The sequence below is a fragment of the Nothoprocta perdicaria genome, unplaced genomic scaffold (assembly GCF_003342845.1).
Source record: "Nothoprocta perdicaria isolate Ctin4 unplaced genomic scaffold, notPer1 scaffold_7, whole genome shotgun sequence".
NCBI classification, from domain to species: domain Eukaryota; kingdom Metazoa; phylum Chordata; class Aves; order Tinamiformes; family Tinamidae; genus Nothoprocta; species Nothoprocta perdicaria.
In genome coordinates, this window is record NW_020455976.1 from 8,930,192 (window position 1) to 9,001,484 (window position 71,293).

Sequence of the window (71,293 nt, forward strand, 5' to 3'; positions counted from 1 at the left end):
CTTTTTGAATACTGAAGAGAAATATAGAGGATAAAGCTTGGAGGACAAAGCTATGTCATTCAGCAGGTGTGGATAAGCTGTCAAAGCATGTGCCACAGCCCTTCCTGTCTATGGGAGACTAAGGGAGATTCACTGGTCTGGATGGTTCACTGGTTCASAGGCGTGAATGTATCCTTGGAGTTGCATTGGAGTTCTGTTCTSGAATAAATTTCCCTCTCCTGTTGTTTTCAAAGAACACTCTGATCTGAACATTGCTTACAGTTCTGAGCTGATATTGATGATTCAGTGGGCCTGGGTGGGAATGCAATTTTGAAAGGTTTTCCTTTAAGGGCTTCATAGYGGCTCAGTAGACATTTTACAGAAACAATCAAGCAAAAAACTTCAAGTACCTTTTTTTTTTTTTTTTTCTCCTCCTTCAGCTGAAGCAAGATTAGGGAGGGTCAAACTGTCRTACAAGGACTATGCTTTGATCTTGCTCATTTACTTATTTTTATAGCAGCAAGGCAAATTAAGCTCATTTCCTGTGTTTCAGAGAACAGGAAGAAAGACTGAATTGTTTTAGCGGGTCCTGTTGTATTCTGACCCTTTCCAGCCTGTGAGCACTTTCCTAATATTCTCTGCCCAGTCCRAGTCCTCTTGTCTCTCCTACAGTGCCAGTCTTTTAACACATCAGCACAGGCAAACCTGGTGAGCTCACTGTGATGAGACTGGCTTTCTTATGGTAGCTCAATTTAATGCATTTAGTCCAGTTCCARTCATCAGAGCTTTTCAGGGTAAATAATGAGATGGTGCTAGAGTAGCATCTACTTTACAATACATCTTACATATGCAAAATTGCCTTAAAAATACTGAAACTGAATTGCTCAATTTGTTCTTCTCTRTTGATGGCATTATTAATGACATCTGTTTCCTAGTTCAGAACGCAGGTTGTGTAGAGCTTTTTCTCTTACAACAAGAGGATCAGTTGAGTTTACCTATAAGTAAATTGATGCAGTGCTTTCAGGAATAAGCACAAGGTAAAACTGTGCTTTTAATTCATTCAGTAAAGCTCAAATTTAGTTAAGTGTTCAAGGTGTTTTAATGAAGTATAAAATGTGTGAGTTCTTAGGATTTTGGTGTTATGCATATACTGGTTCTTTATTTTTCAGATAGCTTATTTGTAATAAAAAAGCATTGCACTAAGTTAATAACCCACCTAAGACCGTAAGGAAAGGTATCATGAGACATAAAGGAAGTCAGCTCTTTTTAAGCTTAGAAAAGAAGGGTTTAGTGCCTGGAAAAGTTGAGACTTAAAGAGGGGGGATATATAAAGAGGTAAGGGATRTATATGTATATATAATATTATATATATTTTTTTCAGTGACTTGGTTTGGGTTTTGAAATGGTGTCCTCTGACCTCTGTCGGGAAGGAATAAGTAAAAGGCATCTGAAGCTTTACTCTGAAGTTGTGGACCAAAAGCTTCCTCCTCACTAAATTCTACAGAATTCCCTTGATTTCAAGTTGCTCTGATTCTGCACAACTGAATTTCTGGAGAATTTAAACTTTATACTCAAATCTACTTTAAAAAAAAAAAAAAAATCTGTCCCCCATTCTGAGAGATATTATAGCTTCTCCTTTACCTTACTGCCATATGAAAACACCTGTTATGGTTAATGACCAGATTGGAGGAAGATAGATGAATAACAGTGCATATAGTCCCAGGAGCAGTATCTGCTCTTAATGTTCAGATTTAGATGTATGCTAAACAATAAAAAGCCTTCTCTTGCTGTGCTGTGAGATGTGCAAAGGTTTGGGCTGCTCATGAGGCCTTATTGAGAGAAGTGAAGCATCTGTCAATAAAAGGTGACTTTTAGATTCAGGGAAATTGCTGAGCACTGAAGTCAAACCTGCTAAATTTGACAGAACAGGAGTTATCTACATTCTCAGAGTGGACTAGTTATTTTGGGGTTTATARGCCACTTAGTGCCAGTAAACTTCATTACTTACTGTGTCTTTCCCTGAGCCTTAACACAGTAAATGTTAGTTATGGGGACTGGCAGAACATGCAGTTTGATAAGGGAGTGTGGCTGGARCTATATTCTTGTCACTGTCACTAAACACAAACAAAATGCTCTGCATTTAAGAGTAATACTTCAACCTGAGTTGATCGTTACTTTCATTCCTCCTAGGAATGCGGTATAAGCGAAGAGGTGTTGATAAAAACGGGAATGTAGCCAACTACGTGGAGACGGAGCAGCTGATTCACGTGCACAATCACACGCTCTCATTTATTCAAACGCGAGGCTCTGTGCCTGTCTTCTGGAGCCAGGTTGGATATAGATACAACCCACGGCCTCGACTGGACAAGAGTAGGTATTTTTGAGCAGAATATATGAAGAGGAGAGTCCCTTTAGAAGTAGGGAATCAGTAGTGTTTCTTTACTAATAGTTTTTCACTGATTCTTTCTAAGTGCTAGGAATAATAGTAGTGACTTGACTCCATTTAACTCCTGCTGTAATCCTAACTGTGGAGCTCTGGCTCTTTATCTCTTGTAAATTCAGAGGGTTCTTGAGTTGCAGTATTTAATCAAGTACCTGTTTGTCTCATCCTGTTGCAGCTTTTTTTCTGGGTTGCAAGGGGAGAGCTGGGTTCCTCTTCTGAGGAAAAGCTGCTTAGTGGTGTCTTAAGAATATCTCTGTCTGAGGATAACTTGTGCTGAGGTTCCTTCTGTATTAAGAATCGATAATAATTCMGTGTGGGGCAAACTTCGATACTGGATACTGCACAGCTCTGTAGAGTGGCTAGGCGCTGCTATGAATTAAGTGTCTGTTCCCTGAGCTTCCAAAGGATTCCACTGGCCTTTGGATCATCCCAGGGAGTTTAGTATTGTGAAGGAGAGTGTTTTGGGGGAAGGAGGGCAGGATATTCATGGCCTTTTGAAATCAGTGACGCTGAATTAGATTGACTGACATCCCAGACATGCCTTATAAATACTTCCTGCTGGAAGTCCAATTGGTGTTTATGCAATTCTTTAACTTGAGCRAGTCTAGTTTTATTCCACTGAAGCCTCCAGAACTGAGAAATGGAGCAACTGGCCCTTTTGGATGAGGGCTGTGATGGTGGCAATGAAAGGCTTTGTTTTCCRTGTGTCTTGAGTAGGACCTAGCAAATTTTATCTCACTTAGATACCCAAGCATAACGGTAGCACGTAATTTTAAGCTTGCAGACAGCACCATTAAAGACTTAAGGAAGATGAGGCAATGGATTCAGCTCTTGAGTTTACACTAAGTACCTGAAGAGAACTGGAGGGGGATGACTTGTTGCCAGGTCATGGAAAGGTAAACATAAGTTCATCCATAAAGTGAGGAAAACTGTAGCAAGCTCTAGATATGGGGAAAATCCAAGAGTAAACCTCTCTCCCCCTGTAGATTATATGAAAGCAGCACTTAATTATTTCCATCTGAGAGCTTCTGTGTTGTGACATCTGTTCACAATTCTTTTTTTGTTCAGGTCTTTTTCAGTAGGATTTTTTTTAAAGGGGAATTGCATTTTAATTTGTTCCTTTTCCTACCTAGAAGTGTATCCGAGCCATTTTAAGAATGGCATTTCAATATCTACTATAAATGTAGACCTGTGATGTTCATGAACGTGCAAGATCTTTTAGAAAGAATACTATATAAGCATTACATTGTGCTGCATAATTAAAATCATACCCTGGTTTTACTTTTGATAATTCAAGTAGAACCTCTTGGTGAACAAACCATGTAACATTGGTCTGCCTTGTAGGTGAAAATGAAACGGTGCCCTGTTTTCGTGCACATTTTGAAGAACAGCTGAAAAATTACAAAAAGCAGGTGAGTGCTACATGAGGTCACATCACATTGCAGAAGTGCAGGAGATTTTTTTTTTCTTAAGGCTTTTTAATCTTTTAGAAGTTAGCTTTAGAAGGATAGTGGGAAAGTGATGCACGACCAGAACTTTACTACTTCTGAGCAGCAGTGATACACTACAAAATTGCTTAACCTTCAGGTACCTGGCTTATCAATTCATAGCTTTTTTGTATTCACATTGAGGTAGTCAGGTAGCTGTTGGAGCTTATTTCATCGCTAGTTTATACTAGTAGTTATAATAACTTTAGCAGGATGACTTAATGAACAGCTTTAACTCTTGTGCTGTGTGTTGCTACATGCCAAATCTAAGGGAACTCTGTAGCAGAAGGTGATTGCTTTCCTTTTTGAACAGGTTATTATTAACCTGGTGGATCAGACAGGCAGAGAGAAGATTATTGGAGATGCTTTCCTGAAACAAGTGCTTCTGTACAACAATGCAAATCTGACTTATGTTTCATTTGACTTCCATGAGCACTGGTAAGACCTTTTGTCACTTTGAATAATTTTCTTTTATTAGCGTGAAAAGAGAGTGAGAAGGAGGAGAAGGGCTGTTGTTTGTCCACTTCTGCATGAAACACTTTTCAAAGAAAAATTACCTTTTTTGAATCAAAACTGTGTAACACAGGCTGAATGACCGAACACTGTTTGGTATCTCCTTGCCTAGTGAATATGATACATGCTTTAAAATTTAAATTTGCTTTGCTTCTAGTGAGGCAGTTGCCTAAAATATGCTTTGAACATAAAGTAACATTTATGTTCGTGTGAGGAAGCACTTCTTTCCTGTGAGGGTGACAGAGCCCTGGAACAGGCTGCCCAGGGAGGCTGTGGAGTCTCCTTCACTGGAGGTCTTCCAAACCCATCTGGATGCCACCCTGTGCCCCGTGCTCTGGGTGTCCCTGCTGGAGCATGGGGGTTGGACTAGATGATCTCTAGAGGTCCCCTCCAACCTCAACCATTCTGGGATTCTGTGATACGGATWGCTAGCTAGTTTGGAAGAATGGCTGCATGAGCTGAAAAGCCACGTACCTGGCTTTGCCTGCTCTAAGATGCAGAGGATGGGAGATCTGACAAAAGAGAAATGCAAATCTCTCGTTCTTCACTTTTCACTGCACTGTTTTCTTAAATGTCAAGCAAAGTTATTTTCTCTGCTGTCATCTTGTATTGCTAACAGATTATTTCAGGAATGCAAATTCRTGAACTTATGGTTCTGAGTTTTGTCTCATATCTAGGTGTTTAGCTGTACTTCAAAATAACTCTGAATGTTGGCTGCTATTTAAACYTTCTGGCCTGAGAAAATTCCAGTTTTTCTCACTCGCTTGAAAATCTTAAAATCCATCTGTATCCAATTATTTTGATTAGTGGGGTGTATGGTGGTTGTGTTTTTCTTTGTGTGTATGTGTGTATACTTGTTAGTTTGTTTTAACATTATCTTAGTCTAAACTTATTTCTGTGAAATTCTATTTTTTTAGCCGAGGAATGAAGTTTGAAAATGTTCAGACACTGACTGATGCCATTCATGATATTATTCTTGATATGAAATGGTGCTGGTAGGTACTTGTTGTTTTCAGACTGCTATGAAATACTTTTAGGGGAAACTAAAAGAATACATCTTCAGGGGCTTGAGTTTGTCAGTACTGATCGTTTATGTGTCTCTCATGGTGCCTAGTTAGTGTTTGTAGAATTTAGAACACAGAATATAATATTTCTGTTCTATATGCCTAACAGTAAAATCCTCAGATGCTCTTTTCTGCCTCAAGTTTGCCACTTCTAATTTCTCTTATTTCTACTGTAAAACACTTTGTAGCTTGACCTACAACCCTAAAACTCCAAAGTTAGTATTGAAACCAGTAGGCACATGTGACCTTGGGTTTGTACTGATTAAAGCTCATGCGTTCTGGGCGTGAATATAGTTGCAGTACTTGAAATCACTGCGTATTGTTTCATACACCACGAGTGATGTGTCYTGCCAAATTACTTTCAGATTTCTCTGCTGGCAGTTAAAGTTAGTACCTTTTCTATTTTGAAATCTGTCATGTGAACATGTGAACTGAATTCAGCATTTGATTATACATAGCATCAAACATGGTCTAAGTAAGCTGTGTGTGGAAATTTAGGCTAGAATAGAGAGATGTGGCCTTAATAAATGAAGATAAGTGGGAACTAACTTATCTGAATGGAGTGTAGTTAGTATGAAATGATACTAGAAATAACATCCCATGTAGGAATTCCTATTTTCTACTTTTTTTTTCTGTTTGTAGAGGTTTATAAGTTACATATGATCAAAACTGTCTGGATACAGCTTGACTTTTTTCTTTCTTTTGAAAGGGTTGATCAAGCTGGTGTTATTTGTAAACAGGAGGGAATTTTCCGGGTTAACTGCATGGACTGCCTGGATCGTACCAATGTGGTGCAGGCTGCTATTGCAAGRGTTGTCATGGAACAGCAGGCAAGTACAACTAAGAATTATTTTCAAGCTCTAGGTGCCTAAAAACTTGATCATCAAGGAACTGTGAATCTGAGAAAACAGTATGTACAGCTAGAATAAATCTATCATTCTAAAACCATAGTGCCTTGTTTCTTCCTTCAGGGGAGAAAGGACTGGCTGTYTTGAATCCTTATGATGATTATTCTGTTACCACTTGTTAAATAGAATAATTGTAGGACAGTATAAGGTTAATACTCTTCTGCYCCAAACAACCCATTCCTCCCTCAGATGTGAGAGGACTAGAATAGAACTGGATTCAACTCTTCTGTGTAATGCTGTAGGCTAGGTGCTATTTTAGTTGCTTAAAGTGAATTAAATTGTGTGGCAGCAAATGGGCTAGTTGTGTGTACAAGAGCGATTAATTCATGATGTCCCAAGTGAGTAGCTCTTATGTTCTGCAGCAGTTATCCCAGTGTGGAGAAGGCCTTTCCCTGGAGACAAAGTCTGAACAACTCAGTTGTGACCTCTTTTTTTTTATGGATCCATTTTGATGGAATTTTGATTCAGTTTTCATAGAAAACTGAAGCATTTCCTCTCTTTTGAGTAATCTTGAGAAACTCATTTTCCTTCAGCTAATTTTTTGAAGATACATTAAATATGAAAGAAACTTATTACTGCTGCTTCCAATGGTGACTGTTTTGRTATAAAGTTTAGCAGTGAGCTAATAGTCAGCAGGATGATGTCCTTTTAAAAAAAAGATTAAAACTTAAGTATTTAATTGTTTCTGTTTTCTTATCAAGCATTGATATTGAGAATAACTTTGTCTTGAACCTTATGTTAATATATATATAAAATTCCAGCTCAAAAAACTGGGTGTGATGCCACCGGAGCAGCCTTTGCCAGTGAAATGCAATCGAATCTACCAGATAATCTGGGCCAATAATGGAGATGCCATAAGCCGGCAGTACGCGGGCACAGCAGCCTTGAAGGTAAAGGGCAGACTATTAACAGTTAATGATGCTGAATAGCTCGTTGCTTCCGACTTCTGTGTCTGCATGATTTAAATGTCTTGTGCAACAGGGTGACTTCACAAGGACTGGGGAGAGGAAGCTGGCCGGAGTAATGAAGGATGGGGTAAATTCTGCAAACAGATACTACTTGAATCGCTTCAGGGATGCCTATAGGCAAGCAGTCATAGGTAAGAGTAAAATTCCATTCTCAGCTGAAATCGTAGAGTTTACTGAAATCATCTTGGTTTTCTTTTAACTGTACTCTGACCTTAGGTGTGTGTATGCTGCTTGAGTCTGTCCAGTGGGCGCCACRTAGACTAGTCATTTATTTTGTGGAGATTAAACACTAGTCAATTCAAGGCCATTATAGGCAGTATGGATCAGTATGGAATTTGTACGTAATGTATTTGAATTTTAAACATCTTGTCATATGTTCTGCCTTAGACAAAAAAGATCAAATTTATGTAGGTTTTAAAGGTTTCATGTTTTAGGGTGCACTTCTAACAAAGTGCATGGCTGAACTTTCCGTGTGGAATACTGGTCAAAATTACAAGCTTGGTAGATATAATATTTTCTCTCCTCGCTGAAATAGCTCAGCTCTCCATCCTGCACTGCTTGAATAACCATTCTGAAGCCATTTTAATAACCATTCTGAAGCAAATTAATCAGACTGCTGCTTTATGTCTTATTTTTAATTGTTGCCTTCTCCTTATCAATATCTTCTCCTTATCTATATCATTTTTTTTTAACCTAGATTTGATGCAAGGTATCCCTGTAACAGAGGATCTTTACTCCATATTTACAAAAGAAAAAGAGCATGAAGCGCTGCACAAGGAAAATATGAGAAGCCATCAGGAACTGATCAGCCAACTGCTGCAGAGTTACATGAAACTGCTTCTGCCAGATGATGAAAAGTTTCATGGAGGATGGGCCCTTATTGACTGTGATCCAAGGTCTGTCGCATAAAGTCATAACTGATCAGCTGCTACCATGACCCTTCTGCTACTGCTGATACTTTGAATAGTCTTAATTTGTTGCTTTAGTAGCTGGTATGTTAAACGTGATACAAATAGGCAGTGTTCTGGAATGACTCTTTGAAGGATTTGTACACTTAAATCTTACTGTAAGATTTATTTTAAGAGTGGCTTGTGCTGAAGACATGGGAGGAGTTAAGTGAAGCCAAGGTGTTCAAAAATCAAGTTTTTCAAATGCCATAAAAAGAGAGCATAAGGGAGTTAATTTTGAAAAATTGCCTGGTTAGCCATCTAGTTTCCTCAATTTTGTCAAATTATTGTAGGCCCTAGAAAGAGAACTCTTAACCACTCTTAGCCTTAAAGGAGCTTATTTTACTTATTGCTTTACAGGAGCAGTGTAACTCAACTGCAAAGTCCTATTTTAGAAAAAATTTTTGTCTAAGGGTTCTAATATGAAAATACAGAGAGAAAAAAGTAGCAGGTATAAACTGTGATAAACTTGATAAGGTGATTTATCAGTGAAAGAGAACACTAATTTGTTCAAGAAAAACAATGGTTAGGTCTCTAGCAGGTTTAACTTTAACACTTGCACCAGTGAGGGATGCTCATGCATGCACAACTTGGGTGAACTGAGTTTATATAATACTTCTTCCCTTCAATATTTGTAATAAGTCCAAGAGATAGTGTACCAAAAATTAAGTCCTGTGTTGCAGTGTGCCTTCATTTGCCCCCTACTCTGCACTACTGACTTCTTTCCTTCTTTAGTCTCATTGATGCCACTCACAAAGACGTGGATGTGCTGCTGCTGCTCTCCAATTCTGCCTACTACGTGGCCTAGTAAGTCACCAGCTGCTTTTACCCTGTGCAGGGTATTTTGGGCTGCTCTGTCCTGGGGTAGTGCCAGGCATTAAGCTCTGTCTCTTTCTCTAGCTACGATGATGAGATTGACAAGGTGAATCAGTACCAGAGGCTCAGCCTTGATGCCTTGGAAAAAATAGAAATAGGTAAGAGCTGAGTTCCTGGCTGTCCCTGTTTCCTAAGGTGCTCTCAACAGAAGCTGGAGGCAGAGCCTTCCACATAAGCTACTGCAACACAAAGCCTCCATGCATGGGGACTGTGGAGTTCCCAGAGCTAGAAACGTGCTGTCCTGCTAATCAGGAGTGCACTTGAGCCTGTGTCTTCTCTCTCACTCRTGACAGAATGTGTGCTGGTGCTGCTCGAAAGGGAGACTGGTACCTGGAGGTCTCTAAATGCCTCTTTTTGCMAACTCCTCTAAACACTTTAATTTATTAAAAATCAATTTAATGAATGATCAAATTGCAGTTAACAGTTTGGCCTGCCTAATCACAGATATGCAGTGCATATGATATACTTGAATTCCCTTAGATCCAAACAAAGCAGGCAGTTCTGAGTAATGCTTATTTAGATCATTGTTTCACAAACGAAGTGAATCTGTATCTGTGTTTCTGTAGCTGACGCAGAGGCTTTCCCTGGTGAGGGAATTCTGCTGCCCTCCCTCCCAATTCGTTATGGATGTGCAATTTCTAAGAGTGGGAAAGGTCTGGCTTGCTACTTTATTGTGGATGAATATCGTGAGCTGMAGAAACATCTGGACCAAATACCTTGCTGGAGAAGTAATCTCCAACTTGTTGGCTTACTTTTCAGGACCTGAGCCTACTCTCTTTGGCAAACCCAAGTTCTCTTGCATGAGGCTGCATTACAAATACAAAGAAACAAGCGGGTATTTTCACACACTTAGAGCTGTGGTACGCAGTCCTGAAGAGGATGGAAAAGGTTTGTTTTGTGTATGAAAGTTTTATAGCTGAAAGTTTATTCTATATACTAATATTTACCTCTATGTAAACCCAGTTTTCCATCACTCCTGGAGTACCTTCTAGTACAACCAGCTTCTCTGCTGGGAAATAAATACCAAAACGTGGCTTCCTGTGGGAGCACTAACCTATTGTTTTAATACAAAGAAACATATAATTTGGATATAATTTTAAAGCAATCCATTGCAAAGAATTGGACATTGAAATGTTGTCTTTTTGCTCCCAAGATTGAAACAGATTGAAGTTCCTAGGTTTCTGGAAATGGATTTAGTTGGTGAAATCAATATCTAGAAATGCTTTGCTTCTTGCTCAGCTAAATTAAGAAAATACTAATAGGAGAGAAACCCCTTACCTGGAACACTGGGCTTTGTCAAGAAGGATTAGAATAAGCATAATTCATATTTTGTTGCTTCTGTCACTTTCAGAATACATCTCTTGGGGAGGGAATTCACTTATATTCAGCTTGAGGGCTTAAGGAGAATCTATTCTTTCCATAAGCTTATTTTGTAAGCTTTTAAATTTGAATTGCAAACTATGAGGTTCAACAACAGGAGGAAAATAAAATTAAWATTCATTAAGTGACAGAGACTCGTCTAATTTTAGATTTCAAAATACAGGGTTTTAGGGTTTTTGAGAGTCTGACAGGCTGCTAATTGGATTTCAGACACTCTTCAGTGCATTGCAGAGATGCTGCGAATCACGAAGCAAGCGATGGGGTTAGACGTGCCCATTATTGAGAAGAAGCTCGAGAGGTGAGTGCATAAATGATGGGGCTCCTCTGTGTCCAGCTTCTCTTCTCCTACCACTTGACACTGTCATGCATGAGATGTCGGCCAGAACCCTAGAACTCATGTGCTAGGGGTGGATTTGCTTTTGCTCTGCTTTTGATAACCACAATCTGCAGAAGTTTATCTGAAAGTTTAAGAAAGAATATTTTCTTTCACTGATTTTCATGTACTTGGGCTCAGGCTGCCTTTGTACATTGTGCTTACATAGAAACAACATATATTCATTGTGAAATACAAGTGGTACTGCAAATGAAATGGTTTGTGATCAGTCTGTCAAATCTAGTTTGCCCTGTCTGAATTTATTTCATCTGTTTTCTTTGGAAACTGGACTGGTCCAAGAAAACCCCAAGCAGAAGCTGGTGAATACTTGTAGTTCTATAAATGGGACGGCTTTGTTAATTGTACATTGGAAATTTTCCTTTTTTCCCTCCAGGAAGAGCAGTAAAGCTCACGAAGACATCATTGGCATTCGCTCTCAGAACAGAGGGTCCCTGGCCCAAGGCAAGAATTACTTGCTGAGCAAGTTTTCATCTCTCAACCAGAAAGTAAAACAAACCAAATCCAATGTGAACATCAGCAATCTCCGCAAGTTAGGCAGCTTTACCAAACCCGAAGTGAAAGTCAATTTTTTAAAGCCAAACTTGAAAGTGAACCTTTGGAAATCGGACAGTAGCCTGGAGACGCTAGAGAACCCGGCGGTTGACACCAAAGTCCATCCCGAATCCGATATCGAAATGTCCGACAACGATTCCTTCCATTCGGACGACTTCCTGACCAACTCCAAGTCGGACGAGGAGCCGCAGTCGAGCGACTCGCTGGAGGCGGCGGGGCGGGCGGACTACGTGCTGCCCAGCTGCGGCATCGTGGCCTCGGCGCCGCGCCTGGGCGCGCGCGGGCCGCTGCTCGGCGCCGCCATCGGCCTGGCGCCCGAGGGGGTGCCTGGGCCCGACGAGGCGCCCGCCGCTGCCCTCATGGCACCCGAGGGGGCGCCCGGGCCCGAGGAGCYGCCTGCGGTTGCCCTCGTGGTGCCTGAGGGGGGTCCCGCCGTTGCCCTCATGGCGCCCGAGGAGGCGCCCGCCCGGCTCGGCTCGCCCGGGCCCCTCGACATCTATTGCCGGCAGTTTGCGCACGACGCGCGCCGCCATCTCGCGGGCGGCCCGGAGCCCGAGGCTGGCCCCCCGGAGCCCCCTCGGGCGGTAAATGACAGCAGCAGTAGCGATTCCCCCAAGGCAGAAGCTAAGGCTGAGCCCCGCAGGGACCTTCCTTCCAGGCCATCGCAGCTGGACGTGCGGGCRGCCGGGCTCGACGCGCAGCTCTTGGCTGTCGATGGCGCCTAYGCCAATAAACAGCATCGAAGCGCCGGGGCCCTCGAGACGGGACTGCACACGGCGACTCCCTCGCCGGCCGACAGCAGCAGCAGCAGAGCCGTGTCTCCCTTTGCTAAAATACGCAGCTCCATGGTGCAGGTCGCGAACATCACCCAGGCGGGCCTGAGCCAGGGCATCAGCTTCGCGGTGGCCAAGGTCCAGAAGAGCCCTGCCGAGGCCGAAGCGCTGAATGAAATCAAGCAAAAGGAACTGAGGGAAATGTTCACGCAATGCCAGACCCGAATAATTCAAATTTAGTGAATTTGGAATTACTCTTCTCGTTGTGGCTTTTAATACAATCCTGAAAAAGTTCACACCAGAGGTCACAGGAGCACGAACCGCTGCAGAATACTGGGATCAAAACCACGATTTTGTTTACAGGAGGTGTGTGGTGCAAGTGATTTGGTTCTGACCAAGCTTCAGGATCCTCTTAAGCAGCTGAGACTAAAGGGTAAGCCCTGTTCAAACAGGTAGCCTAACACTGGGGTTTGGGAGCACGCTGGCCACCTTCATGTGTCGCGCAGGCTTACTTGAGACTAGTTTTGTAGAGCCTCCGAATTAAGTAGAATATTTATACCAAAAGGGTGATATTGCACTTCTGTGACCTTACTTACCTTGCACTGCACCAGCAAAATAACGGATAGATTTAMGTTTTATTTATTTTTTGGACTAGTATTTTTACTTATTTTCATTGGGAATTTTAGACACAGCTTTCTATGAATCGTGCCTCTACAATGTGTTTTCTGTTGTATTTGGGTATGTGTTAGGGATTTTTTTCCTTTCTGCTATCCTCTTCCTCCCTTTCTGGGACACTTCCAGGAAAGATTAAGTACACAGTTGCAACCTGAAATATCCACAATCCTGCAGTGCAAACAGTTTGTAGGTTTTGTTTTTCTTTTCCTTTTGCTGGGCAAGGGGGAATGGCACTGTTGACCTCTGGTTGTCTTGCTCACGTTGGAGCTGTCCTGTGCCCTCTCCAGACCCCTAACACTGTCCTTGTGCTCTGGGCTTGGGCTCGCTGTGGAGCGGGGCAGCGTTGGCTCTCGCRGGCGCTCTGCAGCGCAGCCCTTTGCTCTCTTCCCCTTTCTTTCTAACCACCCAGATGCAGAAGCTCAAGTAGCTGCTTCCAAACCAGGTAAAATGCTGCTCCGTGTAATCGGTGTTGACATTGGAGCACCCCTGTGAGAATGTTTAATCAAATTCACTATGGAGTGGGGCTTTGCAGCCTTGCTTGCCACCAGACATATGCACGCGCGCAGGCGTCGCGGGTTTAGTCTCCTCCATCACTCCTCTTCCCAGATCCGCCTTGTGATGCCACCTGGTGTAGGGCATTATCCAGGAGCTGGTGGAAAGCAGGATTTTCCTTGGCTGTGGTTCGGGACTCTACCTTTCTAGAGCCAGTGCCTGTGTGTGTTAGTCCCTGTGCTGTAGATGAGCTGCACGTGGTGTTCCCAGCAGTGTCGTAGGGCTGTTAGGGGGTCTCCAACTCCTCTCGTGTATCAGAACCCTCAGCTACTAACCCTTAGTGTCTGCAACTTTGATAAACGAGTTTGACTTATTTATTTGTTTTATGGAAGTGATGTGGTTCTGGGTTTTTTGAGTGTCTAAACCTGTGGCTATATTTAAAATACTGTTGTATTTTAACGTGAGCAATATACATGATATTTTAATAAAAAAAAAAAAAGTGGAATCACAAACTTTGTGGACTGTCATTACCAACAGATTTGTCACATCATTGGATAGAGTGCTCCAGCTTCTAGAGTTCAAGATTACACGGTTGGGCTATTTTATCTTATTTTTCCCCTCCTGGATTCAGGCTACACAAATGTCTTCCTTAAAATCTCTAATCATTTCTTCCTGGTGCTCTGCTCCTGGAAGCTGCTCCTCAGAAAAAGCAAGTCACTGACATTCAAGCAGGACATTCCTGAGGTGCCTAAGGAGTCCTCCTGGGAAAAGGAAACTTCATGTCCTTGAAGAGCCTTGGAAAATACTCTGACACAATTTTGGTAGAAGGGAGAAAAAAAAAGACTGGTGTAAATTCTTTTACAGTGACTATTTACACTCTCTAAAATTGTTAAAATTTGTGATGCAAGACTGCAAGGGTACAAGTGCCTGAAATGTTCTATGTGGGGTTTTTGTTTGTTCATTTAAACTAGATGCAGGTCCTGAGGGGTTTTCTAAATACACAGAAACAGCAGTGGAGGATGCAAAACCCTCTTGTGAGTCATCCCACAGGACWGGGCCTTTCCTGTGCTCCTGGGCCCAACATCTTCTCTCCAGCAGGGTCTGGAACATCCCAAGGACCAGGAACACTCCAACCTGCCCTTACTTTGTTTTGCTGCCCTGGTTGCTGGGCTGACTACTCAAGTTTGAAGACAAGGGAAGTAGCGTGAGGCGGCCCTGGGGAGAGGACAAGGCCTTCCCTGGGCTTTCTCTCMCTATGCATGACAGTAAGCTGAGAATGACCCTGCTGCCTCAGACAGGCCCCTGCAAGCTACATTTTGGATTGTCCAGCCTGAAGGCAGAAGGGTTTAGAGATACAACACCAGTTAAGGTGGTAAAACCACCCTGCCTCAAGTTAAGGAGTACTGAATTTCCATTTTTCATAATAAATCATATTACCACAAGGGTGAACAGTRGAGAAGATGTTTCAAACTTCTAGAGTTTGCCTTGATTTAAACAAAACATTCTTGTCTACTCAGCAAGGAGGACAACAGTGGTGGAGGCAGCAGGTGCTTCAAGGCCCAGGAGCTGCTTTCTTCCCTGTTTCCTTCTGTTTAGGAGGTTTAAGCTGAAGCAAGATYCAGCCTTAGCCAGAAGGCAGGCACGTCAAATTTCTTATGAAGAAAGGTCAAGGTGTAATTCATACTGAAAATGCTTCTGTACAGCCTGATATAATCTATTATGCTGCTGAAAGAGTGTAACTCTCCTTATGTTAAATTTAATTATGGTACTCCCTTGGAAAGACTGAACTGTTACAGTTACAGAGCCTGTTTAGCAGAAAGATACCCTRGAAAATGTAGTTTAAGAACTACACCACATCCTTCTTCCAGACAGGAGTTACAGTTTCCTGTTGTTAAAGGAAATAAGTTTACACAACTTCAGTATTAAAGTTTAATATCAAACAATTTGCTCATTGTTACCAATTCTCAATTACAAAACAGGCTCCAAAAAAAATTCATAAAATATGTTTAACTTGCTGAACACGGAGTTAAGGATGTTCAGACTTTGAGGGTAAATATCCATAATTTTTGGTATAAATTATCTACAAAAACTGGTATAAACAATATCCAATCGCAGTGTGGGCTCCATCTAACATTAGACAGGTTTTCATAGTGACATCCACCACATGTTAAGAATTAAAGTTCATTCCCATTCACACACTTCTGCTGCTGCAGCCTGGCTTTCCGCAAGGCCTCCAGCTGCTTCGCGCGCAGCCACCGCTCCCGTGACAGCGTCGTCAGCCCCGCACTGAGAGACAGGAACCTGGAGGGGCAGAAAGAGCAAATAAGAACTTCATGATTTGACCACCAGGGCTGCTCGTGCAGAACAGGAACAGTTACTCTCTGTACCCTGTGAACAAACAGGCAGGAGGAGGAAGCACCCTTCCACATCAGTAAGAGAACTCTTAACACTTCACCAAAAGATGGAATTGCCTAATTGGATCATTAGCCCTAGAAAAGAACCTCACTCAGCTGCAGTGAAACTGCAAGCACTTACTGAAACTACAAGCACTTACTGMGTTTGGTTTGGGGTCTCCTCACCTGGCTACGAGCAGAGTCCTGTGCAGGTCATCAGCTGTTATGCTCTCAGGGTCGTTCTTGCGCATTTCTACAAAGTCCTCCTCTACTGCCTGCGAACAGGAGAGCGAGTGAGGGAGGTGCAGAAAAGGAGAGGGGCTTTTAAGGAGCTGAACTGTAACTAGCCCTGGGATGAAGGAAGAAACTATTTAAACTTGCAGGGATGGGGAGACCACCCTTGACAAGAACACACTCGTCTTCAAAAACAAAGTTTTAGACAAGTTTACTTGAGATTATATCCTGAAATACTCAGAAGTACCAACCATTAAGAGTTCACGACAAGAAAACACTTTCTTTTTAAGAACTTTAAACAGAATCACTGAAAGAGAGAAGAGCAGCTTTCTCTGAACGTGCTTCATTTCTAGCTGACTGAGCAGTCAAAAAAGCGTTAGTGAAACCTTCCATACCTTAGTCACCTCATCAGATATACTGTAGTCCAGCAGCCGCAACAAGCTCAGATAAATTCGGAATTTGTTGAGCACAGAAGGGAGCACGGCTGTTAGAAGGCTATTCATATATTCCTCCATGTTTGGCGGAATGATCTGTGGCTGTAAGTGAACCTGGCAATCTGACTGAAAGACAAACAACACTTATGTTGCCATGAAGTCATTCCCGAGTGTAATTATTGCCCAAATTCAAGAAGACTTTGCCATACCGGTAGGAGGGAGCGGCCCTCGGAAGTGATAAGAACATTAATATTGCACGGGAATTCCATCTGGTGGTAACTGAAGTCATAATCCACCTTCTGCCAAGTTATCAGATTACCCAGTGCTGTCACGTTGTGGATGCCTAAAAAGCAAGAACAAGTTCTCTGAGAACTGGATTTAAACAAATGTCAGACTTAAAACCTTTTCCCTCCCTCCCTCAGGAGCAGCTAGTAGAAAAAAATACTTGCAAGCGTCCTGCTTTTTCCAGACACTGATTGCTGCCTCCAAAGAACTGATATTAAAAACTCCTAGGCGATTAAAAACTCCTAGCCTAAATCAAATCTAACCCAATATAATCGTCAGTATGCAGAGCTTTCCAGCCGTTTTACAGAGGCAGAAATGACTCTCTGTAGAGGAAAACTTTCTCCTCAAAAAGGACATAAAACCCTGCTACTTCTCTGGCAGAAAACATGGAAGAATAAAGTAGTGCTAGAAAAAGATCTCAGTACATTGGCCAGCAAGGCTTGAGAGCTGGAAAACAGGCTCGATGTCACCTTTCCAGACAGTTCTAGGTCATTTCTCTTTAGGAGTTGAGATTCACGGGTCAACTGGTCGACTCCTGGAAGTTCCTCTTTGAAACACTGACACCTACCTGACAGCTCGGGTATCTCTGCAGCAGCGCTGCCCACCCCAATGACACATCCACCCTCATATTTTTGCCGTGAATAAGCTAGGAAAACATTTACTACTAGTATAAATAAAGGCATTTCTGGGACATTYCCCCCGCCCCTGCAGATCTCTAAACTGTGGATTTCAATAAGGCCAAATCAACTAATAGATCTGCAGATGTTTCTGCTCTTTTCTAGAATTAAATTTTGTTCTCAAAATTGTTACAAGATGTTAAAAATGTTCTCTTGAATTTGGATGGGGGAGAAGTAAATGTTATCACCAAGGGGAACGAAATTAAATTAAACAGACCTTTTAAATTAATGTTTAAATATTACTTTTCAAACATCGTGTTCCGTAGACTTAAAGGATAGACCTTTCAGAAACCTATAAACCAGCACAGCAAGGTATTCTTGGTAAACGGAGGATTTTTTTTTCCCAGATAATACTGCAATTTCTACTAGTTTTGCTATTTCTTTCTACAAACAGACAGCTCAAAAACTGGTGAATAATACCAAAAGAACAACTTTCAGTAGCAGTAATAAAAACTGCTCTGTTTCTAAATAGTAATACCCTGAAATCTAAGCTTAGCTAGTTCTGCCAGGTTGTTACCCTGCTGATAGTCTGTGATGGAGAAGAGCGCTATTAATGCCCATTGGGGAGAGCAGCTTGGCCGCCAGCGTCGGGGGAGCAGGGATGGCAGTTTTCTTTGAAACTACAGTCACTTGCGGCGATTTCATCGCCTCCTTCACGGGGTATGAGGGCAGGTGACGAGGACGGGAGCTGCGGGTGCCACCTACCTGTGGTGTCRAGCTGGCCCTGCTCGAGCACCGTCTCGTCCAGCACGAGGGACGTGTTGCTGGCGAGCTGCAGCASGCCGCTCACCAGCCGGTTGGCCGCGTAGTCTTTGTGCGGGATGAAGTGCGAGTGGTTCATGTTCTCGATGGTCATCTGGAGCCGATAGGACTGCAGGGAGAAAAGAAACCGATGAGCACGTTCGTGCTCCTTCCGCTTCCCTATGGAGAAATATTGCTTCTGGGAAGCTCTGTAATAAGCAAAACAAATTCTGTTACCACTATACTTGTTTTTTATCCCAAATTTCCAGCAAAAAAAACCTCCCACAAAAAAGTATATTACATAAAACATATATCAACATACATTACAATGAAATCATTTAAGTATATACACACATCCATCCATGAAGCAAAGTAAACTATTCAGCATGTCTGTCAGTCAGTTTGCAACCTTGGAGGAACATGACCTTATTCCATATTTATTCTAGATGACCAGACAGACACAGGCTCCTACTGAAAGGAAAGCCCCAATTTCATTTATTTTATTTCTTAACTGCCCTTTAAAGAGACAGTTGGAGCCTTAAAGGCTTTGTTTAAACTTTTAATGAAACGCAGCTGTTTGATTGAAACAATTAGCCGAGTAGTTACCATTAAAATAGGAAAATATCTAAGAAAAAGAAATCTATGGGGGAACATTAATGTCCTCCTTACTGCTGGAACGAGCTGCTGGATAATGCGGTATATGTGCTCCGTGAAGATGCTGTTTCTTGGACATCCACTCAAATTCACTGTGAATTTTCCCAGGGGGAGCACATCTCGTCTTGCATAACTAAAGTAAAGAGAAGACAGGTTAGGGAAACACCTGACTGACAGGGGCATTACAGGTGTCCTTGCACCGAGTGCTGCGCGGGGTCTGTGGGAGCCAGCAGGGTCTCAGGGCTGAAGCACTGAGTAACAGTCACATTTCTCTTCCTTCTCTAGCATCCACAGAGATTGTTTAGACTGAAGGCCGTTTCAGAAGGCTTTGTAACACTGCACTTCTACACATTTATTTATAATTACTCATTAATAAACGTATAGAGCTTGAGAGACTGCAGTGTGCCTTCTAGTTCTTGTGTTCTCCTCTTGCTTGACTGTTACTCAGTAAACAGATTCCACCATCTTCCTTCTTATTGCAAAATCTCCACTTCCCTGCTTCTCAGGCTTATTTTTTCTATCTCAGCTCAGAGAGTCTCAGCTTTCCTCCCTTCCCTTGTACAGTATCTCCCCTCTCCATCCTTGAGGGACCTCAACATTTGGGGGGTTTCAGCTATGCTAAAAGCATCACTGGAGGGATATACAGCCATGAAACTGCCCTTATAACACGATCTACTGAGATTTCAGGCAATTATATCTATATACTGGGTTCAGTATGACGGGCTTGCAACTCTAGGTGGACAAATTCCAAACTTTTAAACATTTCTGCCAATTATTTGCAGAATGGTGAGGAAAACCATAGAAGATTAAAAAACATGTATAAAATTCTCAACAAGCATTTAAATACTTACACAGTAGAGATGAGATGCAAAATAAGGTACTCGGCAGCCAAACTGTCTCCTAAGAGCGCATGTGTGAGAAACCCAAGCAACTCTGCTCTGACTGGTGAAAGCTCCGACATGAAATTGGAAACAACTGGCAGAGGAGCAAAGGAAACAAATGTGAGAAAACGTGCTGCTTCCTGCCCCCTTCTCCCAGTACAGACTGCCTTACACAACAGTTTCAGGAAGAAAAATGGATACTCTGAAGCAGACTAGAAAAGAAAGCAAATATCCCTTGGTTTTCCAAGTAACTATTGACTTTAAATAACTGAAGTTGCACAGTATTTCCTTGAAATACTTTCATATATACACACACACACACAAAATGCATTTGCATGAGGTTATAAGGTTTCAACTGAAACTTCTAAGATCTGTACCTATCCATATTATCTTAAAGGCAGGAGAAAAAACCCTTACACATAACAACTCAGGACAACCAAGACAAGCAAGGAGGAAAATGATAAATATTCAAAGTCTAAAATGTACACACAACAGTTTCTGACAAAAAAAAAAAAAAAAAAAGCTTAGAGTCAGTCACTTAGAATACGACAACTGCCTAAAAACAGCATCTCCTTCACAACGTTATGAATCCCTCTTTCTTATGTTTCTTTCATTTACTGTTAAGATGAAAATCTGTTTTTTTTAAAAGTAATTAATACCTCTATTTGCAAACAGAGAAAACATTGTGACTGAAAAACTCAGTAAAACCTCCAGGGTTGCAGAACGCAAAACAAGTTTCCTATAAATCAGTCAGTTCAGAAAAAACAGACACTGCAGCTCGTGCAGTTCTCTACTGCAGAACAGTTCCTCTGTTTAACACAATTCAAATGCCAACCTTGCCAATACTGTATTTTCCTCTGAACAGAGGGGCATTTGTTCACATCTATTACGAATCTGCACGCGTGCACGTGCCCAGACAGAATGCATTTCTACAGCAAGGTCGGGTTCTGCTCAGAGGCCAAGCTCAGAGACTCACAGGTTTTACTTTCCTCTTCATTAAGGCAGGCAGGCAGTAATGGATTAATGTGTTGCAATTTCTGTGCCAAAATCACGTGGATTCTGGGCACTAACGAGGCGGGAGGACTGTGTACTCTCTGTTCTTCTGCTGTGTCCATGCTCTCCATAGGATCGAGGGCTGAGCTCTCCCTAGGAAAGGGCACAGCACAACTGCACTTAAAAACCTTCCACACACATTCCCCTCCATCTGACTAAGGGCATTTGGAGCCACGCCAGGAACATAGTGCATCAGGAAAAGAACAACTCCGGGTAAGTCTTCCTATATGCAAACTATAGGAATTATCTCCTTTTATGATTTTATAAACACCATAACTATGGCACAATTATATAAAATCTGATAAAGAAAAAAAAAGTGTATTTAAAGAGGGGTAAAAAAGTGTCTGGTCAGCATGTACTAAACAAAATAGCAGCTGTATTAGTAGCTGAATTAAAAAAGTATTTGTCTCCCTGACAATGCCTTAAAAAATAAAAAGCACTTGGATGTGATTTAGTACGTAGAAGATAAAAGCCCTAAGGAGGATGTATCAAATACCAGTAAAGTTTAGCACCTATCACTACCTATTGAATCATTCAAAGTTTATAGGCTTGTAAACAGTTCAAGATTTCTAGCTACAGCAGCCCTCTTTTTATACTGTACAACAGCCTTAAAAAAACATGCACTGTGCATCTAAGGGGATGAATATACAACAATATGAAAATAKAAATCAAATTCAGTTTATAGGAGTATGAATAAAACTTGGCACACCCTCCTTTTTTAAGCGCCAAAATCYGTATCTTTAAGTATTTACACATTTTCTGGCCTGTATTAAGCAGACAGGCCAAACTATTTTGCTCATTAAAGTAACCAGTCCCTTCACTTTAGGATCACATTAACATCTGAGTCTTACCTCTCTTCACTGTTTACTATACTTAGCACTGGATCCACAGACAATATTCCATATACCTCCAGAATATCATTGACTTTGAAGCTCTCCCAGCTCTCATAAACCTGCCATAAAGACAAAACAATAAAATACTGAGGCTGATGGGTCAGATTTAGCACTGCACATAAATCCACACAATAGGGAAAACCTCAGGTGACTTTACTGTAGGCTGAAAATACTCTGTGTGAAGAGGACTCCTCTAGTTCTCAAAGTTTCAACAAGTCACACTGCAAAGATGGGCTTTAACCCCCGAGTGCTTTTGCAATTGCCATTATTGTGCCACACAACTGAAAATAACTGCATTGTAACCCCATTTATCAAGACAGGCTGAGTAACAGAAGACTCCATATAACAGCAACATAGATACTTCTCGGTGGAAGTTTTATAGTTAATATAACATACTAGTCAATGAAAGCTTATTTTAAATACAATCTAAAATGGGTACAATGTGTTTATTTATGCTTATATCATGGCATTTTCTTTTTTTCCTTAAGAGAGCAAAGTTTCACAGAAAGCATCAGGAGTCATAACAACTATGCATCAATTATTCACTTAAGCATTTAGGAAAATTTATTTTTTTACTTTGCTATCTGTTGTGAAACTGTGCAAGCTCCAATACAGGCTTTTGAGTGATTTCAGCAAGGCAAATACAGCAGTAACAAGAGAGACACAATGTAATTATTTACAAAAACTTGTCCAAATCTTTTGGGACTTGTAATAGWGTTAAGGGAAATAATTTGTCTTTCCGTAGGACACTGTACTCTGACTTCAGGCTGTCGGCCTCAGTGAGGTCACAGCCATGAACACAACAGACCAGCAACCCTGTTGATCATCTCTCCACGTCTGTTACCTTTACAAGACATGCTGGTCCCTTCTCTCCTGGCAGTGGAAAATTTAAGTCAAGTGGAGGGGAGCAGTTTGGTGAAATGAGTTGCTGTCCTGCAGAAGCTTCGGTTTCTAATCGCTTTGGCTCTCCACACCCATGGATATCACCTACACTGCCTGAAAAATAAAGGATTCATAGGCTCTTGAAACAGAAGGGCAAACCACTTGCTTCAGCAAGCAACACAGCAGGCAAGCTATTTTGAAAGAAGATACTCAGAACAGTAAAGTCCCACAAAAGTGCACTTTATTACAAAGATAATGTGAGAGTGATTACTGGCAAAGATCTGTATGTACTAAAAACCTAAACACAGCCAGCAATCTGACAAAATGCGAAACTTAAACTGTACCAAGAAGACTTCTCTTATTCTGTAGAGCTGAAAAAAACATACTTTTCTGCTTATGTTTAAAAATGAGTTAGTTTTTAAAGGTGAAAGTATACAGTAACAGAAGAGTTTRCATTAGGAATCTCTTTACATGTCAGAAATCTATTCTACAAATAATTGAGTCTAATACAAAGACAAATACAAATAAACTACCTGCAAAAAATAAAAAAGTAAAAGAAGTAAAATAAAAACAAAAATCTAAAGCCCAGCTGATRAACCTGACTGACCTGTAGCACCAAACAAAAGGCAGCAATAGCTTCTGCAAATCCTTTTTGTTCTCTTCAACAGCACTGACAATTTTAAACTAAACACTTGTTTAGAATGAAAATTGTCAAAAACCACCCCCAGCCCCCAAATCCCACGCCAGTTAAAGTGCAGTCATCCCCAAAGAGTATCAGGACAAACAGCTCAACTTAAACCACTGAAGACTTCTGCAAAGACACTTAAATAGTTTTAAAGGCTGCATTAACACTACTGATTGGACCAGTTGAAAAGATTTCAATTTCTGAAAATGAAATTTCTGCTAATTCTTGAAAGATACCATAACATTTAGTCATCAATAATGACTATTACCCATATGTTGCTCTTTCTGTTTAGATGGATGAAGTTCCATATCCTCATCTTCCTCATAGCTCCTCTTGTGGCGACTTGGGGTGTAGGATGTTGAAGGACTAACTCGAGCTTGGCTTGCACTGGTATACGCGTGAAATTAAGGATTAAGGACAACACCAGACTCTCGATTGGGAGAATTCAAAACAGTAAGTCTAACAAAACGTTATCATCACGTCTATTTTCAATGAGATATTGAAACAATTATGCGAGACATTACCTAGCTGCCATTTCTTTAGATAGCTAAGTAACCTGCTATCAGTGGCTTTATTGAAATGGAATAGCAATAGGATCTAAAAAACACAAAGTCCTGGTGTTTTTATAGATATTCATATTGGACTGTCATTAAATAAGTATTCTACCTTAATCTGAAAATGCCTACGGTAGAGCAATAAAGACATGGTTCTACTTAAGTTGCAAATGTTAGTAAAGTTTGAAAATAGCAGTGTGCAGAAATTTTCAAAACCCTCCCAAAGAAACATGCAAATCTAGTCCAAATCCTTATCAAGCCAATAACCAATTCATTTGTATCCTATTCGTGCACATAGAACACCACCAATTTCCCTTTCTATTTTTCTGCATCTAACACTTTTCCTCCTTTATCTGTCTTGACCAACTCAAAATCCAAGGAACTTTAAATAGTCATTTATTTTTATAAATCTAACAAGTTGGTTGGTGATAACTGTTTGTATAACACAGCACAGGCTCAGACAAAGGATATTTCTTTCACCCACGCTGACTCGCCAGGCACTGGAACGCAGTAGAAGGTCTGTCTCTCCAACGTGACCGTTTGAGAGGAGTTCAAGTCAATCTCCTGCTGAGGCTAGAGCACCAATAATACACAATAAGGTTAAAAGAGTGATTTTTTTAAAGTTCCATAGACTCATGTACTTAGCCAGAAGTTAGAACAATCCCTGTTTCACAAGGATGTAAACTTGCATGTATCTAACAGTATGAGTAATGTTTTTATATTAATAGTATCGCACTACTGAAAAGAAATGTTCGTATCAGCAAGTTTCAAGAGGTTTAAAGAAATTTAAATTTGCCAGTAGCCCAGCTTCTTGGCAAAGAACTAAAAGCCAAAACCCTAACTCATGCTCACAAGTAAGAGCATATATAAGCAAAACAAAATGTAAATACTATGGAAGTAACYTGAAGTCTGTTGAACTTAGCATGCATGTGAGCAAAAAAACTCTCTGCTTTGCAAACCTGAGCTTAATTTTGAGAGCAATACTTCCAAAGATCAACTTATTTGGCATTCATCAGTGATACTGAATTTATACAGCCATCTTTTTTGAGTAATATATAAAAAGGTATAACCTACCCCACATTCTGCCACATCTCTGTATTTACCAAAATGCAGAACCTGTCAAGAAGACAAAAGCAGTGCAGTTATTCTGTTTCTGGCAGCACCCTGAATATGGATTTCCTGCATCAAAATTATTGCAGTCGAAAGCCCTTCAAGGACCTACTGCTCAAACTTTTGTTATCTTAGTAATTGTGATTCCCCCAAATTACATTTGCAGATAAGAATCGTCAGAATTTTGTTTTCAATACTTCATAAATAGAAAATAAGAAGTGTTACACTACTGATGCTGAGGTTGAAACACCTCAACAGTTATTACTAGATAGTGTTTGGACTATGTAGCTTTAATTCAGTCACTAGAAACGTACGAAGAACAGATGAAGAAAATGCTAAATATTTACCCGAATAGTATCCACTTACACGTGTGTTTGTGTTTGGGTCAACTGTTTCATAGACTCCCATGTAGAACTCAGGATCAAACATATCTTGAACCATGCAGCGAAATTTCACTAAGCTGTTGGGCTTAAGGTAATGTAGGGGAACATCATTCAGCGATGGGACCTGTAAAAAAGAGCTTAGTCCRAATAACTGCTATATAAATACTGAAAGAGGTCCTGAAGTAAGCCACAAACTGCACATAAACTGTCACCAACTTGTTTTCTGGTCATTCAGTGCTCCTACTGTTGCCCTGTTTGTCTCAAAGCCTATATTATTATCAATAAGATTGTTTTTGATAATTTCATGTCTCATCGGGTAACAGCTATAGCATTTTCTGGGTACATATCTCCCCAACATCCTAAGTTTCTGCAGCCGCAGCAACTGGCAGAAGCAGAAACTACTGAACTTATAGCCATAAGTGTTATCATACACTGACGGCCCCAATTTTTTCCAGGTGCAAGGCCACCAGCCTCAATCAATTCTTAGTCCCAACACTAGTAAATAAGTGTTGTAGCCTCAAGTCTCACAACAACAAATATAGAAACGCCAAAGGAAAAAGGACACTGAGGAATACAACACAAATCCAAATAATAAGACCTGCTCTAAGAACAGGGTTTCTTTGTGATTTTGAAAACAAGTTCTTGGTAGAGAAAATACACCCAACATTAAAATGCAAATAAACCAGAAGCTAGAAAAATGGCAACCCCCCCCCACCATACTAACAGCTCACTCCTTTATGTTTCTCTTGAGTATGAAGATATGTTCATATTTTAATTTCTTCTAGTGCTGGAAATTTAACACAGTTCTGCTGGAGAAACAGAACTGTGCCACTAGACCAGGGTTTAAATTGTCACTGAAACTCAAATGCAGAAGCCTGTCTCACTAGCAGAAAAAATATATAAATATTTTATTTTCATTTCTTAATGAAAAAATAGAAAATATTTGAGATGAAGGTTCCTAAATAAGTTTAAAGCTCCACGATAGCATTTCCTGCATAGGTTTTAGAGTAATAACACCCTCAGAGCTCAAGTGTGCCTGCTAGATTTTAAGCACGTGGGGTAGCTTCCTTCCCAAGCTTTCACAGCCAGGCCTGAGCCCAGCGAGGGCAGCACTGCTTAAAACAGGTAACATTTTTCCCCTCCAAAAGGGAAATCCAAGCAGGAAAGCGTTCAACCCCCATGACATTCACCAGGGGCTGGTGACGGAGCGGGGAGAAGGGGGTTGCAGAGGGGGAACCAGCGCGGAGAGCCCCTCGCTGCAGCCCAGGCTGCTTCACRCTCTCAGAATAACCTATCTCAGTCACCTCCTGCCCTCCCTGAGGATCCCTCCAAGSGGCAGTTAGGGCTGGGGGAGAGAAATACACGAGAGCAGAAGGCTCTGCCCGGGCCAGGGCCAGGGCCCAAGGCGAGGCCTGGATGCCCCGCGGCCGCCGGGGCGGGCAGGGCTCCCCGGGGCGCTCGCGGGGCGCAGCTCCTCACCCAGTTGGTTGCGTTGTTCTCCTTGAGCTTCTCCCTGAAGAACTCGGTCACCTTCTTCTCCCAGTCGGCGCGCGGCTCATGTTGCGCTGCGGGGAAGCGCGCGCCGAGCGGCGGCGGTTAGTGCGGGAGGCACCTGCGCCGCCGGCCATGTCGGGCTCCCTCCCTCCCTCCCTCCCTCCCTGCCTGCCGCCCGCCTCCCGCCCGCCGCGCTCCCGGCCCGGGCCGCTCACCGAAGATGCCCTGCACGATGCTGAAGGGGTTGTTGAGCCAGTCGGCCACGCACGGCATGGCGCGGGGAGCCGCCGCCGAGCCCTGCGCGCGGCCGCCTGACTTCCGCCCTGCGCTCCTTCCTCCTCCTCCTCTTCCTCCGCTCGCGACGGCCGCGGCAATGGCGGCAGCGCGGGGCCCGCCCGCCTTCACCCTCTTCTTCCTCYTCCTCCTCCTCCCGCGCGGGGGGTGGGGGGGGCGCGCGCGCTGTCGCCGCCGCCGCCATGTTGGGCGCGGGCAGCGCTGAGGGCGGAAGCGGCGCGGCCGCCGCCCGGGAAGAGACGTGGCCGTGGCCGCGGCGCAGCCATGGCGGCCGCGAAGCCCGGCGCCACCAACCTGCTCTTCTCCTCCTCGGCCACCGAGTTCAACTTCGCCGTGCCCTTCATCCCGGTCAGCCAGGCGCCCGCCGCGCCGCCGGGACCCGCTCTGCTCGCCGCGGGTAGGGGCGATGCCGGGGGCGGCCTGCGGGGCGAGACGRGGGCGGCGGGGGGAGAGGCGCAGCTCCGCTTTCTGCGCCTTTATTTTATTTATGTTATTTTAAATTATTGTTTTAATGTCTTTATTTTTATTCCCTTGGCTGTTTTGCCCCGATGCTTCCCGCAGGTGCCTCATCTCCAGCCGGCCCTTCCCTAGTGCGGGTGTTTTCTCTCTGATACCGCTTTTTCCTGTTTGAAAATGTGCCATTCTGTCAAATTTCCTCGTTAACCTGCGCTCGGTCATCAGTGTTGCCTCCTTGCGTAGCCTCAGTGTATGCCTGGCACGTGTGTGCGCGTTTAAAAAATTTTGTACTCAAATAATCTCCGATACAGGACCGTGTTTTGGGGAGCGTGTTCAGTCTGAGACTGGAAGTGCCAAGCCGTAAAAATGTATCTGGAAATCTGGAAAACTTTTAAGTTTTATGGGAGTGACACACACTGAGTCCACAATTCAAATCTTGATTTCAGCAGTGTGGTATTTTACTTAGGGTAAAAATTAATTATTAATTGGGGTAAATATTAGTGTACTCTAAAAGAGATGTATACCTGTAGTTTTGAAAATATATTTGTTAAGTATGTCTTAGAAACACTTTATTTTCACTACTTGAAAGGATATTTACAGGGCTGCCCTTATTCTTTTCAGGATGGGGACGAGTATAAACTTAGAGTATCGCTCCTAAATATGAGGAATGGAAGCACCTAATAGGTGCATCTCTAACATTTGTGCAACCCTTATAGTTCTTGTTGCGTCAGTGCAGTGGTTGTCACTCAATAAAACAGCCGCYGAGCAGCTCTGCAGAGATGCCTTTCACGAGGCAGTGACACTCTCCCTTTGAACACCTGACAATGAGATTTCAGTAAGAAAAACGTATGGGTGAATTACGTGTTCTCCATCTCACTTAAACTGGTCAGATGAAGATTCCTGGTTTTTCGGTGGGAGCTGATAAAGCCAAAGGTGGAAATCTGTCACTTGGGTTGTCAGAGGGTGACCTGTGAGCGAGAAGGTGATGACCATGAGGGATGCAGCGATCTGTTCAACAGTCACTCCTGAAGAAAAAAGACTTTTCCATATATGAGAGGAAAYGTGCCGCTGTGTGTCAGTGGTACCCTGTGCTAATGTTCCTGTGTGGCTCTTGCAAAGTTAGATTCCCCAGAAAGATGTATATAATTTGTTATAAAGCACACTTGTTCTCTAAACAGGCAGGTTTATTTTGGGAGAACTCTAGGCAGTTTGGTTTTTCAAGGGAACGTACTGTTAAGCTCAACCTCATCAGGCTAGTCAAAAGTGGAGTGTTTTGTGCAAAGACTTATTTATTTCAGTATATTTTAAATGGAAAGACCTTAGTATAAATAACTTTTTTTTTTTTTCTCTTGGGAAGATAGTTCATAGGTCTGATTTCATAACAGTCGTTGCTTGTATTTGGAATTTTGTGTTCCCCACAAGGTTATTTGCATGAATAGGTTTTGTTTTTTTCACTGCTCAAAATGGAATGAAACGCACCAAGCATTATCTGCATTTGCCAATTGGGACTGTTWGAAAAGGTTATTAAATAAAGGCAGATGGGTTGATAGTCCATCTTAGTGATATCAGCTGTTTGTTTTCCATTTAATGAACTGAACAGAAGCTTCCTGGATTGAGTTCTCTGTGGATTCTCCTTATGCTGCCTCGATATTCCTCCTTACAGCAGTCTGGGCTGCGGAGAGAGGCAGTTGCTGTTGGCTGCGTGTGGCTGCAGAGCTGTTTGGTGTCTCTTTGGGTGGTGCCTGAGCTCAGATCATCCTAGGCTCACTTGGGTTTACTGTGAGACCTGTGATAATGTTAAGCCACTTGGTTCTCACTTGTTACTAGATCATTGCAAAGCAGAAAACTGATTTTCCAGGCTCTGTTATTAGTAGTTCCCCTTTGGGTACAAAAGGACAGGCGTGTGGCATTGCACCTTGGAGCTCTCTCTTGGAATTCTTGGAGTTACATGTTTTGCTTTGCACCATGGAGGTGCAGGTGCTTTCGTGCTAGTCTAGAATAAAGTATTTAGACAGAACTGAAGTAAACTGTGCTTTTGAAATGGTGTGGATTGAGTTGTTGCTCCCTCAAAAGTCAAGTGGGAAATCCTGAGAGGGCCCTTGTGCATAGGCATGTGAGAATGGTCTGCCTAACGAGTAGATGTGGTCTATGTAGGAATCTTCTTAAATCTTCTTAGGAATTTGTTCTTGGAAACCTAAAATTTAGGAGACATAAAATGCTTAGAGGTTGTTTTATTAGTGAAAGCACCTTTCACTGTTAAACTATGGATCTTTTTCCATCTGGCAGGCATAAGAGGGAGCTGAAAGGGCTTTTTGGTACTTGGAAGTCGGGTGCTGGCATGGGCAGGTGCTGCCCTGAGCCGTGCGCAGGCGAGCCCTCCGTTGTGCTGAGGCAGCTGGTTGCGACCCTGCGCTGGGAAATGAGGTCACTGAGCTAAAATCCTKTTTTATTTGGAGGCTTAGCTCTCAGCAATGGTGTTGTAGTGATCCCCTCTGCACTGTGCTCCCGTAAATAATTCCAGGAGTCTGTCCCTCAGAGAGAGTCAGAGCTGATTCAAGGAAAGGAGTGGGATTCTGGCAAAGCACCGTGAGGAAGGGGAGAGCAGAATCCTGGTTGTAGCAGAAAATATTGTCAGATTGGCTGAGCCACTTTGCAGAGCCTCCTCCAAGAAGACCTTCCAGTCGTGGTGCAGGACTTGATTACTTTTTTCTCTTGGATATGTTGTTAGTTCTCGCAGTTTTGTAAGGGAGCAAATGTATAGAAAAGGAATGCAAATATATGCAATGGGTGTTGTGATAGGCTCATATGTTTTTCGCATTGCAATGAAAACTACTTCCAATTCTTTTGTCACCTTGTGTATGTATGCTGAGTTTTGCAGTTTAAAAGTTTTCGAAGACTTGATATCTTTTGTTGTACTTTATGGCAAATGTAATTTTTAAAGATGTGGTTTGTAAGCTTTAATACTTCAGGCTTTATGAGGACTGACAACTTCGAAAGTCGTTCATAATGTCATGGAACATCTTTGACTAAATGCTTCAGACAACTCTCGGGACTTCTGTAGTAACTTCCCCCTCTTCCCTGCAGATGATTCTGCCGAGGTCGGTGAAGAGGACAGCTTCCTGGGCCAGACTTCAGCCAGCCCTACCCCACCGCAGACCTTCAGCTATTTCTCCAAYGTGCCCAGCGGCGGGGACCCATTTGGAAGCATCGGGCAGCCTCCCTTGGCAGCTGCCGCAGCACCTGTGGGAGCACCAGCCTTCCCAAAGCCTCCATCCTCGCTGCCTCCWGTGTCCCAGGACGGGCAGAACCAGAACGTGTTTCCTGCCACCACCCCCTACGGTGCCCCCCCTGCCTCGCAYGGTGGCACCGCCGCTCATCAGGCCGCTCAGCCGAGCTGTCCCCCGCCTGCCGCGGCGCCTCCGCACGGGCCGGCTCCGCAGGGCTACAACCCCTATCGCCACACGACGCTGAGCAGCAGGGCCAACCCCTACCTGACCCCCCCGCAGCTGCAGCAGAGCCCCCCGCCGCCGCAGCCGCCCCTCCACGCGTATCAGGCACCTCCGGGGCCTCCGGCRCAGGTACGCGAATCCCCCCCACTTGCAGCTACCAGGATAACATCATTTCAGACATTTTCCTCCATGAATTACATCTTTATGTATATATTTTCCCTGTGTCTGTTTTTCTAGTTGTTTTCTCATCTTTTACAAACCAAAAATCTCAATCCGTTTCTGATGGCTAAACTTTTTTTTTGCTGGAAACAGCCTGCAACTGTTGCTGTAGCAAAACATGCTGATTTTTGAAGTGAGCATGTCCTAAGGCCAATGAGTCACCTGCTTCAGTGGCAAAATCAGATCAAGAACTTGTGTTGCKCTTTCCTGTCTGTGTGCCACAGTTTGCTGCTTTCTCAGCTGTGCCTCTGCCTTGTTTGTGCCTCGGTTGTAAGTCAAGTCACTCATATAATGTAGGGTGAACATTTACTTCCAAACTGGCTTTGCTGGTGAAGCCAGCACTCAATAAAGTTATGGTCCGAGTCGCCTGAATTACCAGCAAACYATTTGAAATGCACAAGTTGAGAATTTCTGTATGAAGAGTATATGCTCTAAATCTCCTTCTTACCTTCACAATAGCACTATAAAAATCTTACTAGGATGGGTTGTACAGATAAGTTAAAAACCTGTTGACTTATCCTTATAAACAACACAAACCCCCCTATATTTTACCTCAGATTCCTCCGTTGTTAATGAATGTTTTCTTATTTTGTGCAATATGCTAGCTTTTCAAATGAAACAAATAAAGACATTTTTATTACAGGTATCGCTTACAGTTTAGTTCCTGTATCTGTGGCAGTTTAGTTCCTGAGAGATTGTGGTACAGTCTGAATGAAGTCGGCTCTATGTAGAATATGATTCCTTTCAAAATTAATTAATTTTCTTAAATTGCTGGGGCTAAAGTCAAGTTTAAAGACTGCTTGTCCTGGACTGTTCCAGAAAGGCAGCTTTTACTGGGAGGAGTGTTAAAATTAGCTACCTTTTTGCAAAATAGAATTATGTAACATGGAATAAATAGAAGAATATATTTTTGGTTTTGTTGAATTTGTCAGCTGTAAGAAATATGCTCAGCCTGACCTTCAGATTGGCTGTCTAAAACCAGTAGATTTTCTATTAAGTAAGGAAGCTACTGGACAATGAGAGACTTAAGCAGTTTATGCAGTAGTGAAATTCAGATGCCTTTTTTAATTTGAAAGGGTGTGAATGTCTAGCAACGTAACAAAGTGTTCAACTTGTCTGTAAGATTTTCAGACTAAAAGCTAATTTTCTTGTAAAAGAAATGTGTTGAGAGCATTCTCTGTAACAAAGAATAAGTCAGTTCTGTAAAGAGACTGAGATGCTGTGATCATTATATTTTCAGTTTCCACCATCTCAAGCTCCCAGGCCCTCAGGTCCAGTGGTCCAGGCGCCTCCTGTTTTGCTGCAGAACCAATATGAGCCTGTTCAGCCTCACTGGTTCTACTGCAAAGAGGTGGAAGACAAGCAGATCTGGCTCCCATTCAGCCTTTTGGATTCTGCAAAGCTAGAAGAAGTCTATAACTCTGGTAAGTTATGAAAATCCTGACCGTACCTTATTCAGAGGTAAACAGAACAAATGAGGAAAAAAAAAAGTAGAATTCTGTCACTTATGTGTGAGAAAGGTTCACAGCAGAAACGTCTTATTATGTGTCATAAACATGCATTTTTCTACTTCTTCATTTAGTGTCTTAATGCTATCACTGTTAACATATACATCACTCACAGGTGATGGAATTAGTAATCTTAATTCTGGATGAAATTAGTACATCTAAGGAAAATGTTTGGGAGTAATGGCTTTGAGTAATTTGCATGCTATTTAACTTTGCTGTTGAAGTTTACTTCCAGCTCTCACTTTGAAAATGGACACCATCTTTCATAATAAATTGCTAATTCTACGAGAAGTAAGAACCAGGTTTTAAACAGAATTTTACATTTTATTCCATAGTATAAATGGTTAAATATTGATCCCTGAAGTGACCAGGGAGGGTTTGAGAGGTGGCAGGGGAAAAAAATGCGCGTGTTAGTGTTGTAACTGAGCGTGGCTTTTGTGTCTAGTCCAGCCTGATCCCGAGAGCGTCGTTCTGAGCACCGACGGGGGCCGCTACGACGTGTTCCTGTACGACAGGACGAGGAAGGCCGTTTACTGGGAGGAAGAGCCCTCTGAAGTGAGACGATGTATGTGGTTCTATAAGGGCGACAAGGACAGCCGCTTTATTCCTTACACTGAGGATTTTAGTGATAAGCTAGAGGTTAGTGTTGCTTTTACATAAACGCCATAAACAAATTGATATGATTGTTTTGTTTCATTGAAGTCCTTTTCAGAATGCGCCTTCTGGAACATAAGGAAGCAAATACTGGAAAGGAGTGGCTAGAGGCCACGTGGCTTGCACATAGGTCCTGTGAGGCTGGACCTGCGTTGAGTTTTAGGTCACTCTTGACACTCTTATTTAAATAAAATTATGTCATTCATCACCTTCGCTTTCTTTTTTGGCCTTCTGCGTTGCCTGTAGTGGTGTGGGAAGGTATACTAATTTTGTGCTTGTTTACTGTTTCAGACAGAATATAAAAGGGCTGTAACTACAAATCAATGGCATCGACGACTTGAATTCCCAAACGGGGAGATGTTTGTTATGCACAATCCCAAGGTAATAGTTCTTGGTGGTTGGTTTGCACAGAACAGAATGGAAGTGAATGATCAGATGGATGGAAGCATAAATTAAATGAAGGGCTAGCCTTGCTTGGAATTTACTTATTGATTGTTTTAGATATGTCTGCCTGTCTGCATTAAAAGGGATGATAAAGCTCCTAAGAATGATGGAGGGGAAAAAAAAGTCAAGAGGTGATAAAGGTTATACATAGAGCTCCTGTTTGCTTCCATGTGCTGTAGCGTGATTTAAAACCCACACTTTCTAACACATAAGAAGACAGTCAAAATATTTACTAAGCATCACTGGCAGCAAATGGGAGGCAGTTTGAATTAGCTTAACCTTAGATGGTCTGCACCCAGATGGAAGGTAATTTAGACTAAGAGCTTTCATGTGGAGAAGAGCATTAATCTTAACTGCAAGGTAATTTGATTGTATATCTGAGCCACGAGAAGTCTTCCACTCTAACTACTTTTAGAACTTGAGAAAGTGGAATCACTTTTAAAGTTTTTCTTTACTATAAATGTTCTCTTGGCAGCTCCTTGTTGTTCAAAGATGAACTTCAGCCTTACTGACTAGTGCTGGTAACTGTTGCTTTGAGAGATGCAATAATTAAATTAAAAAACAAAACCAAAAGAACAACCTCCCTGTCCCCCGTGAAATGCCACTGTCTCTCCTACTTGAACCAGACATGGRTTAAGAAGTTTCATCTAGTGAAAACTTACAGAGAAAACAATTTAAACAATTTCACATTTAAACTGTTACAAATATGACTTCAGACTATGAGTCAATACAAGTAAATGTTACTAAGCAGCCATGCTCCCTTCCCCTCACTTTCTGGAGTTTGTGGGCTACTTCAGATGTTCCTCACAAAGTTGCAGCCTGYGAGGGAAAAGTGGAATCGGAGGTCCAAAAAAAGGGGACTTTAAATAAAGCTCATCTAAAGAGTCAAAATTGTTAGTCAGAATTGCACAGAACAGACCAGCTTCTGCAGCTTGTGTTTTGTTGTATCATAGTAGTGAGCGTTATCTGTCTTATTTCTGAGTCTGGCTTTAGTGAAGGTGTCACTGCCATAGGAGATAGATCTACAGTTTTCTAAGACTTTTATTTGTTTGTTGCATATATGCTTACTGAAGAAAACATTTGCACTCAGATGCAAGGTAAAGCAACAAAGCAAAAGATGTGTTGAACGATGCAGTGTTTTCACACTAGCTCATGTTTTGTGCTGTATTTACAGTTTGCCTGTGGCTTTTTCTTCAGGTCATCGTTCAGTTCCAGCCCTCTGTCTCACCAGATGAATGGGGCACCAGTCAAGATGGGCAGGCAAGACCCAGGATGGTGAAACGTGGAATTGATGACCACGATGAAATTCCTGATGGTGCGTGGGCAGTGCCTGCGAGTCTGCAGTCKGAACAGTCAGCACAGTCCTATACAAAAAGGGGGCAGCGGTGGCTGGGGCCACTGATTTTCTTTCAGTTATGGCTGTTTAATTCAGAGAAATCTTTTAGGCTAAGCTGTGTCCTGAACTATACTATGTAAAAGACTTTTTGAAGCAATATTTATATTACTGCATCATTATTTCTCACATTACTGCCTGGCACTAATCTGTAGCACTGAAATACCTATTAGTACTCATTTTTTTTTTTCTTTCCTTTTTTAATAGGAGAAATGCCCCAAATTGACCATTTAGTATTTATGGTTCATGGCATAGGTCCGGTGTGTGACTTGAGATTTAGAAGCATTGTTGAATGTGGTAAGTTTTTGCTGGCTTAATTGATAATTTTATTCTTGTTTAGTAGTGGATTTCTCAATATTGAGGGAAGCTCTTTGTAAATAATATGAAGAACTATTTTGTATTAAGCAATTCAGTTCCTGTAGCATATTTCCTCCCTATTCTTACTGAACTCCCCCTGCTTTTTTTTCCCCCCAAAAYGGAACCTTTTCTGTCAGATTCATTGCTTTACCTGTTATTATTGGTTCTTTAGCTTCAGTTTTGMAGAGAAATTTATATTTTTTGGTAATACACTCCAGTTCAATTGAGTGAATTAGACGTTAAATAGGTTTCTAACTGAAGACCTTAGGCCATAGAAGACCATGTTTATTCATGGAATAAAATTACTTTTGTTTTGAGATAAAGAGCATTTTTTCCCCCATTCATGTTCTTATAGTTAAATCAGTAATGCATACCAAGATTTTCCACTTTGAATTCTCTTCCATTTGTAATTTGAATGAATATTTGTTATTGAGCATCTTATTTGAATACTGTTTTGGTCAGATTTTCATTACTTTCATTGCTCTAATATTTTTTGTTAATACAGTTGATGACTTTAGGACTGTTTCTCTGAAGTTGCTGCAAACTCACTTTAAGAAAGCTTTAGAGGATCAAAAAGTGAGCAGGGTGGAATTCCTGCCTGTTCACTGGCATAGTTCTCTGCACGGTGATGCCACAGGTGTAGACAGGTGAGTCGAAGCTGCATCGTGCTTTTCAGAAATGAATAAAAGAGAAATAAATGCTTTTACTTCAGGCTAGATTAATGTATGAGTGGATTACAAAAAAAGAATCACTAGTATTTTTTGTGCATGTCTTGATATTGTGGAGTATGGAGAAAGTAAGTTATGTGTTATGATTTGTTTAGTTCTTTTTCTTGGCATCAAGTAGCAGGACATATGTATATAGATATATGCAAGCACACATACACACTCATGTGAACATAGACTTTTTCTAGTACTACTTTTTCATGAAAGTAGCTGATGCAATTGCTCAGAAGGTTTTTTTTTTTTTTTTTAAACAAAGCTATATATCTTTAGCTGAAAGAGTTGTAACCTCTAAAAATATATATCCCTACCACCCTTTGTGTCAATATCCTTCCTGTTGTTTGTCATTTCTGCCTGTTTTCCCTTTCTCAGGGCTGGGCAAGTACTAGTTGCAAGGTGATAACGTGCACTGCTTGTGGCTGAGGCCGATGTGAACTCTGACTCCTGAGACTTTCTAGGCCCTTCTAGCTTGGTTAGACCATCCTACTTTTCTAGMGTCTTTCAGATTTTTATTCTCATTTGACACCTGTGTTATTATGAGGAAGGATCCTTATTCTCTTAAACCATATATTTTAATGTGTGTTGAGAGCACACGTGCAGTATTTAGAACTGCACGTTAATTAATTTTTGAAGCAGCAGGAGTGGAACTGCCAAGTACTTTACCTGTGTTTCTTAAAAATCATCCCTGCTTCCAATGATTCTGTATTCCCAGGAACATTAAGAAAATCACGTTGCCGAGCATCGGCCGCCTGCGGCACTTCACCAACGAGACGCTCCTCGACATCCTCTTCTACAACAGCCCCACGTACTGCCAGACCATMGTGGACAAAGTGGGGCTGGAGATGAACCGCCTGTACGCGCTGTTCCTGAGTCGCAACCCCGACTTCAAGGGGGGAGTCTCTGTGGCTGGGCACAGTTTAGGTAATTCACTGAGAAACAGGCCTCACTTGAAAAACCCAGCATTCCTGCATTAAAGGGAATATTGYTTTCCATTGGCATAGGGCTAAAGTTAATGGAACATGTGGAACATATTCTAAGTATTAGGATTTAGGGACAAAATTTGAAATATTTCCCAAAATAACTTTAATTTATTTTTGCAGGTTCCTTGATTCTGTTTGACATCCTGTCTAACCAGAAGGACTTGGCATCCTCAGTAAGCACTGGACCCTTCTCTGGTGTCAATGGGACTGTAAAGGATGTGGCAGTTCCTGATAAACAGGTATCTACAGGCAAATTGACGTGTTTTTCAGCAGCTTGTCAGAATTTATTAGAAGAAACACTGCTATGTATCTGATGGTACATTTAGAATATTAATGGAAAAGTGCAGTTTTGTAAATAGTAAGTCTTGAGGATTGGCCATGTTTATAGTCCAAAATAAACCAGTCGTGGAATTTGATCGTGGGCTGTGGCTTTGACTTGTTGCAGTGCAAACAAGTAACTCGGTCTTAACAGTGTCTAAAACAGAAGGCAGGAGGCATAAGGAGGAAATGATCTTTGTCCAGCCTAGAAAGTGATATCAGTATTTGATTAAAAGAAAATATTTTTCAAYGATGTTACAAAGCTGAAGATTCATATTGTCTCTCTTAATTAAAAGTACTTTTTTGCAGGTCTGTTATTTAATTGGTTTCCTGCATCATTAAAATGCATATAAATTCAACTTAAATACTAATGATATTTTTAAGAGAAAATCATTTACCTGTTGCTTATGGGCCTTTTCACTGCCCAACAATCTGATTCTCTTGCTGTGCTGCCTTGTTAAGATGACAGAAGATACCAGTTCCTTGGGCTCCTCAATTGCGACTTCTGGTGATGACCTCTGTGAGCCTGAAGTGGACGACGATGTTCCTACATTGCAGAAGACTCTGGAAATGCTTAGTTTGTCAGAGTACATCAGCACATTTGAAAAGGAGCGAATTGATATGGAGTGTCTGGTATATTAACTTTTAAAACTTTTAATTGCCGTTTGGGTATAGCTCATGTGAGGAGATTTTTTTTTTCTTTAGAATTTAGAGTATCATGAAAACAATTGCAAAGGTTAAACAATGTCTGATATCGATGACCGAATGTTATRTGAATTTATTTTCTGAACTATGTTAATTCTTGCACGTAATGTTTTTTTTTGTAATTTCCTTTGGATTATCAAATACTTTTCCAAATTGCAGCCCATTCTTAATAGGCAGTGACTATATGTTGCCAAACTAGTGATGAAGTATATCTTATTAACTCTTATTTTTAAGCTGATGTGTACAGTTGATGACCTGAAGGAAATGGGGATACCTCTTGGACCGAGAAAGAAAATAGCCAATTTTGTGAAAGACAGAGCAGCCAAGCAGGTAAGTATATTTTGAGGGGTATGGATTAAGAATTTATTAAGGAAATACGATCTGTGAAGTAACCKCTCTTTAATAATTTTTTTCTTGGTTTGAAAACTTGTCAGGAACAAAAGAAAGCAGCAGCAGAAAAGAAAGCAGTGCAGGTTGCCATGCTGCAAACTCAGGAAGCTGCCCAGAAAGTAAAAGGGGAGACTCCTGTCTCCCCTTCGGAGTCTGGTCAACTGCACTCAAAGAGGAAGCTGCCAGTTGGTGCCTCTGTTTCTTCTGTGAACATTGACTACGAGTATTTTGAAGTTGGGACKGGCCAGGTAGGACTGCATAAACTTAAACAATTCATTTGGGATTTGTTGTTGTTGTTTTTTAATGTGCATGACTGTTCTTCTCTCAGTCTTTGTGCCAAGGTTATGTTTGTGTGGAACTTTGCCCTTTGACAGTGGGGAGTACTGGGAAAGTGGGTTAGATTACTGAAAAGCAAAATTAATGCAGCGAGGATGTCACAGCAAGTCTTTCTCAGCAGTGAGCGAGCTGTCAACAGACTTTGTTCTGAAATCCCGACTGTCAGTGGTTCTTTGGCATTTAACAGGGTGGCCTCAGTTGACCCATTTATGCTGTTAGGTTTAAATTTTGCCTCAACTCAAAAATCAAACTTCTAAGGCCAATTGTTAAACATGTTTTATTTATCTTTTCCTATAATTTGAGAAAACTTAAAGAAAACCGTTTTAATTCCTTCATAGAGGGAATGCAGTACAGCTAGAATCTGCATCAACACGGGTAGGCATCTGTGAACTTGTGGTTGATTTAACACACGTGTAAATTTTCTKTCCCAGCTGATCATTCTGTTAACTACGTGGCAGTTCTAAGGGATTTTTTTATCTAATCTCTGTGTCTGGCAGGTTTCTGTGGTTTACAGTGCGTTAGACTTTGAACCAGATATCTTCTTTGCTCTGGGTTCTCCTATCGGTGTGTTCCTCACGGTGCGAGGAATAGAGAAGATTGATGAAAACTACAGGCTTCCTACCTGCAAGGGTTTCTTCAATATCTATCATCCGGTGAGTGAGAGAGACTTTTCAGWTTTGTTTTTTAGCTAATGTAGATGACAAATGGGGAATATTAAATCTTAACCTTGGAGCATTCAGTCTTCTTTTCCTGTCCATACTTTTCCAAATACTAACACTTAACTCTAACTCTCCTTAAAAGAGATCCTGAAGTCTGATTATTCTATGAACTGAAGGGAAGGGAAGACATAAATGGGGAGTTTATGTTAAGAAGAAATGATTAACATTTAGTTATCTTAAAAAAAAAAAAAAAAATCTATTTTGTTGTTTCTTAACAGCTTGATCCAGTAGCTTACAGATTAGAACCAATGATCCTTGAAGACTTGGATTTAAAACCAGTTCTTATTCCACACCATAAAGGCAGAAAAAGACTTCATTTGGGTAAAAAGATTCATATGTATATTTCATTCCTGATCATTCACTTGAAATTCTGTAGTACTCAAATGCATCAAGAGACTAATGCATGCTCAAGTTCCTGGATGTCTAGTTGGATATGTTCTCACAGAGGCTAAATTTAAGAGGGAATTTGTCCCAGCACCTTAAGTTCATTTGTAATTTCATTTGGAAATAATGATCAGAGATCTAAGGCCTCCAGATTTCAGTAGTCCTGGTTGGAAATTGCTGTAAATCACTCGTCCTGTTCATCTTAAAGACAAACTAAACTTGCTTAATTCTTTTGCCTTGTGTCTAAAGACCTCTATGATGAGTTTGGCCAGTGTCTACCCTATGTTGTTAGAAAGGCTGAGAAAAGAACCTTTTCATAGGCACTAGTGGGCCAGGGTAGGCTTCTGTTGTACCTATACACACAGCAAGATGACAGATTCTGAAATGTCACGTTTGGAAGGAACATCAGTTTYGCTATTCAGTTGACACGGATTGCTATAGTTCAGAGCCCTCGGAAACTGTCTTCAGGCACTTGGAATGAAATTCTGCTATGTGTGCTTTAGAATGGCAGATTGGAATGAGTCTGTTTTCCTAGGTAAGACCAAGGCACTTGCTAAAGAAAGTTTTTCATTAGAACTTCTACCACAAGTGTGCTTAGTAAACCAAAAATGGTGATCTSTTGCTCTTGGAGCAAAACTGACTTTTCTGTCACGTGAGTGGATGCTCCTGCATTTAGTCACTGTGAAGATCTGAGCTGATTTTTAGATCCACGTGGTTTTAAGCTGCTTCAGAAGGCTCTTGTGAAGAGCTGTCCCTCACTCAGAGGTTCCCACCTCTGTTGAATGGCAGCTCTGTTACCTGGAAAGCAGTTACTGAAATGCAGCAGAATTGCAGGCTGGAGTTGTGTGAGAAAACTATCCCGAGCTGTTGGGAGAGCCTCTCAGAAATTCGCTGCTGCTGCAGGAGTCATGGGCATCAGTTTAGTGTCTTCTCTTGTGCTGTAGTTCGAGATGGTCTCGCTGTCCTTCAGTATAAGTTGCTGGGCATGACTCTGGGTGGTGTGAGGGACTTGCTGGCCTAGACACCTTTTGGGAGACGCCTTCTGGACTTGGCTGCTGTCACGCTGTTGCCTGTGACTGTAGGTACTAACCCATCATCAGCCCATCCAGTGCAAAATTGTTCCATGTTCACTGCATTCCAACTAATCTTTTAAATGAAGTAGACATGCAAGAAATGCATGTACATGATAGAACAGATCAATTTCTTGTGTCTGAGATTCTTGTAGAGCAGTGCTTAATTGTTCATGTTTCAGTTTAATATTTTAAATCTTTCCACAATGGTTATATCTTTTTAGAGTTGAAAGACTCCCTCTCTCGTATGGGATCTGATCTGAAACAGGGTTTTATCAGCTCTTTGAAGAGTGCCTGGCAGACCCTTAATGAATTTGCACGTGCTCATACTTCTTCAACTCAGCTGCAAGCAGAACTGGAGAAAGTAGCTAACCAAATAAAAGAGGAAGAAGAAAAGCAGGTAGTGGAAGGTATGTAGACACGTTGTTCGCTTTCTAATTTATTGGTCTCAGATTAGAGGAATCCTGAGCCTCTTGGGGATTGTCCAGTATTGGTGATTGTGACACTGTTAAACGTATGTGTTTTCAGAATGCTAATGTTAAATGCAAGATCTATGGTAGAATCTGCGTGTCTTTTTATGGAAGTAGATCAATGCTTAGTAATGCAAACTGTGCTTATAAAGGGAAAAAAAAAACCCTGCTTCTCATTTAAACTGAGACTTGTGATGGGTTCTGTGCAAGTGGGGTGTAAAAATGAGTTATTCCAAGTTATCTGCTTGCGGAATAACTGGATCTATTTGTATATAGGCACGAGTTTGCTTTCTTACTTGCTGAGATACTACTTTGTGAGCTGTTATTCAAACTCTGCTTAAATGTCATGACAGAAACAGTCCTACTGTTCCAGTAACCTTTCCAATTCAGGTAGTGATGTACTCTTTGACTGAGACTGCTATTACTGTCTTATTCCAGTCACTTGGAAATTATAGTGTAGAAGATAAGTGATATTTCTGGATAGTCAAGCAGTCTGTGCTTGAAAATATTTCAAATCTTGAACTTCTTATTTTTCAGCGGAAAAGATCACTGAAAATCCAGAGCCTCCAAAAGATGAAGACTTGTTAGTGAAGGTTGGGAAGCTGAATGGAGGACGCCGTATAGACTATGTTCTACAAGAAAAACCTATAGAAAGCTTCAACGAATACCTCTTTGCTTTACAGAGTCATTTGTGCTACTGGTAAGAGTAATATTTGTGTCTTTCGTTTCTCCCATGTAACTTTATATCTTTAAGTATAGATAATTGACATGTCTGCCACCCATTTTACACTTGTTTGTTTGTGACTGATAACAACAGCTAATTTCTTGTCTTGAGAATCCTGTCTTTTATAACAAAAACCCCTGACTTAGGACACCTGAGTTTTTGTGGCCTTTGAAATCTTTGCTAAGCGCGAAAATACTGCTTTTTGGAAAAGAAGGTTGCTGAGATGGGTGTGGGATCTGTGTCACTTAATTCTGAAATGTCCTTTTATTTGAGAGGGCATTGCCTTCCTGCTCAGGTAGGTTGGCAATTATCGAGGATAAATCCATTATACTCTGGATTCCAGTTATAATGTGACTGGGATTATATAACATATATRAAACATATAGAAGTCAGTAAGTGATTTGAATAGAAGTCAAAAAGTGCATCTAGGTAATTTCTGAGAAAGTACATTATTCTACCTAGATCTGATGGAATGTATTTCTGCTTTCTGTAACCTCGTAATCGTTTACCTACTCCAGACTGAAAGACAAATTATAGCTTGCTCATTTAATACATTCTTTTTCTTCTCAAGTTNTTTTTTTTTTTTTTTTTTTTTTTTTTTTTTTTTTTTTTTTTTTTTTTTTTTTTTTTGGTGGTTCAACAGTTCCATTTCTGGCTTGGTTTATTTTTTGCTGGAGATGTATTTTGATTGTGGGTTTTTTTCTGATTTGTGTTATTTTAAAAATTGTGCATATTTCTCTTTTCTTTTTTCTGGGTCTGCTCTAAAGTGTCATTCTCGATGTCCCACGTAGATGGCACTGTTGTGATACAGTCCTGTTTTACAGTCAATACACTGTGAGGTGTCATACTGCTCTCTTAAAATTTGACACTCAGAACACACATTTTTTAGCTACAATCACTTTAAAACAAGGAGAATTTTGTGACAGTTTTGAAAACTTTTTTTTCTCAAATAAAATCTTTCCTAAAATTTACTTTAGATTAGAATATGTGGCAAAACTTTCTTCTCCCTTCATAYTGGGAAAAAAAAATCTGGATATTTATAGGGGAGGGAAAAAAGACCATAGTGGATCTTCCCTAAAAACTGACATTACTCTTTCTATAGAATGGTTGTGCTTATGCAGAATATAGAAAAAGCAGATTTGGTGTCATGTGTTCACACCTGCAGCTGCATCATTGCCTCATCAGGATTTGGATTTACTTTTTCTTAAGTGCTCCATGTTTTAGATRAGGAAGATCTATCTTGATTTGTAGGAAGCACATTAACTGCTGTCCCACTGTATTTGCTGTTTTGCACTGAGTTCCTCTTTTTTGGCTGTATCATATTTCGTGCATTTTATTGCAGGTGTAAAATTAAGCATGTGTAAAAAAAAWGCCGAATGGGGAAGGGCAGAGGGAAAAACACAGGAAGTCATGTTGTCAAATGCAGTTTATGCAGAATGAATGGTAAATGAGCTTAGGGCTCTGCTGCTGGCCCTGCCTTTGAAGTTTTCTTGTTGCTGTCATAATAACGTAGACCCAAGCGCTTCATTGCACTGGTTAGTGGTGCTGGACAAGTGGTTCCTCACTATGGAGAAATGAAATGCTTCAGAAATAATATACATGATTTCTAAAACCAGGCATTTTTCCAGAGGCTAAAAATACTGAAAACGCTCCCTGAAGAGTCTTTTGACAGTTAATATCCCTGCCTGTGTTAGAGCTCAGCAGTTGCTTGAGCCAGGAGGACTGCGGTGCTGGTGGGTGTCAGAAGGATGCCGGGCCCATGGGGGCAGTGCTGTTCTGCGGGTGCTCTACAAATATCCATGGTATTTTTTCTCCAAGTGGGAACATTTTTCCACGAGGTGGCAGCCGCTCATTGCATGAGCGTCACGCTTGCTCCCAGGGGAGAACGGTGAGTTTGGCTTGTCCTTCAAGTAAGGAAAACAAACACACGACCCAAGAACAGGGAGAATCTTCTTTCAGCATGCTTTATTTTCTGGAAGATGCCTAATAGGAACAGCGAAGCAAATGAAATAAAAAAGGCTTGAGAAGGAGGTGGAATGCGGGAATGTGGCAGATAAAAAGTGAGAGAAGAAGATTGAAATCAAACAAATCACATCAATGCAGTGTGTGGAGAAGGGGATAYGATCCCTCATTGGGATCATATGAAGCATGACTTGCAGGAATTAGAATGTGGAGTACATAGTACCAAAATAACCCTTCTTTTTAAAATTATTTGTAGGGAATCTGAAGACACTGCCTTGCTGTTTCTCAAAGAAATATACAGGACTATGAATATCAATCCCGAACAGCCACAGCATTGATGTATGGATACAGAAATTTGTAAGTTTATTCTGATGTAACTTATGTATTCTGTCAAATTTAACAGGAAAGTGCTAGTGGTGTTAGGTATGATGAAATCTTATTTACAATGCAGACTGAAGAGCAGCAGGAGTCCCCCAGCATTGTAATGTTCAGGTAGTAGCATTGACTGAGTCCTGGTTGAACTACTGTGCACATGTATATGCCTGAGAGAAAAAGTAGCCCCTYTCCTAAGGAGCAATTAAATCTGGTCATGATAAACTCCTGGATGAGACCTTTATATATCTCATTATTTTATCATGTTTATATGGCTTAAGAATTTAAATGGAACCAGTAGAACAAGATGGTTCTTCTGGTTTGTGATCCAACCTCAATCATTTTGTGCTTCTGTTATACTGTTTATATTCCCCCCTCACACTTTTCTTTGAGAGAGTGGGAGAAAAAGAGCTATCAGCCTATTAAAGCTTTCATGTATGAATTGGAATAGTTCTATTTTTATCCCTAAATACTATAGAATAACCTGAACCATAAGTTAAAGACTCCAGTAATTAAAATGTTAAGGGAGTGATGTCCTTTGAGCAGGAAATGTAAGCTTCACTRTGTGGAACTGTAATCACCTTTTTGTGTCCAGAAAAAGGAAAATTCAGATTTTTTTTTTTAACTGCTTAGAAAGTTGTACCATTTTTGTTTGTTTTGATCTTTTTGTGTTGTTTTTGAAATAACGCTGGCCTATTTTATTTGTGCAAGGATAGAAAACTTGATGATTTTACATGTATACGTGTTCTTTTTTTCTCTCTGCACAGAAAAATCCAGTGGAGAAACAATTTCAAGAATCCCTATTATGTCCATAGGTACAGGTGATGGGATAAGAGTTGGACTTTTTCTCCCTGCCAGTCCAGAACTCATGTGTATTCTGCCGCCTTGTGTCACTTCGATGAAATTTAATTTCTGAAAAGATCAAAACCATCATTCAAGAAACAATGATACAATTTTGTTCTTCAATCAGTTTAATTGTACAGTTGCCAAAGATAAAGTGATCATTGAAGAAGTATTTTTGGCATGCAAATGATTATTCTCTCCTTTAGCTGTCCTATCTCAACTGGTTGTCAAACGTGTCTACAAAGGCAGCGTGTCCTTTATTAAAAAGGACTTGTTGAGAAACAGCAATAATCTGCTTTCCTTGCAACACTTGTTGGTCCACCTTTTAAAAGCAAAACGTGAACTGTAGTTATAACCAGCTTAAACACAAGTTACCTGAAGCTGTTTGTTTTTACTAAAAACTAGCAACCAGAATAATTTTCTTACTATTGTAAGTGTCATATGGAGATTTTATAAAGACCATTTAAATCCTCTGTTAAGAGTTTTTTTGGGTGGGGTGTTTGGTTGAAGTGTAAATGAACCTTTGCTGAAAATGTTAGTAATCTGTTGCGGTTAGTTCAGTGTTCAAGTCCCCTGAAATGAAGAATAGCTTTAAATGGCACTTAGTAATTAAGTGAATTTAGTGTGCAGCTCTAAGAACTGAAGTACTTACCCTGACCTTGCAGTTTAGTGTCTCMGTATTTTTGATGTAAATAGAGGAACCTGCAGCTTGTGGGAGTATGTAACACATACCTGTACATACATGTAACATACATGTAACAGTGCAGGTCCAGACCATACTCCAGGCTTATTTTTCACATACTGGAATAGAGATGAGGTGAGTGGTAGGGAATCCTTTTAATATGTCCCACTGAGTATTAAGCTTCTGTAGCTTTCTTCTGGCTTCAGCTTACGTGCAAATTGTGACTTTTCGTAATGACTTAATACTGAGTGCTTCTGTTATTGCAGTAGGTGCATCCTGAAATGCAGTGGATGTGGATTTTTTTTTAAGCTTAGAATATGTAAATATACATTTTTGTACATATTTTGGTTTTAAAATTAAAAATCCCTCACCTCAGGGAGTCTTTGTAGCTTTTTTTTTTTGTTTGATCACAGAATAGAGAGGAAGACATGTCTAGAGGATACATTATTCAAAGTAGAGTCAATATAAATCACAGAATCACAGGTTTTGAGTGGTCCTAATCAGAAATCAATCCTCTTGTGCTGGATATTTCAGGATCCCACTGGAAAAAAAAAAAAGCTGTTAATCATCTCTGCTATTAATTTTAAGAGCTGTATTGTGCATGTCGAAGCTGAGGCATCTTCTGTAAAGACAGAAGGAAAGATAACTACTGCCTCCATAGAAATTTGGCTGTGGACTTCAATGTACTCGGGGTTTCTGCCTGAGGGAGTAAGTCCTGGCTGCCTCCTGCTGCCGTCCGCACTCACCCACTGCTGCCACAGGTGGAGAGGGCGGTGGGAGGAGGTCAACTGCAGGCACAAGCAGCCCTAGAGCAGGTGGAGTCTGTGCTAGGGGCCACCTGAACGTGCTGGAGTGTAAATGTAGTATGAGGTTCACAATGACACCGGTAACATAAGCCTGTCCTAAGCCTGACTCCCAGTGGGGTGTTTGTACCAGGCTAAAGCACTATTCAGTGTTTAAAACATTCTCCAGCCAGTTCTTAATTGCCTCGGTGGCACATTGGTTTGTGCCAGGACAAAGGAGACCAAGCCTTTCAGAACAGTAAAAAAAAAATTAATTCTTGCAATTAATTCTTGCTGATCGAAGTCACCTTATAAAATGCCAAGTGAAAGATTAATTTCCCCTTCTGTACCTTTGTGTCTTCTGAAGAAATTTTTCTCTTCATTCCCACTCCTGCTGTACGATGATGTTGGGGCCTGATAGAAATCGCTCAAGTCTTGAGCAACAACAACCTGCTCCAGCAAATGCTCTGTAGTCAGAAAAGGGCCCTGTGGGGCACACGTGAGATGCTCGAACACATCRCCTGTGTCCTGGCCTGCTGGGCAGAAACTCCCTCGTTTCAGCAGGTAGCTGAGCTACGTGCAGCAATGTTCACCCACATTAACAGGCTGGCTGTTCCCAGGAGGGTCTCCCAAGCTGAGTGCCCACTTCTGTGCTGCTCTGAGCCCGTTTTTCACTTTTATAAATAAGAGACTGTCTTTGTGCCCTGTCTTTCTCTGTGACCTAATGATGGAAAATTAATTTTTGTTTGAAAAATTTCTAAATGCGTTCTGATGAGAGAGAAGAGCATCTCTAGGAAATTCAGCGCCTTTCCAGATCATGCCCTATTCAAAAAAAAAAAAATTCACTGAAAGCAGACATCTATGGAGAAAACCTTAGACCAACTCAAAACTTCCTGTCTTTCAACAGCCCCTGCCTCCAACTTTAACAAACATTCCTTTCCTTGGGACACACTTTCTAGCACATCTTTTACAAAGAAGTGTGGCCAAATAACTTACGCTAAGAGAGAACTTGCCTAACATTGCGAATCTTTAGCAACTGTGGGTCCTTTCTAAATGAATATTCCATTAATATTAGCTTTGTGTCTGCATTATGAAAAATGTTAGTTATGCATAAGACGATATTTTCCATAATAATGTCCTTTCCTATTCCTCCTCCATAAAAGTTATTGTAAAACTTTTATGAATAGTAATTTTTTTTTTTTTGCTGTCAATAATGATTGATAGTTGATAGATGATGAATGATTGATGGTTATCACCAGTGACCAGATGCTGGCCTGCTGGCAACCCCCTGTTTGACTATAATAGGAACGAATGTTCAAGAGCAGCTGCATTTCTTAGGCCTAACTTATTCCCAGGCACTTTTTTTAATCATCACTTTGAATTAGAAGGTTTCCCACTGTTAAAAATGCAAATATGCTGTGAATTCCTGCTTAACGGGGAAATGTTGTTTCATATTTCTGCTCTAATTTCAGTGCTCAGAAGCATCGTTGACGTAATATCTGCATGTAACTGAGCTGGCAGAAGGCACTGTTGGTTTACTTTGATTTAGGGGGAGCCAACAATCTGATTCTTGTAACAGCAACTGTTAACATAGAAAAAAGTGAGCTTGACTCTAGATTCCTATCTGATTTTCATAATTGTAAATCAGGATTAACTTCCTAGGGGCTAATGGAACCACTCCAGTGTAAATAAGATTACRAACAGGCCCACTGGGGCTCAGCATTTCTACTGAGTTAGTGAGGTGGGTTTTTATTTGCTTTGAACTCGGAATACTAACAGTGTTTTCTAAAGTATCTGCTAGCAGGATAAATCTCCCTTGGCACAGAGGTGAAAGAAAGAAGAAAACAGGCTCTGGGTTCCCAGACCTCCTGGCTGTGTCTCAGCATGTAGAGCAGAGAACGGTCGTCGCTGCAGTTAGTGACGATTTGGTGCATCAAAAGTGGGAGTGATTTACAGCATACGTGGCCCTGCTCATGTACTGTGGACTTGAGCATCTAGCATTTTGGGAATGGTTATGTTATGTTGTTAAGTGGTGAAAACAGCAGCGTAAAGCAAGAATTGAGGCATTATTTTAGGTGTTCTAGATGTGGTTGGTGTAGGAAGAGGCCTCTGGAGATCGTTTGGTCCAGATCTCTGTGCTGTTTTTGGGGACAGTGTCCAGGTGGACAAGTTCAAGCTGTCCAGTATGCAAGGAAGCTGCTCCACAACCAGCCTGGACAATGAGTTACGGAATCAGATTGCCCTCACTGTGAAAAACTTTCTCATGTTTTAGYGGAATTTCATGTATTTCAGTTTGTTCCCATCACCTCTTGTCCTGTCACCGGATACTACTGAGAAGAATCTGTCTCTTTCATCCATGTTTCCTCGCAGCAGGTATTTATATGCACTGGTAGATCTCCCTGAGCCCTCTCCAGGACAAACACCCCAGCGCTCTCCTCATATGTCACCTGTTCATAGCCCTTCATGAGCTTGGTGGCCTTTTTCTGCACTCAGGCCTGTAGCTCCATGTCTCTTTTCTGGGGAGCTCTGTATGGAGGCAGCATTCCCAGAGGGATCTCAGCAGCATGGAGACGAAGGACCTCCCTCAGCACCACCCTGTGGTGAATGGGTCCCTCCTCAGAGCTTTGTACCACTCTGCTTCCCTTTAGAGCTTGTTCCTTAGATTYCAAAGTAGCCTCTGCCTTTGCTAACTTTTAAGCTAATGCTTAAAACTTTTGAGTAATTCTCAGCCTGGAGGCAGAGTCATCCACGCTGATCTGCATGAGCACAAGTTAGCTGAAGGAAAATCCTCCCTTTTTCATGTAATTCCCAAGATCCAGGATAATTCTCCTGTTTACTTACATAAGAGTCTGAACTGAGTTTTTTGTTTACGTTTCCAGAGTGCAGTAAATCCACAAATTTATAGTGAAGCAAAACAAGCTACTAAATGAGGCTCTTACAAAGATTTTTTAACCTCTGGAAGTCAAATTGTCAAATTCTGCCCAATTATCTCTTAAAGGAGAAAAACTGAAAACAGAATGACCTAATGCTTGAGGTTGCCAGGGACCTTTGGAGATCATCTGGCTGACCATTCAAAAGRTCCATTAGGATAAAGAACTATAACCAATATCTCAGCGTTTTTCAATGCTGACTGCATTTCCCAACTATTTTGGGGGCAGATCTCACAGTAAAACATAAAATTTCTATTTTTACCTTGTTGCAAAGCCCAAAGAAAAAAGTATTTCTCTTATTTTTGCAGTGAAAGTCTTCAGTGACCAGACCCAAGGTCATTGCAGCCAAGTGCAGCTTTTGTTGCAGCCTCAAGGTGTTGAAGGTACAGGTATATTGCAATATTGTAATGCAATCTTTAAGTTCAAGTGCAGGTATCTCCAAGGTGAACGAGGACTGGTGCTTTAGGCTTGATGTTTTGCAGCTCATGGGATTCGTAATGTTTTCTGTGCAATGAGACATCCAGATACAATTTCCTTTCGCCAGTTTTTCAATTTGTACAAAGAAAATATGATTTGGAATAAGTAATAAGCTCTAGATGTAGCAGCCTCCAGGGAGTCTCTTCAGTCAAGTGGGATGGAGGCTGCAGAAGGGGCTCGAGGCAGAAACAGCTCTCATTTCTGTCAATATAAAGCAGGCAGCCCTGGGGAGAAGGGGAGCGCAGCCACGTGATACCAAACGCTTTTGCTCTTTTCCCCCCTTAGCTTCTCTGTGGAAAATGTGTGTTGAGAAAAGAGTAACTGTTGTTGAGGGAAAAACTAGGCTGCAGCCATAGATTAGGAAAAATAACCTTAAAAAATCCTTCACGATGCTAACAATATTTTGGCTAAATGTTTCGCTAAGTGCTTTTTGAGGTCATTTTTGCAGCCCTGAGTTCTGTCAATAACCAAAATTAGGTGTGTTTTTCAAACCTTCCCTCGTGTAAATATATGTGGTTTTAGCCACTGGAAGATCCTTTGCTAATAGGATGGCAGTACAAGTTTTACTATTGATTGGAATATAATGATGCCTCATATTGAATGTTTTATAAAGCACTCTAAAGAGAGAACCCACTCAGAAAACTGTGACTAAGACAACAGTGACAAAACAAACAACAACAAAAAAATATCAACAACAGCAGAAACTGAGCTGAAAGAGTAAATAGGAGTAACTACAGGTAGGTATAGATATATGCATAAAAGTTTGTGTGCACAAGTGTGTACATAGGCTCCTAATTTCCTGTCTCATTTCCTCTGTTGTTGTTAGAACATGGATGAATTTGAAGAACAAGGCAGATTCTCTGTATATCAGACTTGAAGTTTGAGCCTCATCTCACACTGGGAGCTAATCAGGGCTAGTTCAAGCGATCCCAGGGCGAGGGACACAGACCGAGGGTGACGGGCTCATTTCAGTCACTGCATTTTACCTTTGCACTAAGATTAGCGGCCACTGAAATCGATAGGGATTTTCTCTACCAGCTCTAATAGGAGCGAGGTAAAAGGACATTGCCACAGCAGCATTAGCTTGCATATATAGTGCTTACCTGCACACTGGCTGCTTTGTGGATGTATAAAAGCTTTACTGTCCCCAGTTCTCACATCAGAGCCTAACACTTCTAAATGGCATCCTGTATACAGCCTGTATAYGCTGTATATACACCCTGTGTATGCTATATATATGCTATAGGCTATAACTAAAACAGTAGTATGGGGAATACCTGGAATTATACTGAAGCTCCTGGCTTTTGAGGAGAGAAGAGGAATCTTTATTTTTACATCGATACATATTTTGTGTCAGTATTACATGATAATACCAAAGTTACAATCACTATGAGTTTTTATTATTTTGGTTGTTTTAAGCAGCAGTATGTAACAGAATCATTATCTGTAGCAATAACTAGTCACCTATCATCTTATCTGTATCTGCTGAGTGGACTGCTTACCAAGTAGCCCTTGCATTGTTTAATGAGATTTGCTTGTTATTATATATAAGGGATTTTTGTACACTAAATCTGTGGGAGACTTTAGCCACACAGTATCCTGTTGATTAGAAGTATATATTCATATCCTGTTGATTAGAAGTATATATCTATAGTCAAATATCAGGAATTATAAGCACCCTAGTAAGAACCCTTTAGACTGCATGCATGTGCAGAACTCACCTTGCACCTAATTTGCTGATAAATGTGTCGTGTTAGGTACCATTTTCTCTAGATATGCATTGACCTTTCCTTGGTTTTTAGCAGGAGGTTCGTAGTTAAAGTACAAGATAATTAATGGCTTGTGTAATCATATCAGATGTTGCATTGGAAGCATGGAGGTAAAGCAATTAAGGCTCAGCTAAGCACAAGTTAAAATAATCTATAGGACAGCAGCATTTAAGAAACTGTGCTAGGCCAATGGTGAAACTTTGCAAGTTGGCAGGAAAGACAAATGGGCTTCCAAACAACCCTAAATTCAGGGAGTCCGGTGGTGTCTTATCAGCTACAGCCCCAAACAGAAGCTTGAAATATCCCATGCCTGCCAGAACATCAGGATTTTGATTTTCACCAAGTTCACTTAAAATTGATGCTATTTGTGTCATTTATTATAGTAGAAATCTTASTGGGTGAGAATATGAACTAGCACAGGAGAAAGGTGACTGGTAAGTGAYCGTGTGGATATGGGTGAGCAACCAGGAGGCTGGAACTTAGGCTTGATGATGGTAAAATATATTATAAATTCAAATATACTATAATATGCAAGCCATTAGATGTATGAAGAAGTAATTCATACGGGCAAATGAAGGGGGGAAAAAGCCCTTCCTGGCTTCCTGGCTTCCTGGCTTAAACTAGATTTAATCATTACAAATCTACAACTTAGGGACCAAATTAGGCATCTGAATTGAAAACATTATTTCTACCTTAACATATGGATGTGGAAGCAGAAAATACACCAGAAGTAGAGACAGATGGCTGGCCATCTCTGAAAAAAGTACCCTTAGGAATATAGCAGGTTTCAAATGCAAGGAATTTTTATCAGTAGCCAAGATTTGATACAGGGCATCCTACCATAGCTTCCCACCTCCGGAGCTCTGCAGAAAAGGCATATGCATTTGAGCTGTACATGAAGAGCACATCCATCTGGGTGAATGTGTTTTGAGGCATGTAAGGAAATGATTCAAAAGTCCCATTAAAATATATAGAAAAAAATAATGACACTTAATCCATGAAAGTCATGCATGGATTAATTAATTTAATTTAAGATAAACAAGAAGAGTAAAAATCTTTTGTGCCCTATGCAGCGTTGGGTGATATGTGCTACCAATATCCCAACAAGGGCTGGCTGCCCATAAAGAATGTTCCTATCCAACCTGCTGCGTTATCCAGTGAAAAACTTCCGTACTAGTGGCAACCTGGAATGCAAAGATGAGTTTCTTGATTCTTACACTAGCACTTTAAAACAACAATCAAACCCCTGTTTAATCTTTGACCTTTCCAGGCTCAGTTTCAAGAAAGAACACTTTTTCAGAAAATGACAGGAGGTAGGAATGTCTTGAAATCACCTTTAGTGGAGAGTTTCAGTGTGGATTATATGGGGCTTCACCTTGAGAACCACAGTGAGTTAAAGATATAGCACTAAGCTTTCTGCTGATATAAATTGCTCAATTCCAGTCATATGGATGAGCTTTAACAGCACCTGCCAGCACTAAAAGCAAACCTTGTGTTTTTCTTGGCAAGGCCCTTGCTTGCGTTCAATCCCAAACTATAATGCACTAATATTAACCCCGAGTCTTTTTTCCTGGGAGCAATGAGTTTTCAGATTCAATTAGTGTGTCATTATTAACGTACCCAAGAGACTGATTCTAAGCATCATTCCTAGTAAAAGATAATGGCAAGGCTCTTCGCTTAAGCAACAGTTATATCCAGCAGATACTTTTCCCTCCAAAGAAGATGCAGAGACTGCAATGAGGTGTCCACGTACTGCAGAGTGCAAAGATATGGATTAGGTTAAACACAGCTTAGCAATGTACTTAGCCGTGTTCTCAGAGACTGCTCAGTGTCCTTCACTGTATCTGTTGGCAGAGAAATACCACTCACCATCTGCAGCTAGCAGAGAAAATTGGTTTGCAACGGGCTCCAAAACAACCTGGTGTTTGTTTGGGCAGGTCTGTACAGAAATACCACCCACATGTAGAAATACCTACTGACTGGGTACTGGGGCAGCACCCAGCAGCCAAGCGAGCAGCTTCTTGCTGGATTTTGTACTGAACAGGGCAAAAATTATGTTCTCTGGGTGTTCCCTTTTCATAAGGAGCCGATTCACAGTTAGACTAGAACCCCATGGATGAATATGTTTGATTGTGGAGTGGAGTTGCAGGATGGATTATCAGCTAGTTCCTCTGATATTTCCATCGGATATGGCAGAGACTTGCATATCTACATAAAAACAAACAAACAAGCACATAAAAAAGTAGTTTAAGCTTGTGTGAGATACTAGGGTGCCTTCCTACCAGCACGACCGGGAAGAGCTTGCATGTGCCCACAAGTGTTTTCATGGTCAATCAGTTGTGTTAGCAAGTCAGTGCTCAGCAAGGGGTGAATGAAGGATTGAGCAGCTCATACTTTTTTGCTGGAGAGAAATTTGGAGGAGTTATTTTATCTGTCTAATATTTCTGACATGTTCTGTTGATAGTCATAGTGATAGCCATAAGCCATCACAGATGGCAGAGAGCGAAGGTGTTCACTGAAAATGTTACCTATTTATTGTTTCTCATGAAAAGAAACAGTGACATAAATATACATGGGGACCATATACATATATACAAGGGACCATCCTATGTGTCTAATCAGTTTGCACAGAAAATTGCATTAGTATAAATGCAAAGTTGGAATATGATTCCATTAAAAGGATTTTCCAGACCACGCTCCAAGAGGGACACACATGCAACTCAGTCAACTTGATTCTGCAGGGCTCTGCTACCTCCTTAGGACAGTGTTCTGGCTCCTGGGCATTTACTGCAGTGCCTGTTTTAATTCTGTCCTTTTCTGTGTTTTGAGTTAAAATTAACTAGCTATTTTCTATTTTCTGAATGTTGGAAGTCCCACATAAAATGATGAATAATTGTTATTAGAAGGGGAAGGACAAGAGAAAGAAAAGAGCATCATTTTGCTGACAGAGGAGTTCATAAGAAATTCTATAAGGAAGAAAGGATGAGTTGAAAGTCTATTAAAACACAGAGAAAAAAAGGCAGCCAGCTTAAAACTAGCACTCTGCAGTCCCTCCTCTGAGCACACCCAGTAATAGCCCTCATAAACTGAAAGCAAAATCATTTTTCTTGCCTCCATGGTGTTCATGCGTTGGGTATTAAAGCTTTTCCCTTTTTCTATACTAGTCTTCCCTAATTAAGCTGCAGCCAAACCCGGATAATTTGTTTGATCTTGGTCAGTACCTCTTAGAACCTCTTCCTTGTTAATCCCAATTTACATTTCTAAATGATACCTATCCATATGTTTTAAAACACAGATTTGGGTGTTGTATGGATGTGCACACATTCTATACCATGGCTAGGGCTGCTTTGCTGACCAGGGCTCCTGTCTGGCTGCTTCCGAGCTAGGTCCTTTACCCCGTGTTTAATCCTTATCCCACGACCAAGGTGTCTCTGGCTTTTTGCAAGCTTCTTATACACACCCCGGATAGCAAGCATACTGAAGTGCATGCAGACGTACACATTTGCACACTGTGCACTCAGAGTTTACTGTGGTGACTACTGCAAGGTAGGAGAAGATGAACAAAAAGGACAGGGCAAGGTGGCCAGCAGCTGCACAGAGGAGTCCGGGGAGTCTGCACAGCCTTGGACAGCTAAGCGAGGTAACTTCCCATTTCTACTCACAGCCAGGTGTTGCAGACTACAATGTTGTGTTTGGAAGGATGCTGTTAATTTTCTTATAATTTCTGCCTCATTGCAAGGATTTCTCTGTCAAACCCTTCAGTTGTTTCCATTCTTGCTGGCAGATCATTTATATTGTGAGAATGTACAACACATTTTGCAGGATCCAATATTGATTAAAATCCTCTAGTGTATTTTCATTTTGTTGAAATGAAATGAAGTAAAATTTTGCCTACAATCCTCTTTCAACACCTCACATGTCACAAAACCCTGTTAAAACATGACATCCCAGAAAATGGAGTAACTACAAATATTTTTGTTATCTAAGATATCTAATATGTGAGTGGTGATTTACTGAAAAGTAAATTAGATTTAAAAAAATTCTTTCAACTTTAGTAACATGGAGTGTTATCAGCAGCACAGGTAGGATTTTGTTTTAATGAGGTTTTTTTGACTTGTCAATATTAAAAAACCCTATAATTTATATGCAGGGTAGTTGCCACCAAATAATATGCCAAGAAAARCAAAACTCTCTTTAAAATGAGAACAGTTATCCTTATTCTTCATTTCTACACTTAGCAGCATTTATTTCTGAGAAACATTCTATTCTTGATTACAATTTACATCTAATAAAGTCATTCCCTTTGGTAACTTGGTCTTTTGGCATTTTGTGTWGCTAACATTATTCACAGAAATCCTAACTCAGTTATGTGCCCATCAATCACTGCTTCTTTTGGTTTTTGAAGATTTATTTGTCTTTTCTTCTCTTGATTTATTAGTTTCTTGTCAGAAATGGAATATTGCATGACAGGTCCATTTATATCTGACATGGAACACAAATTTGTGACATTTCTATTTAAGGCTTAAGATATAATAGTTGCAAAGCATTATTGCAGAAAGCATATACTTAAATCCCAAATGTTGAAATAAATGTAGTTGGTCTAAGAGAGCAAGTTCAATGCAATTAAAAATTTCTTTCAAAATATCTTACAAAAAATTAACTAAGAAATTGGAACAAAACCCTCATATCTGTTGGAAAAAATAAAGTTGCTCAAAAACTCAATCCATGATGAGTAGAACACCACTCCTACYGTCAGCTCAGCATCAGGTTTGTCTCTACAACAGCTGAATCATGCAACTATAAACTCAACTGCACAACGTGGCTGATAGGATTGACCATCTAAACTGTTCAAGTCCAATCTCTCTCTCTCTAAAAAAAAAGAGAAATTAAGTAATTTAACTCTGCCTCAAGTTGCTTTATAAATGAAGCTCTGTTGAGAAGTATAACCAAAATTCACTCTTCAGTCATCCTGATTATACAAGACAAAGAAAACTGGACAGGATGGACCCAGGTACACCACTGATCTGTTCTGCTAAGGAAATTTCCTATAAACTACACAATAGTGATAGCTTTGTGTCAACAACCCGAAACTATTAATCACATCTTCTTTATGGATATTATCCTACTAAAGCTAGTGGGATGTTAATGGGTACATTAGGATCCATATTTGCACACTGAGCAGCCAAACAAGGCTCCAAAATAAACTGATGGTGGTGGTCTTTGCAAAACTGTGAACTATCACTTCAATATGAGTGATGTGATAGAATGCAGCAAATGTCACTCCCATCTTCAAGACGGTCAAGAAGGAGGATTTGTTGACAGGGTCAATGAGCCTCACATCAATCCCTGGGAAGGTGAGGGAGCAACTATTCTTGAAAAACGTTTTTAGACACATGAAAGACAAGAATGTGCCTGGGAGTAATCAGCAGGGTTTGGCAAAATGGAAATTGTGCTTAATCAAACAAATAGCCTTCTCTGATCAGATGACTGACACAGTGGAAAAAGGGAAGGAGCAAATGTTTATCTTGTCTTCAGTAAGACTTTTGACACTGTCTCCCATAATATCCTCATAAATAAACTGATTAAATTTGCTTCCGCTTGCCTCTTACTAGACCCCTTGAATGGGATCTAGTAATACAGCTCAAACCTTAATGGTGATTAAGGTCACTGCCAAAGGTCACTGTCAACTGCCAAAGAGTATTTGGCGTGTTAAAGAGTCCTCCAGTCAGAAAAAAAACCAGACTCAAGGAAGACGTGCCAGGTTATTTTTGAACAGTCAGATGACATGATAAACACTGGTGAAGATTTTTCACCAAAGGCATCTTATAAATCAAGATAAAATGACTTCCTTAAAGGCAAGGTCTAGTTAAAACTAAAGAGAGGTCCTGCAGCCTGTACATAAGCAATGGCAATCCTTGCAGCTCCATAAATTCAAAGGAGGATCAGAGTTCACGTAACTATCTTGAACCTTCATAAATCATCATAAACAGCCAGCCTGATTTCAATGATGTCTCTGTAGTAGAAAGAATCCAATGTCATGGGGAGCACTTTGTTTTCCTTAACAGCTGCCCAGAGGGGACCACAGTCTGTACAGGTGGGTTTCCTGGTGGGGGTCATTCATTGCCTTGCAAGAAAACACAAAAATAAAATACTCCAATGCGTAATCTATATCTGGGCATTGCAATATTCTCAGAATGTCAATAGACATTTTGTAGCTCAAAATCTACAGAATAAATATTTTGTCAGTCTTTCTGGCCTAGATAGCCAACTAGTTACACAATTGACTACAAAATTGTGTYTGTGCTTGATAACCACAATTTTGACTTACTCCAGCACTCACCTACTCCTRGGTTTGGCAATACTCCTGATAAGCTTAGTGGATATTAAATTATTCTTGAGTGGTACATTCTCCTATGTCAGGCAGTTTAGTTTTCTACTGTAGATACTCTCAGGAGSTGTGACTTTAATTTCCACAGCCTGGTCAGATTTTCAGTTCTAAAGAAAGCATTCTCTAGGCTCAAAATATCAAAAAACACTTGCAAACCCAGGCAATAGGAGAAGCAATTAAAACTAAGTACTCACAGCAAAATAACACTCATAGTCATGTTGAGGTATGTCCATGTCAAAAAAGACTTGGTGATGGGGGGAAGAATTTAGAGCTAGTGATTTGCTATGATGAATTTTTGCCACACTYAGAGCAATGCACATGCCATTTGTGATGGCTCTTTTTAGTTCACTCTCTGAATTTCTCTCTGAACTCACCTTATACTACATGTTCTGCTGCTGACATGCAAACCAGAGCAGCATACTAATGAAATCAGGAACAGATTGAAGTTTTCAGTAGCAGATTTGCAGCTGAAGTGGACTTAGCAAAAGAAACAACGCTGAATAAATAGCCTGCTGCTTTGCCAAACTGGATTCATAGGTGAGCTTGGCAATTTGCATCGTGGCACCGAGGATTTGGGATACAGTTTGAAAATTGCAGAGTGATGGCTCAGCTCCAAAACTGCTTTSATTTGTTTCCCCCTGCTGCTCACTTTGCCAGAATCGCATGGGTTATTATGTAAACAGCACATAATTAAAACAGGCTGGGATGAATTCTCATCTAGAATTAGTCTCTCGCTGGCCCCTCTGAAGTCAGCASAGCACCATGACTGCTCACCAGCCTCTCAGTCTTCAGTTAACTCTGTTTTCAGGTGAGAAACCCTATGAAGTTCAACAAGGCAACTGCAAGGTCCTGCACCCGGGGAGGAAGAACCATATGCATCATGACAGGCTGGGGACTGACCTTGTGCAGAGCAGCCCTGCAGAGAGGGACCTGGGCCTCGTGGTGGATGACAAGTTGACCATGAGGCAGCAGTGTGCCCTGGTGGACAAGAAGGCCAACGGGATCCTGGGGTGCAGTAAGAAGAGCATCTCCATCAAGTCGAGGGAGGTGRTCATCCCCCTCTACTCAGCCCTGGTGAGGCCACATCTGGAGACTGTGTCCAGTTCTGGGCTSCCCAGTACAAGAGGGATGTGGAGCTGCTGGAGAGAGTCCAGCGCAGGGCTACSAGGATGATCAGGGGCCTGGAACATCTGCCCTGTGAGCAAAGGCTGAGRGAGCTGGGCCTGTYYAGCCTGGAGAAGAGGAGGCTGAGGGGGGACCTGATCAGTGTCTATAGATACCTCAAGGGAGGCAGTGAGGAGGAGGGGGCGGCCTCTTTCCAGTGGTGGGTAGCGACAGGACTAGAGGAAATGGCCACAAGCTGAGGCACCAAAAGTTCCACAGGAACTTAAGGAAACATTTCCTAACAGTGAGGGTGCCAGAGCCCTGGAACAGGCTGCCCAGGGAGGTTGTGGAGTCTCCTTCTCTGGAGATCTTCAAAACCTGCTTGGATGCAGCCTGTTCTCCCTGCTCTAGGTGACCCTGTGTGTGCAGGGGGTTGAACTAGATGATCTCTAGAGGTCCCTTCCAACCTTAAGCATTCTGTGATTCTATGATTCAGAGCACTGTTGTTTATTTACAGGTATCTGTGTATGTGATTCCTGCAGGTGTCCCACGTGCATGTGTCAGTCTCGAATCTGTATCTTTTCATTCCAGCATCACAAAGACAGCACACACTGTTTGCCATGAGCAGCTACCTAACACAGACCACGTATTCCTTACCAGAAAAAGGTTGCACAGAGTTTCTCTATTCTTGATTTTTTTTTAAATGCAACCTGTAAATATTTCTCTGTTTCAGCATGGTAAGAGGGCTGTGCACTGGTGGCCACTTTCTGATGACCTTTCCCTGCAGCCTGAGTTTAAAAACAGAAGGAAAATAAAGGCAAAACCCTAATGATTCTTACAGAGGGAGTTTGCTTTGTTGTTTTATTGGTAAGTGATATCTCTCAATCCAATCTAAAGCATCTCAAAWGGCAAACTGCAGTATTTCTATTCCTTCTGACTGGAGCAGCTAATTAATTTTGTTATAAGTGCATTGCTCTTTGTAGATTTTCTTATTTTCACAATCTTCAAAATTGCTAGAGGTATCCTTTTCCCTTACTGTTTTACCCAAACATTGTTTCAATCAGAATATTAAAAAAAATCTCTCCTAAAAGCCTGTTCCATACCCATTCTGGGGCCTATGGCTCAACCTGTGATATAATATTTTCAAAGGTTCCAGTATGTTGTGTTAGCACCAATACAATTCCTAGCAGGCTGATTTTTGCACTTATGTGTTTATCATATGTCTTTGATCTCTGTCTGATGTAACTCAGTGGGAATCAACACATGGCTCATGATTTATGCTGGAATAAATGAATTGAGTCAGGCTTCTGCTTTGATTTTTAAGTACATTTCAGATCAGTCTAATCTTTGCTAATTTTGCTAATATTGAGTGATCTATTTATCCTTTGAAAGTGCACAGAGGAATATTTCCTCCAGAAGAGAGTTTGATGGATAATTTCCATGAGACCCTGTTTAAGCAGAAATTAGAGACCCATCAGTCTCCATGTGTTTATAAAAAATATTTTCAAAATGCTTTTTGCCTTCTACTAGCTTATGATAATAAATAGGTTGCCAGTAGCAAGRCTATCCTATAGCTATATATCCCAGGGCTATGCTATAGAGCAGGGCTATAAGCAACAATAGCAACGAGCTGAAGAAAGAAAAAAGGAAAGAAAAAAAAAAAGAAAAATGTAAAAAATCTTTTATGTGTGGATGAAAGATTAAGGACACCAGGGAGATCACACCCTGATTTAGCCACAGGCCAAAAATTCAACACTTAAGKAAGGAGGGACCTTGGAATATAAAAGCAAATCTAAACATTTTTAAACTGACTACTTAGTTCAAGACAGGTGTTCAATTTAAACATCAGCATTTGCATATTAACCTTTAGAGAATTACCAGGTGCACTTCATTAAGGCAACAGCAACTACCAGGCTGCAGGGCTTGCCTTAGCACAGCATATAGAATTGCCTCTGTGTTCAGCCTGGGAAATATCCCTCTTGTGGTGACATACTGTGATATAACAAACTATTAAAAGCTGTAATTGTTGATATCTGAAGCCAGCCAATACAACCATTTTATGCTCAAAAGCAAAGTATGTCTTTGTTCATAGAAATTTCAGGGTTTTACTTTAGCAGGACACATAACTCAAGGCCAAGGATACACATAATGTATAAATCCCTTTGCTGTGTCCATATAAAAAAGCGTTTTCTCCTTGAAGGTGTAGTCTGTGTAGGGTACAGAAAATGTCTGGTATTGATAATACGTGGAGCAAAAGGAAATATTGGTACCTATCTTTATGRCGTTCATATATTTAATACTGCCCTTTAAGATTTCCCTTCAAAAATTAATTTATTTTCTGTTCTGTTTCCCCTCCAAAAATTGCACAACTCCTCCTTTTGTAGCTATAAAAAGGCATAATTCTAAAGCTGAACACTGTTACGTTTACGAGCAATAATGTGTTTTTTTTTTTTTTTCAGGGAACTCTGCCAAAAATCCAACTTCTATTGTTACCTCTAAATTGCACATAAATAACTGCCTGTAATGGCATTAGTATTGCTTGCTGTCACYGTTATGATATGATATTTTTAAGGCTAGTGTCTGGCTGAAGATATTCCAGTCAAAGTTGCTGAAAGTATTAGGAACCACTACATAATAAAAGCAGTTTAGATAAATTACAGTGTAGTCCTTTACCTTTTTCTGATTCAAAGTCTTCATCCAAAACCTGCTCACGYTTTCCCTATCAAGGTTTTGGATCAAAACTAGCAAACAATCTATTCATCATTATATCAAAAAATAGGAACATTTAATAATAATAAAATGAATGACTCTAAATGAAGGATCTAAAGATCTAGTGCTGACATTTCTCTGGTTCTGGTTGTCATTTTTATGGATTAAGAAAAAATATRTGGAGATATATTCACTTAAGAAATATGATCTACCTCATTTATGTGCAATTTAGAAACAGATCTAGYCTAAAACTCTTGAGGTTTCTCAGGAGACTAAATTAGGAATGGATGTCTAATAGTTAATGGTTCTGTGCTATCCATTAACTTTGAAAGCATCTGTTCTTTGATACACTCTAAATAAAGACCTAATTAGAAGTTCTGAGGCTAAGTGTAATGCTCACAGAAACTTTGATTAATTTAAATAGTCTTAAATGACTTGGGCTTTTGTAAGTACTGGTTTTTAAATTCTTTGCTTGTATTAATTGGATTTGTGTGGCAAAAAAATAAGTGTATTTTGAAAAGTGAAAATCTTACACTTATGAGTGAAGGAAACCTTTAGTGCTTTTAATTGAAGAAAGAAGGGGAAAAGAATCAGGCTTCTTCCAGTCTAGAATTAACTATTTTTTAGGTTACGTGCAATTATTAACTTTTCACTTTTTCGTGTAAGCAGCTTGCGTTATTAGAGATGCATCTCAATCACCAAAGCTCAGTTCTGCATCAGCCTCTGAGGGGATTCAAGTCTAAGTACGTTTTTGGAGCCTTCATAGTCTTTGGATGTTGTTATATTGGGGGGGAASAAAAACTCAAACAATTTCTTTAATCACAAGAATAACTAGGTTAGKCTTAACCTTCTTCCATAGCACCTCTGTTTTTTTTTTTTTTCCTATGTGCAAAATCAGTGCAGGCCGTTTGGGCCTGCTGCTTGATAGTGCAGCTGCCCAGCTTGTGCCAGGGCCTATGGACAGACAACTGCAGTAAAAACACCAGAAAGGGGAAAAATGGAAAACCTCTCAGCTAGGTTTAACTTTCTTTAGTCATTGGCCTATCATAGTTTAGGCCCAGATTGAGGCAGCACCTCTGTAGAAGTGGTTTGGCTTTTAGATTACAGCCTCTCCTATTGCCATGGTAATAGTCCACTCCTTTTGACTAGTGGGAAACTGTGACTATTACATTACCAGTTTATGGAGTGAGAATCTCCTTTTTTTTCAGCAGCTCTAACAGCGTGGTTGGGTGTGATAGGGAAATTGTAGCACCAGTTCTGCTTTGTGTGACAGYAAGTTTTCTGAATTCAAATAGTTTCTAAAAGCTGATGTCGTCATTTTGAGCATCCTTAGAGTCTCATGGCCACTACTACTACCATCTAAAGCATTTTCTTCAACTCATTTTCTCTTCTGCTGATGTAATGTTGTGTCGACTTCCTCTTGTAGGTTAGAAATTCCAGGCTAAAATTTGCTTAGTACTTACGGATGAGCTTAAAATACAGATGAGCTTAAAATATTAAATTTTATTTCACTGCCCAACTTYGGAAATCCAGTTCCTTATTCTTAGGATAGTTTTCTTCATAAATAATCAGAAGTGAATATTTCTAGTCTCTGCAGGAATTATTTGACTCTTACTGTCAAACTCCACTAACTCTATGTCAGGTTCTTACTTGGAAGCCATTCAATTCTACCATGCAGGCTTCAAATTCGCTTTTGTGACCTTCTGAACATGAAAGGATGTCAGGCTTTTCTCTATCCTGCTTAAGACTTCAAGGCTTTAATTGATTCTGCAGTACTTGTCACTAAACTCAGCTAGCAATGGCTCCCTTATGATGTCCTTAAGASTTATGGTTCCACAAAAATGTGTAAGTAAGACATCTTCCTGATACCAAAGGAATGAATAAGCACATTTTAAATTTTTAATATATGCCTTTCAAGAGACTATTTTTTTTTTGCCCATTAAAATCAATGACAATCCATTCAATGGCTTTGATGAATGCCAGATCAGGCTATTGGCTCCAATGCCAATATTCTAAAATAGCTACACACATTTTAAAAAAATAATTAATGAGCAATAATTAAAATTGCATTGTTTAATGTCTATTACTCGGCAAAGATTCTTTCAAGATAAAATATGGTTCTGTTCTGAAAMGACACTCGAGTGGCAATGTGAAGTGGCACATTTATTATCACTCTACTATTCCCAAAGAAACCTGCTCAGTTCATAAACAAAAATGATTTTTTTTTTGCCTGACTGCCAGCCTTGCAACGCAGTAGGTGAAACCTAAGCCATGTTCTTCATTGCTTATGACTCATCATCACTAAACATGATCGAGGACAGGCAGATCAGAGCTAAAGTCAAAAACTCAAATGAAAGGTACTTGCTGTAACACTGAATTAAAGATTTTTCAGTGGTTTGCAATGTAGCTTTTCACAGTGAGTTCCATTTTCTTTAAATTAGGTGCTCAGGTCTTGATTCTGAGTGTGRTTATGTGGGTACTTAACCCTGGTGCTGAAAATACTGCTATCAACTACAGGAAGATCTGTCCAGTCTGATCATGCCCTCATTCATTTTCCACTCACTTAGTGAACTTTAACTGTGCAACTGGCACTGGAAAAAAAAAATCTGTCATTATTTATATCTCTCATCTCACTGGTTAACTTGTTGACAGTTACTGATTACAGATGCTGGCCTAGGAACACATATAATGCCAAAACAGCCGTAAAATGTGGCTGACCTTAAAAAATATGCTTTTGGGCTAAAAACTGTCTAATAGAAAGGTCACAGAATGTAACTGTAATCAGGGAGTTGTCAGTAGGGGATGTATTTGTAGCATGTCCTGCAGGGAATAGTTGTTAGGTCTTTAAAGAATATTAAAATTGTATAGCTAGAAAAAAATATCAATTTATATATTTTGTTGTGCTATTTGGATATTAGCTGACCTTGGCACATATCCTGCCCTAAGTACTGGATACTCTGTGAGCTGTAGGCTGAAGATTTCCTCTCACATATCAGAAGTGCCTGTGCTGCAAGGTTTCAACATCCTGCAAAGCAGGAGGTAGAGGGAAGGCAGAAACTGGAAATGATGAAATAAATGCCTGGTTTGTGAAAAATTGCCCAAAGTTACTCAGTCTACTTACAGCTGCCTATGCATTTTGTAAATAGATACTCTGCAGCATAAATGTGATAAGACGGAAACTCCAGTTGGGTCCAGARATGTGTTATCAACAACTCTAGTACACATCTGGTTCGGAACATGAGTTTTTCTTCACATTCTGTCTTACACAGATTTTAGTCACACTGTGAAGTATTATATTCTCAGACCTCATTTTGCCCAGGGCATTTATACTGCTTCACAATTTACATTTTCCTTCTCTGATGAAGGAGAAAGAGGAGCAAAGGAGCCGCACTCAGCAGCAGCAGAGTGAAGGTAACTCCTGGGCATCATCTGTTCCCCGGCAGTGCTGCAGTGTAGCGGGTTAGGAGCAAACCAGCTCCTGAGCCACGTTCCCTCTGCTAGAGGGACAGGTGGGTGTGGAAAGCAGGGACAGGCTGCAGCAGCCCCGGCCAGCCATCTGGTAGGATTTCTGTTTGCTTGGTAAAATATAGGGAGTTCAATAATGAGTCTACGGAAAAAAAACAAAGTTTGAAAATTTTGTACTTTGAAAATTCAGCCAGCAAAATACACTTTCAAGAGAAGAGAGATTTATAGGTGGAGATATTACATATATATACATATATATATGTACGTGTGTGCATAGGTCCATACACAAAAAAATCTTTAGAAAATTACCACAGATTTCAACAGTATGTTTATTAGAAACATTGAGTTAAAGAATTATAAAGGGTTTAAWGAGTTAACCAGTCACATAATGATAGGATATTTTCAAATATATTATTTTTATACACTGAATAGTTTAAAAGAAAATTGAGAAAGAAATTAACCGCAATTTAAGTTAGCCAGCAGCTCTAAATGAACTCTGCAGGGGCTGCAAAACCAAATACTTGAAGCTAAAGAAATGAATAGGTGACACGAGTCTACCTACATGGCATTTGTCATTGGGCAAAGCTGCTGCACATACATATGTCCTCCAGTGTGCCCTTACTTGGAACAATAACTTATGCTAAATCCCATCCTTTTTGTGCTGCCTCTAGCTTAGGTCTTAATTAACAGGCAAGTTTGTCGTTTCTTTCTCAACAGTGACACTAAATTAACTAGTTCAAGGAATCTTCATGGAATTGCTTTCTGTTGAAATACAATACCCAGCACATTGTGAACTTCTGGCTTATTGTGCTCAACAACAAATTAAGGCTTGCCAGCCATCTCATCATTTCTCATACTTCAATTTTAGCTTTGAGCTAGGATTTAAAAGCAGTCTCCAGTCTATCAGCGTGAGGATAGATCAGTGACAAATTTAATTACACAGATTAGCACAGCCTGACATATGTTCTGCTCTTGTGGATGTGCTAAGCCAAGCATAGTGGATGGGTTAAACATAACCAACAGAGCAGAATCAGATCACTGGAGACTTTTACTGCGTGCTGAGTTTCATGGGGCTTGCGCCACAGCTATATCTATGTATTTAATTAAAGCGGAATATAGTTTTTATGTAATACTTGAAAATGAAGTTTTTTCACTTTCATCATTTTATTTTTTTAATCAGTTATTCCAKTTGTTGCCTAAATGTTGTATGAGTGATGAATAGTCTATACAATCCCATAGACTGGCCTAAATAAGGTGAAAAGAGGGTGTTTTCCCCCGCTTCCCACCCTTTTCAAGGGGGAACTTGGAGAAAAACTAGGGCCTAACAGAAGTTAGGCATCACAGGAGTTAGGCACCACAGAAGCTTGCTTGATGTAATTCCCAGTTGCCACTTCCAGGAGGGTCTGGTTTGCACGGACTCTGCTCCTCCACGGTGCCCTAGGCAGCACAATCTGCCCTCCCCGCAGCTGCAGAGGAGTAAGGGAGTGTGGAGCCTAGTGAAGACACCACGGCAGGACTCKGTTGCACTCTTTGTGCTGGGGTCCTGCTCAGCCCGCCAGGAGCTGCCCAATGAGAGATACAAGATAAGATGTCTGGTGCTGAGTCAGCAAGGGCGGCAAATCACTCCTTTCAGATCAACTTTGCTTGAGTTTTGCTCATTATAAGCTGATTATAATGCCAAAACACACCTCCATCCTCAAAGCTACCCATCTCCGAGGTATGACCACTCCTCGCTGAGCACGTGYTCTAGATTTTCAATTGACTGTACGTTTAAATTAAAATGAGAGACTTTTTCACCAACCAATAATAAAAGTAACTAAGACTACAGTCAAGCTCCATCTAAATGTAAAAAAAAAGTAAAATTATAAAATGTGACCTATGCAGAGAAGAATTTGGAGAGAAGATTCCATCATGACTTCTGGGATCGGTTGATGGGTCTTTCCTTGGGTCTGGACACTGCACTGGGACACTCTAGACATTCAAATAAGTCTCTCCTTCAAACTACAATAATGGGTGATAGCAGGAGTTCAGGGAAATATTCATTAATCTGTAATAAACAATAATCAAATCATTTTTTTTGTGTTTTTTTTTCAAGTAACACACATTCTAGTTTTATGAATACAGTAAATTGCCATAGGACCACTGCCATAATTGTGATTTTCATGGGGAATAGAGCTGCATCTCAATCAAATAATTAAGCTACTGGAGATAAAAATTAAAAATGAGAAGACTGCMGTACTATAGGTGTTAAACATTGATTAGTTCATGGACAGAAGGTACCATGTTAAACCTTTGGAGATCCGTTACCACAGCGCAAAGTGTTCCCAGGATTTAGCAACATTTAGAGGTTTTGTTTTGGTTTGAAAAAGTCTAGCAGCGGAATAAATGCACATACTGCAGGCAGCAGAATGAGCAAAATGCCTCAGACTAAGTTATGACTCTATTTCAAAATGACTAGAAGCCTCATGAAAGTTATGCTATTGATGACTCAGTAAACTGCTGCTGTTTCAGCTTCACTGGCACAAAATACGAATTTATTTTCTGCTGGTGGTTGTCACTTAATTCTTTATTGTTACTAATGAGAAGACTCTTGCCATCTGATTTGGAAGTGTTGCCTAGTAGCACAGAAAATTGTTGGTGGATTTCTTGTCATGGAAACTAGTCTATCTTTAGTTGATCTGGTAGCCTGGATAGGAGTTGTTGTTTCTATATTTGATTCTATTTTTTTGCATAAGTGGCCATGCAAATACAGGCAGCGCCAAGGATRGTTTTAATTAATATTACATAGGTTAAGCTGGAAGTTTAAGGATAGTTTCCACTTCAATTTTTTTTTTTTGTTTCCAGTATACAAACAATAGAAAATTCATGAATTATAATAGTGTAAATTACAATTTTAGAGGGTAGTGCCTTTGCAGGAAGACCCTGTGTATAACACATTTTATCCATACAGGCCACTCTTCATTTAACAGCATCAGAAAAACTGCTCTGACAGCAGTTGTTTACACTCACCAGGATTAAACATTCAAAAAGAAAAGATTCCAAAGCCAGAGAAGGTATTCAGTCTTTGAATGTCTTTGCTATTTACTGTTTATGGTACCATAAATACTAAATAATGGTACCATAAACACACTTTGTGAAACTAGCTTCTAACTTTAGATGTTTTATAATTYGGGAAAACAAATCCTCATCTAAAGGAAAGTGAACTAATTTTCCACACACACTGCAGAACACTTTAACATAGTGGCCAAACTAAAAACTGAACTTAAGCTTAGTAAGAATCACAGGTGTTGACYCCACATTAGCTTGAGATACTGACTAATAAATATAAATCATTCTTGTTAAGTGAYTTATTTTTTAAGCATGGGGAAAAAGTTTAAGGATGAAATCAGAGTAAGAAAGTATTCAACATCTAAATATGATTTCCCTTGTATCTCAGACACTAAATGCTCTAGTTTCAAATTGCAGGCTTAGACTATACAAAACAGAAATAATTTCCCTAAGGTTAGACAGGTAAATTACTGACATAGACTRTAAGACTTTTTTTTCTGACCCACTGAAGTAAAACACATCAACACTAGTGAAAACRTATCTGTGGAAGCTTACTTATTGTCKACAARCCTCCCCAGCTTGACTACTCCAGCRATTCTCCCGTATAATTACTCCACTAAGATATCAGCAGCTGGAGCAATAGGTAAGTGTTCAATATTAATTACAAATTCATGCACAAGCAGTTTTTTTCAGTTCAGAGATCTCTTRTGGCTCTTCCCCAGAAGGCTGCTCCACCAAGAAGATCATGTAGCAGATGGACAAGCCTGGCCAGCGACCATATGAGCGWGCGCTCAGGGTCCTGCACCAGCTCCTGCTGACGCAGCTCCCAGCGCAGAGCTCTTCCTAATGACAAATCTGCTTCCAGTTAGCCTGCAGCAGGAACCCATATYGCTGAAATTACAGCACTTCTGTCTGAATATAAATATTTTGCCAGCACATTTTCTCATGCTTTACAGGGGTTTTGAGCCCAGTTGTGGAAGTTATCGATAGAAACTCAAAAGATGTTTTGTTTTTGGTTGTAACATTTTGAAAATATCCTTAAACTGCCTAGTAGTTTTTTTTTCTGACTGTAGGAGAGGAGAACAAGAGGTTGCTCATTTTGATCTTCTTTGAATAAGTGCTAGCAGGTTATGTCTCTAAGGAGAGAATAAGCACTCATAAATTCAATGTTTGTGTTGTTTGTATTCCAGAACACTCTCCCTTTGGTACAGTTTGCAGGCTTCTTTTCACTGTAATCTTGCTGCATTTCATTTCTTTTTAAAAAAACATTTCCTTATATATGTGACTTAAATTCCTTTAGGGCTGCGCACTATATGGCTGTTGTATCAAAACAGAGCACACAAATAACCAGGTAAGAGAGAAAGAAACTCTGTATGTAAGATGTATGATACACTTACTGATCTAGTGCAAGCAGATTAAGGAGAAATACCAATGGGAAACTGGTTAAATATTCAGTGTGATCATTAGTCATACATGGAATGAAGATGAGAGATATCCAGCTGATCACAGAGCTAGATGCATTTCYGGGTGGCCCTAACTCCTCAGTGGATGCTGCTGTAGGTGCTGAGCACCAGGCCCCAGGGACAGGGTATGGCCGGGTCGTGTCACACTCCCTTCCCCCAGCAGGACACATCGGGCTGTTTGGAGATGTTCATCCCATGACCCGTCGTAAGTTCAGATTTAAGAAAGAATAGAGCAAAGTTTTATACATAGGCCACTTAGTTATAATGTTCAGTAATAAGCAGGCCAGCTCCCATGGACATTGATTCARCTTGTTGTCCTTGCCTCCCTGGTCTCTCCAAAATTGGCTCTAGATGCCCAGAAGCAGGTGGGAATGAACAACATCATCCCAGTGGAATGGATCTCAAAGCACTTTCACAAGAGTCAAGACTGGAAGGTACAGAGGAAGAGGTTAAATAAACACTGCATTTAATACAATAGAAAAACCTAGATTAGATGTACAGCTGTTTTCACAAGCACAGTGGGAAGCAGTCTACATTAACTAGCAATCTGAATCTCACTTTTCTTCTTCGGATGCATCTTAAAGCTTCATTTCTGAACAAATGCTTAAGGGTCTGATACTGATTTTATTTCTTCCTCATTATTTTTATCCAAGGATAAAAGTTTAAGAAACAAGAAGAGGAAAACAGTAAAGAAAAATTCAGTAAAGTAACCCTTACAATTTCTGTTTCAGATTGAAAATTGTAAAAAGAAAAAAAGTTTATTTGTATTACCTTAAGAAGTTAGAAAAATCTTAAGAGGTAGTATGAATTAGTTCATATATTTCAAAGCTTTTTATCAGAATTAAGATTTATATCTACTGACGAAAACTGTTCAGGGAGTCCAAATGAAGCCAAATGTGGATT

The 71,293-nt window shown here is 40.6% G+C and overlaps 3 protein-coding genes across 3 annotated transcripts in view; 2 read left to right on the top strand and 1 right to left on the bottom strand.

Annotated features, from left to right (window-relative positions):
- INPP5F (inositol polyphosphate-5-phosphatase F) overlaps positions 1 to 13,841 on the top strand; it is a 34,431-nt gene extending 20,590 nt beyond the window's left edge. Inside the window, exons 8-21 of the mRNA XM_026050655.1 lie at positions 2,170 to 2,349; positions 3,767 to 3,834; positions 4,223 to 4,347; positions 5,340 to 5,417; positions 6,196 to 6,316; positions 7,156 to 7,284; positions 7,376 to 7,493; positions 8,060 to 8,258; positions 9,045 to 9,116; positions 9,210 to 9,283; positions 9,945 to 10,073; positions 10,776 to 10,863; positions 11,333 to 11,810; positions 11,901 to 13,841. Of these exons, the coding sequence (XP_025906440.1) occupies positions 2,170 to 2,349; positions 3,767 to 3,834; positions 4,223 to 4,347; positions 5,340 to 5,417; positions 6,196 to 6,316; positions 7,156 to 7,284; positions 7,376 to 7,493; positions 8,060 to 8,258; positions 9,045 to 9,116; positions 9,210 to 9,283; positions 9,945 to 10,073; positions 10,776 to 10,863; positions 11,333 to 11,810; positions 11,901 to 12,524 (2,483 nt within the window). The 3' untranslated portion in view covers positions 12,525 to 13,841. The remainder of the gene's footprint in view (positions 1 to 2,169; positions 2,350 to 3,766; positions 3,835 to 4,222; positions 4,348 to 5,339; positions 5,418 to 6,195; positions 6,317 to 7,155; positions 7,285 to 7,375; positions 7,494 to 8,059; positions 8,259 to 9,044; positions 9,117 to 9,209; positions 9,284 to 9,944; positions 10,074 to 10,775; positions 10,864 to 11,332; positions 11,811 to 11,900) is intronic.
- Positions 13,842 to 15,366: 1,525 nt separating this feature from the next.
- MCMBP (minichromosome maintenance complex binding protein) lies at positions 15,367 to 27,128 on the bottom strand. The gene is made up of 16 exons (XM_026050745.1): positions 27,020 to 27,128; positions 26,790 to 26,875; positions 25,294 to 25,434; positions 24,892 to 24,933; positions 24,289 to 24,390; positions 23,532 to 23,661; positions 22,541 to 22,692; positions 21,655 to 21,755; positions 20,727 to 20,896; positions 19,721 to 19,844; positions 18,885 to 19,002; positions 18,180 to 18,345; positions 16,722 to 16,855; positions 16,474 to 16,638; positions 16,031 to 16,119; positions 15,367 to 15,752 (listed from the first exon to the last, which is right to left on the bottom strand). The coding sequence occupies exons 1-16, from the start codon at positions 27,075 to 27,077 to the stop codon at positions 15,626 to 15,628; spliced, it is 1,905 nt and encodes a 634-aa protein (XP_025906530.1). The 5' UTR covers positions 27,078 to 27,128; the 3' UTR covers positions 15,367 to 15,625.
- Positions 27,129 to 27,362: 234 nt separating this feature from the next.
- On the top strand, positions 27,363 to 46,290 carry SEC23IP (SEC23 interacting protein). The gene is made up of 19 exons (XM_026050627.1): positions 27,363 to 27,495; positions 30,639 to 31,132; positions 32,463 to 32,646; positions 33,176 to 33,369; positions 33,676 to 33,765; positions 35,026 to 35,143; positions 35,429 to 35,518; positions 36,084 to 36,225; positions 37,013 to 37,221; positions 37,401 to 37,519; positions 38,061 to 38,231; positions 38,538 to 38,633; positions 38,738 to 38,941; positions 39,527 to 39,682; positions 39,967 to 40,069; positions 41,427 to 41,612; positions 42,210 to 42,372; positions 44,615 to 44,715; positions 45,498 to 46,290. The coding sequence occupies exons 1-18, from the start codon at positions 27,363 to 27,365 to the stop codon at positions 44,694 to 44,696; spliced, it is 2,934 nt and encodes a 977-aa protein (XP_025906412.1). The 3' UTR covers positions 44,697 to 44,715; positions 45,498 to 46,290.
- The last annotated feature ends 25,003 nt before the right edge of the window (positions 46,291 to 71,293 follow it).